The 67,941-nt window shown below is 35.6% G+C and overlaps 1 protein-coding gene across 4 annotated transcripts; it reads left to right on the top strand.

Annotated features, from left to right (window-relative positions):
- The first annotated feature begins 10,394 nt into the window (after positions 1-10,394).
- LOC128669353 (LIM domain only protein 3-like) lies at positions 10,395-53,383 on the top strand. Of its 4 annotated transcripts, XM_053744119.2 has the most exons (9): positions 10,395-10,752; positions 20,154-20,193; positions 21,046-21,133; positions 40,963-41,054; positions 48,894-49,131; positions 49,653-49,778; positions 50,135-50,276; positions 51,426-51,617; positions 51,983-53,383. In XM_053744119.2, exons 4-8 carry the CDS (start codon positions 41,009-41,011, stop codon positions 51,585-51,587), a joined length of 714 nt encoding a protein of 237 aa, XP_053600094.1. In that variant the 5' UTR covers positions 10,395-10,752; positions 20,154-20,193; positions 21,046-21,133; positions 40,963-41,008; the 3' UTR covers positions 51,588-51,617; positions 51,983-53,383. The 4 variants fall into 4 exon arrangements, with proteins under 4 accessions (XP_053600094.1, XP_053600095.1, XP_053600092.1 ...); XM_053744120.2 differs by lacking the exon at positions 21,046-21,133 and having other exon boundaries at positions 51,429-51,617; XM_053744117.2 differs by lacking the exon at positions 21,046-21,133.
- The last annotated feature ends 14,558 nt before the right edge of the window (positions 53,384-67,941 follow it).

Raw genomic sequence — 67,941 nt, 5'->3', positions numbered from 1 at the left:
TACTGATCTGATAATAATGTACAAAAAGTGAATACCGCTAAAAATAGTATTACCAAGCTGGTTTAATTTAATAAAATCAATTTATTAAAATATTCGCCTAATGGAAGATGGAAACCGCGGCAAGAAACCGCTCCCAAATTAGGCAAAGTTATTAATTAATACTGATACTATTTTATATTGCAAAAGTAAGTCAAACTTCTATTTTTAAATGTGCAGGTTTTAATTAAAAATTATCATAATCACTTAATAGTGTAAACATTAACATTTTCATTGGTGAATTTATAATTTAACAAGTCACAAATACCTTGAATGAAATTTAAATTTATTTTCTCACAAACTTAATTAGATTTAGTAGTCTGACTGAGCCATTAAACTATGTATAAAATATTCATTTTATTTTGTAAGTATGGTGTAACGTCCTTAATTCTGTTGTCATCTCTTGCATCATTAGATGTTGACCTAAAAGCTGCTGTAAGCTCGTAAACTTGTAAACAACGCAAAAGCTTTACGAATAAATATGATGTGTGCTTTTAGTAAATATTTATTAATTGACTTCGAAAAAGAAAGAAGTCGATTTATTTTTTATATGCAATACATTTTGGATAATGCAAACGAATGATGATGATCAATATTTAAGGTTTTCGTTGTGTCTCCAACAATTAAAGGGTATTTTTATTTTATAGTACTCTGGAAGTACATACGCTATTCAATTATCATTAAGTAATTTACATTAAGTTGTTAATATATTAATGTTCTGTACGGTATCTATAAGAAAGTATGACAATAAGATGACATAGACATTCGGGATTTAAAAACAAGTTTATCCTTAGACCCAACTGTTCATCGAGAAGTTAAAGTCGTTGTGTAAATTTTGATTAAGTACTTACTATAGTTATAGTGTATAATCTAGTCACAATACTGCTAGTGGGTTCTTGTTAACTGATTAGAGGCAGTCGAGTGGTGTCATCTCGGGACGTTCCAATTACAGGGGATGGAGCGGAGCAGGGGGGCGGGGCGAGGGTGCGAATGATCCATTTCGAAAACTAATTTAGAGTTGGCAACTAAACAAAGAGCACTCCTCACAGATAATAATTAACGCTTGCGGTAAAGTTCCACTTAGTCCGCACCGGTTAAACCTCACTATTCCATTGGTAGCTACAGTTAATTAAATGGTTTTTCATAGCTTTTGGTTCTATAAAGGAACGCTTAACTAGTAATTTACGTTGAAGTAGGTATTCAATTAGAGCACTGGCGAATGGTCCCCCTTTTTATCCGTTTTATTAACAAAGTTTTAGTGTTTGTAGAATCTTTGCCGATAAAATAGATTACCTTCAATACAATGTCGGGTAATATTGCTTACCTTTACGCGAACAAAATTGCAGACTTGAAAAAGGGCCCGAGTGGAACAAAATATTAATTAAATTACTTAAGCGTAGTTGAAGACCCATTCGAATGGTATATAACATATTATATGTGTAATAATATAACTGGTTTACTTTTGTTGATTAATACTTACTATAAGATAAGTATTACTAGTTAATTAACGTTAATTTTTAAAAATAAATTAAATCAATTTTATAAGCGAAAAATGTATTCATTTAAATGTAGTAAATTATTCGAGTTCACCAAAATAATACAAACAAGCAGCGGCGTAACTACAGAGTGGCAATTTGGCAAATTGCTATGGGCCTCCAGCCGAAAGGGGCCTCTGTGCCGGCTACTATTTACTTTTTGGTTTAGTCTATTTTGTCCCGTGACTAAAGCGGTGGTGGTTAAGTCGGCTTGTGATCGAAAATTCTCAGGTACTGACTCATGTAAGTATGTTAAGTTTACATAGCTTACTTCCGGTGAAGAAAAAGAAGACCTCTTCTCACGATGTTTTCCTTTAAACTGGTTGACTATTTAGTTTAATAGTCAACCAGTTTGAAGGACAGATTCGGACATCAAAGTCAGATTCGGTCAGAAATGAGGGTACCCATTCCTGACTGAATCTGACTTTCACGACTACCTCGTAAAAGTCAGGTCAAATGGCTTTAGGGGGCTTGAATAAAATCTAAAGAATGAAGATGTTATAATGTATCTGGTAATGGAATTTCAGGAATTTGCCCCGGGCAACTATTATTGTAATTACGCCACTGCAAGCATGCTATATTATATTAAATTGAATGTCCCTGTCCTCCGACTCCGTCTGTTTGTACTGCCATCCGACCGTTGTCCAGATAAAAGCTTCTCTATAGCACGAAAAAGCACTCACTCCAAATATTGATTTGTTACTTTGTCGCTCCTAAAATGGTGAAGATATGTCTTGGCTTACACTAAATATCTGCGGTTTTAAAGAAATAGGTCAACATGGTTTTATCATACATTCTTTGTATATTATATTTTTCAGATTCGATTTTCAGTTTTAGATTTATATACTACATATTTTCATCGCCATTAAATTTAAGTGCAACTTTATTTAGATATTTTTAACGTTGTATTCCACTAGACGTTGTTAGTATGCTTATGTGATATCAATTCCTTTAACTTACGCTAAATCCTAATTAACTGCTTGATTAGAAATGGAATAAAAACCTCATAATCTTAATTCGTATTTGTAATCAAACCTTCCCAAAAAGGGCGAATACGGAGAAGGTCGAGGATGAAACACGTTTTCAACTTTGATCAATTTTATCTAATGTTGTGTTAATTTGTATCACCAATTTCAATTAGCTTTCGTAACTTAGGTACATTCACAAAATTAAAAATTTTGGTTCCATATGTATGTATGTGTAATGTATGTATGAACCATAAAGTGGAAGGTGCACTAATGAATTTTCTGTGTGCCGAGCATATTAGAATTTCTTATCAGAGGAAGAATTAGGGGATTTCTTTATTAATTCTGCGGAGTCTAATTGCAGGGTAGTTCATTTACTGTGACGGTCTCCCGGGAGACGGTCAGGGACGTACGGTTGCTCCGTACGTCCTTGACCGTCTCCCGGATGATGTTGATATGAATAATGTTGGTAATATGTAGCGAAAATACTATACTAATAATACATTTATAATTTTTTTATTAACTGAAGATGAAAAGTTTGCACGCGCTTGTAAATTTCTCGAAATAGGCACCAGTCGAGTTTTGAATTTTAATATTGGTAGGTATTATTATTATGTATCTCCTTTTATAAATTCACGGCACTAAGTCCGGTCCTTTGAGAGGCTTGCGTGGGGATATAGATCCAACACGTAGAGGCCCTTTGGAGAGTTTTGATGTTGTGTATACGCTCGCGGATATACCAATAAAATGATATGCCCATGAGCAGGTCTCGGCGGGAGTGTGAACTATTGCAGAATAATGGATAGAAGTACTGGTCTATAGAATGAAATTTGGATGGACTGAGAATGGGCTATTGCAAAGAGTTCGGTCACCTGCTGGTGGCAGGTGGTGACTCGCCGCTCACTGGATGGGCCCCTCAAATCAGTCGCCGCGATTGGCGCCAAAGGGGCAACATTGGCGTGGGCGGCTAAGGGTGTAGAAAGGTGAGTCTGCGGGGCGCGAAATCGTGGTGATCCAGTCAGATGCCCCCGGCGTTATGACATTTTACACTTCCACCCTTCGAGCATATAGCTCTCACGACTCCACTCTGGCCGGCCGGTGAAGGCAAGCTAGAGGTAGGGGTCCTGTTACCTCTCAGTTTCCACTCCGACCTTGGGGAAGGAAGGCGGAGGTGAGGAACAGGGGCCTCCCCTGGGAGCACTCAGGTCCGTGAGGTCGCTACTCCCCAACAGCTCGCCACAAGCTGCCCTGCGGGCTTATTATTATTATTATGAGATCTTAATAAGTTACATGAACACAAAATATAGTTTTTGGTAATTTCTGATACATTTTATAAGTTTTAATTATAACTACTTATAGCGAATGATGTTCTTATTACCTAGATTTATTTGAATCATTGTACCTACAATTTATTTGAATCATTGCAGACTAATATTGAAAATATATTTATAGTACTTAATTCGATTGGTTTTTTATTATTAAAACTTATTTTATAACAGATTTGAACGGTTGTTCAAAAAGTACATTTTGTTTCTTTATCTAAGTAAGTTTACCTTTCTCGTAAAGAAATACATTCAATTTCTACTCCTTTACACGGGTATTGAATGACTAATTCGAACTGTTTAGTCTGTAAAACAAGCATGGTTACGATACATCGGTACCTACATAAAAGGGAGGCATTAGTGGGCCTTGTCAGCATCAACGGCAGTTTAATTGGAGCTGCCCTAAATACGGCCCTGGCGGGCAATTACAGAACCTATTACTTATTAACTTTCAACCGCCCTTAATGGTTACCGTATACCAGCTTATAATATGGAGTTTTAAACATTCTTCTGATACATTTTATAGGTTTTAAAGTTGATGCACTTTCTTAATTTAGTACGTCCTTTTTTTTTAGCATTTGAACCGGTCGAGTGGGTTGACGTGTTTTATTATAATGACGTCATTAGCATAATTGTAAGCGTACGACAATAGTTTCGTAGGAGCGTTCGAGTTGCAATGCAGTCGTAAGTGGCTACAATAAAGCTCTCGGTACATTAAGCTTCCGCTAGTGCCCGTTAGTGAGATAACGAGACCCACTGGCCGGCACATAATTTATACGGGGAAGCTCGTTAAAAACTTATAAAGACGCACATTGTTAGTGCGGCCAATATTCGCGGTTCTCGGAGGATATACGAGCCCCCTAACGACTCCTTGCCCGGCGACTCAAAGTATGGACGATTCAAAATGGTACTATATAAATAATTTGTTAATATTTTGTTAATAAAAGCGATGAAACAAACAGTAGAGTCGTTTTGGTTCAACAAACAAATCACATGTTAATAAAATATGTAATGGTTCACAATTTTATATGGTTTTTTTTTATATTTAAGTATGTATTAGGTATGATTCCTCACAATATATGATTATGGACTATTATTGTGAGGAAATTTAAATACAAAAATATATAAAGAATATTCTATTGCTTAGCAACTACATACTTGACAAGAAATAATAAAAAAATTTTTTTTTCAGCTGGTTTTGAAATTCAGTTACCTACCACAGCACTCGAACCGAAACTCAGGCGTGACGTTCAAAAGTTTTTATGAAACGTGTCTTATTATATTGGATTTTGAAAGTCTCCTCCAAATTTTCTGATGAGTATACTTAGTCTTTTCTTCTGTAGTATCGTTAATTTAGGTACTATTGCGCAAACGACTGCGCCGGCTAGGAAACAAAACTAGCGCTTCGATAACGATGACACGCAGTTAAAGCTTGTTTATGGTATTGCACGATATTTTACAATGTTCCACAAATACTTAGGTTACTCTAAGTACATTAGAAAAGCTCTTTCTGACTTTAACGAAGTGGAATAAGTTTATTGATGATCAAAGGAATTCCTGTGTACCTCCAATATACATAATAAATGATTGATGGGTATGTCTAGAAAACGTCTCTAATAAGTTACGATTATTTTGTTCAAACAAAAAAATAAATAAAACTGGCTATATATAAAAATATTATTAAATAATTATTTAAAGGTCTTTAATTTTTTTAACAATTGTCCAAATTTCATCTAAACCTAATTAATCCAGAGACAAATTTACGAATTTAAATGTTATTGTTACAACAGACAGTTACGATGTATGAAATAAACTTAAATGAACATGCTCCACACAATTAAGCTTCGTCGTTGACTTGTATATCTAGAACTAGTTGGTAATGGAAAACCCGTGTGCTGATCCAATCTGCCGAAGCTTTTAGGCTCGCCGGCCGAGCTTCGTTTTTCACTTAGCCGATACGCGCGCAATTACCGACTTAGCACGAAATGCAATGCCTCCCTTTCAATGCTATTTAGCTTTGAATGGGGAAAAGAAAAATTGCTTCGTGTTTTATTTTAGAACGATTAGTTTCACTTATATAAATGAATATTACAATAAATTATACTCGAAATATGACTGATGACACTTTAGGGTTAATAGGTAGGTTCTAAAAAGTAAATCTTTTTCACAGCCAAATTATTAATATGAAAGATAAAACTCTAAAACGTTCTGTTAGGGCTTATCTACACATCGGGCATGAATGCGACAAATTAACGTACAGGTACTGTTTACTGTACGTCATGTTACCTAAATTGATAATAATGGCGGCGGTAATATTTTCAATCAACGGTATATTTTTTACGTCGACATGTCGACTGTGTTAATGAATGTATTACTTGGTTTTCTACTCTTTAAAGAACACCATTCAAATATCAAAAAACTATATAAAGGGGAGTGAAAGTGTGTATGAAGAGATTGTCGAAAAGACGACTTAATTGGCTATTACAAAAAAGTTTTGGCCCTAGATGTTAATAATCTAGTATGGGTCACATTAATCACAAACAACAAAATTATGCTGTCTGAAGCAACTATCCTGGGCTGAGGAAGTATATACTCGTAAACAGCTAGACTCACATAAAATTAAGATATGTATCTCGGAAAACTGGGATGTTGGCAGATTATTTAGTACAGCAGTTATGACAAAGTGTAGTTGGTACAGGATTTGAAATAAACCGGTACTAGGTGGAGCGAGCCTGGCCCAGCAGAGGGCGGCCAAGGGCCGCGAGATCACGGCTCGGCTAAACACAAATCAACACCGATTCTCCATTTGTTAGACACGGGAATGTAATTATGGCCGGAACACTTCGCGGGGGAGAGGAGGGGACTGCAGTGCGGGGGAGAACTCCACGTCATTCAAGCTTTTAGTTTGCTGCTCAACAACGACCCTTACTTTGGATTCGTAATGTAAGTTCCAGAAAATATCCACGTATTTTCACTAAAATACACTTATATGTTTAGAATTCCCGAGAGAATTCCCGTCTACTACCCGATATTCGTTCATTTATGCGAAAATGTAGCAACGCAAAGTAAAAATCTTTAAAACAGTTTTTATATGGAAATCGTACTCAATGTTAATGTAAGAAATATCGGAAACTTAATTAATGGTTTTCCCGTGTAAGTTTGCTATTAAGGCAATAGTTCAGGTGGTAAATTAAAAAGTATGGTTATAGCGTGCAGGCGAGGGCTGGCGCTGCCGGACTCGCCGTGACACGAGTTAAACTAAATTAATAAACTTGCGCACTCTCTGGCTTTATTAAAAAACACTCATTAAAGCAGAGGAAAAGTAGGTGAAGTCGCCGGCGGGGACAGCGCCGCTAATTGCGCCGCCTTTATTGCTTAAATAAAGTTTTAGTGGGGGAACACAAGTTTTAATTAAAAATGTGAGAATAGTTTTTAATAAAGGACGGGCTCGGTGCGCGTATATTGCGAAACTTTGAGCGATACGCTTTAGCTTACAGGAAGTGGGCGATATCGTGCTCCGGGAGCGGATTCGCTCGCTCGTTCTCGACACCGCTCGCCCTGAAGGAAAACGACACGATTTTCGTGTTTTTCTGTAGTTCCTGTATCGCGTAAGGATTTCTTTAGTTATGTTGTTTCATTAGTGTCAGCATACGAAACAGTTATACACCGATTATAAATATTTAGAATTAATATTAATATTATTTAATTGAAGATGCGTTGTTAAGACAAAATTCCGATCTATTAAATCTGTTAGTGAGAAATAGTTGTGAAGGTACCTTTGCATCAATATAAAGTGACAAATGGCACAAGTAACAAGAGAAACTAATAATGCTCGTGATTTACGCCCGCCCTTGTTATTACGACTCATGTGAAATGTAATTTCGGCATACTGCGTATAGTGTACGCACACAGAGCCGCGGAGGAGTGTGCAATACGTTTAATAAAGGAGGGACGCGGAGTAAATCCTTCAATTTCGCCGGCACACTACGGCGTATTCTCGTTAACCGTGGCAATAAGTTAAACGGGCGGGCCGGTGCCGCGCCGGCCACCGACGCAAATTAAATACTCAGTAGAACTGTCACTCGGTATAATCTTCATTGGTATCAGATAAAATAATAAAATTAAAGTCCGAAGTTGACTGGGGTTATGTTATGCAGTGCTAACTAAAGCTAAGTTTTAAACATTTAATAAAATTACGTTTGTTAAAAGTTACGAAATTCTAGGTTTAGGTCGCGCTGTGAGGCGCACCTGAGCCGATCTATACCAATATATTTTAGGATTTTTGACAAATGTAATTCTATTAGTTGTTCGAAACGTAGCTTCAGTTAGCACAACGTAGCAGAACAGTAGTCGTTTTTGACATGATATTATAAATTGTTTATCTAATTGATGTTGATGAGCGATTAGCTAGCTACGCAGATTGCTCATTAAACGTTTAGCGTTGTTGGATATTTTGCTACTTAGACTTTCTGATCGGGAGGGATGAATGTAATTTAGAAATGAGAAATGCAAATTCTTCCATCCCAGAGCATGTCATGCACAATAAATCTGTTGTCAACGTGAATAATTATTGTTTGTGTAAATCCATAGATCAACAAAAATAAAAACACGCGGACTTATTATGGAAATCAGCTATGCCCTGTATTCGGCTTGACCGTTTCCATTTCTGAGTTAGCTGGTTGTGAGTGACTTGTACTACTCCCTGTAGAATATTATAATGACAACGTAAATATATATGTGTAGTTGTTGATATCTGTAGACTATTTATTTGTTACCTCCGCGCCCGCGCCACCGTCCGTCCAGGAAATTAAAAAGGTCTTGAGCCACTACGCTGAACCGACAACTTTCCCTATCACTGTTTCGGAGTAAAGCCTGCTAATTAGAAATATCGACTTTGTTGGCTACAACACCTGCTGTTTTAATTAGTTTTCCACATAAAGTCCTAATTATATCATCTTTATGAACTACATAATTTCATGAGAAACGTCAAAGTATTACCAAAATGAAGTAAACATGTAACAATATTTCGTGACTGAAGTGCACTAATGAAACTTAAAGTTTCTTATATTAAAACGTAGCACACTTAGTAAATGTGCAAGCGGTCGATTTTAATCAAAGTTCGTTCATTTCGAACTTAGCTCGGAGGCGGCAGCGTGGTGTAATATAGGCCGAGTGTAATATCTCCCGAACAAAGAATACACACGTCCCACCCGGGCCGACTGCACTCCTAATTAGATGTTCGATGAAAGTGTAATCAGACGGCGGCCGGATCCGGGACGTAATTAAACGGGGCAGGCGAAGAGTGATTTATTAATAGAAAAGCTCGAGCCGTAATGAAATACTGGGCGGACAATGGCGGTAGGGCGGGCGGGACGTGGAAATTAAATTCTCAGCGACGGTGCACGCCGCCCGCCGGACACTCTTGCCGTTTCTTGTGGCTTGTTGCCTCACGACTGCTTAATAATTTACATAGTGACCACACTGACTACGACCCACGTCTACCGATGCTCACAGACACTACTGCTTCGGGATAGCCCACTTGAAACTGCAAGATTGGTTGCTAGTGATGGCTAAAGATGATTTGATTTGATTGTTAATAGATGTTTACCTAAATATTTTAACAACTGGTAGCTATCTTGATAAACATGGATGAAAAAAATATTTTACCGTCAGATTCCAATTTTAATTAAAGTAATTTTTAAAATATATTTTTCAAATTACGATAAAAAAAGTAGGTGTTGAAAAACTCGAAACTGCATCATCAGGCTTGATCCGTCTCCAAAGTCATTGCTCATGTGATTGGAGTGGACACACCCTACAGCCTCCTATTACTGGCGACGTATGGAGGAGTATAAATTTGTCGGCGAGGGAATGTAAAGAAGATTGGTTTCCTCTGGCGCGGGCGCGGGGGCAAGGGGTGGAATTGAATTTAGGCCGGAATCCAGTAGTAGGGTATTTGTGATATTTCTTACCTATGTAGCGCGGCGGGACGTGACGCTCTTGCCAATTACTTTTATTATCGATTTTATCTGATAGTTTTACACGCATGGTGCGTTTACATTTACTTAATATAATACAATATACTATAAATACAAAATAGATAAATACTTCCATTTATATAATCTTGGAATTGAAACTGCTAAAATATAAAAGAAGAATTCGTAATATAAAGTTTACCTTTATATGCAATTACGTGATCCAGTGCATTTAGTTCTATGTTCGTACTTTCTACAATTAATTTTCACTCTTAATACCTACTCATTATAAGTATGACTAGAATTACCATGAGCATATTTTCGGTCCCTTAAATACAAGTTGAGTAATAAGTATACTTAGTTACTGTACTTCTTATTTTATATTCTACCGAACCGTTTATATAAACGCAGCCTGCACCCCGTGTGAAGACGAAGCCTTAATTACACTTAAAAGCTGTTGTCAGAGTATACTTTTTCAATTAGAGTATTAAAGTGTTCCGACCCCGTCATTATATTAGAGTGTTGTTTCCACCCCGAGCGGGCGCCCTGTCCGCCGGGCGGCCGACAGCCGGCTCTCATTCCGACGCGGGACGTCCTCGCGAGCGTACGTGTTTCTAGTACAACTCCGAGCTACAAACTTTACTCGAGTTACTCGACTCAGCTAGACATCACGCTGTTTCCAACCTTAAATTAAGAAAATAAATTCATTTCTCCAACCACCCGCGAGACTAATCTGTCGCGGCGGTGCGTGCATTCTTTGTTTTGCCGTTTTTTCCGGAAGTGACTTACCGATAAATCGCACTTGGTGACAATTTGAGTGGACAACATTTGAGTGACTGTGCTATTGTTTTGTGTGATACAAACTGATGTTTTTGGAGTTATAATTGTTATTGGTTCTATCTCACGAAAATAATATAAGGTAAGTTGAATGTAAAAAATAGTTTTATGATATAGAGTAGATCTCTACATTGCAAGATTTTTATCCTCATTTTGTTTCGTAACTTGTTTTAATAAATTGCATTGATTTACGATAGATTTATATCATTGTTGTTGAAAACTTCAAACAAAAATAAGAATTTACTTAGTATGTAATTAGCTGAATTTTACTATTAAATATTCGAGATTGTAATTAAATATGCAAGTTTACATAACAATGACAATATATATAATAAAAATATAAACTATAAAGCGTAAATTAAAGATCTTATAGCTCATAAATTAATTATTACCAATGTCCACCAAACCGCTTTCTTAATATTTTTAATAAACGCATCAACAACATCTCACAAACAGGAAGTTTCACAAGTTTCAAACGAGAGTACGTGTAATCAATTAATGTCAGTTATGGTAATTAAATTACATGGTTACGTAGCCGCACGTAGCCGCTTTTTGCGTAGAGATCGTAGACAGTGCGTAGCGGCGCGCAGGAGAGGCTCAAATTGCGAGGCGGAAACAATAATGTAATCAGCATTACTATTGAAATGTAATCATCATTATTGTCTGTACATTATTAACGCGGATAATAAATTGTATTTCTTGTCTTATATACGCATTTTAACTATGTCGTGTATCGACTTGTATATATTTATTGCATGTATTATATTTTCGGCCGAAACACATTTTGAAAATGATTTTGTAATAATCTTTAGATGGGTTTATAATTTTTACAGTCAACCTCAAAAATTTACCCAAATTTATTGAAAATTAACCTCTATTGCCGCTATACAGAGAGGTCTATCAAATCTGTTTATTTAAGTTACTTAAATTAATCATAAAGGTTGTTTTTTGTACAAGTAAATAAATTAAATGAGTAATGTAGCACCTACGTATACTTTACTTACAATTATTTCCAGAATTATTTGTAAAAACCACATCAAAGAACACAGAATTAAAATGTGTCCTAAACTGATAAAAATATTCGTTAAATATTTCGTAAGTGTGATAAATTAATAAAATATGCAATTAGCACCAATGACTCATATAATATTAATGTTTATGCAACTTGTACCAATCACATGCAACTATATACAAAACTTGTTTTTAACAGCGCATGTTCATACCTACATGCTAAAACCGCTTACAAATTAATTAATAGTTATACCACTGTTGATTTAATTAATCGGCAAGTTAGAGGAAATTAAAACGCTTGTCAATTTCCTATCGGCATAAAAATCTTGAAACAAGTCAGCTATACAATCTAAGATTATTATTTTGATCAGTAAGAATGCTAATGATAAACATCGACTTTATCTAGTTACTTTACTTAACCCTTAAATGCGCAATGTTGTCTTAAGAGTATGTTAAGAGTTTAGTCTGCCATTTCCGGAAACGGACCAATACCAGTTGAACAAAATGTCATTTCTTTGCCCATTGCGTTCTATATTAATAGATAGTCAAATAAATTAAATTACTTCACGTTAATAATTTATTGGGTATCAGTTAAAAAATATTGAATGCAAAAAATTTATTAGTTATATTAATTTTGAATAGGTTGTTTTGTTGGTGGCTTTAAGAAGGAATTCTTTGGCATTCAATAGAATGGCTTGGAAAGACTTGGCAGAGGCCTTTGCCCGACAGTAGGATGAAAAGGTCAAAAAAGGTGGTTTAATATTGACGACTGTACTATCAAACTGTATACAAAAATATTTATAATTTAGTATAATATTTCCAATTATTTTCCTTATCGCGTGCGCAATTAAATACACGTGCAAGTGGCTATAAATTGCTGTATCATTTACCTCAGATGGTCTCAGCCTAACCCTTCACTGGCAATACTGGTATACCGCGACCGGCGGATTAGTCAGGTGTCGTATGCGCCCCCACGACCTCGCATACTGATGCGCCGCCGCCGCCGCCACGCCCGTCGCCTGTTATTTTAATTATTGTGTCTTAATTAAAGTTGGGTCGGGTCCCAGGGACACGCTTGTTCAATAAACGGGTTTGAAATCACGACACATCATATACTAAGCAATGAAGCCTGTCATGTCACTTTTAATTTCAACTTCAAAAAATTATTTACCTTTGACATGTTTTTGAATATCATGAATGAATAATGTATTCAATTCCTTAAAAAAATCTAATCATGAAAAAAATTACGAAGACATATTTTATTATCATATCTGCAAATGAATGTGTCATTTTTATCATACAAGTATTGCTACTGTATCAATTTAGCAATAATTAAATTTGTTGTTAATTAGGTGTGACTTATTTATTTACTTTTATCTTTCGATCATTCAACTTATAATATCAACAACAATTGTTTGGAGTTAATTAATTGCAATAAGCAATCAATAATATTTTCATATTAACCCTTCGATCTTGGAGATTCGGTTCAGATCGGACCGCGCAGGAATTGATACCTATCAATTCCTAATGAGTAAAAAAATGTATTTACCTTAATACAATTTTTAAATGGAAATGAATACAACTATAAATCGGGAATTTAATCGATCGATCACAACTGTCGCCTGAAATTACACGGAAAGCGACCTGGACAAGTGGCTATCTAGAAGAGACAACGTCAGAAAATGGGAAAAAGATAGTAAGACAAAGAGGAAGAATAATAATAAAAACTGAATGGGTTGTGGGATGTGGGTTATTGTTATGGTTTATGTACTTTGTTGACCAAAAAATTACTGAAGTGCTGGTGTGACATCTGTCAAACACAATTAGTTTGTGAGACTATACTATCAGTTAATCAAGATCCGCTGAGTTATACCGGCGAAATTGATGATTAGGATTAGTAGGCGTCTGAACTCCTCATTAGAGGCTTTGGATTACCAAAGCCTCTAATGAGGAGCCGGTGTTCATTTCTGAGAGTTTGCCATTAGGCAAACTCTCAGAAATGAACACCGGCGACATCTATTTACACCGAGCCTAGAAGCGCTTCTGCTATGTAACTTTCGAATAACGTGGACTAAATCGTGATTAATATTTATTATTGTAATCGCCTACATGAAAATATCTCATTTTTCTTTAATTTTTCTTTCGTGGGTCTACTGAAAAAAATGTCCATAGAAATAATAGTAGTACCTACCTTTGTACTTATTTTACATTTACACTGATAAGTTCAGTTTTGTAAGTAACTAAAGTAGTTTGGTATGTTCCTTTATAAGTAAAGGGACAAGGGGAAACTTTTCCGATCTGTAAAAAATTATAAGGGGACAAATCAGGGCGACAGTTTGGAATAATTCAAAATCTTACAGGTGGTACGCCTAAGGGCAGGCCGTAAAAAAGTTTGGACAGATGGGATTAATTCAAAAATCTTACAGGTTATAATGTACATGCAAAATTTTAGCTTATCTTACCCTTTCAGCTAAAGGGATATTTCCAGTCAAACTGAAAATTTATATTCGTATGTAAATCAGAACGCTATGCTATATTATTATGAGTTGGAGCTGATTTTATAATGAAGCCTTAGGTTCATCTTAAAAAATAATTAAACACGAGTAATTAGCATACAGAATACGAACGAAATAATTAACCCATTGTAAATGATTGTTGGAGTTCGAATAGGCTTCACATTGTGTCCCAATTATAATTGATTCCATTAACAAAGCTTCGCCCATAATTGAAAGTAGACAGTTTCAGCAAAAGGGAGGGTAAGGTAATTACAAGATCCAATTTAGAATTGCCAAGTCTACACTTTGCTGTTAGTTTCAAACAAAAGCTTAATTAATTAAGTCGAGAACAATTAAGTTCACTGCCGTAATATTCTCAGCAATTACGTGGAATTCGACGTATTTTGTAGTCGTCGGTAATTGCCGACGAGTCTCCAATCAGATTGTAACCGACGCTAATACTGCACACATCCATTAATTATACTCCGAGCACTAATTGGAAAATTTATTATTTAATTTATTAATACACAATACAAATTCTCGTAATTTTTAAAATGATGTTATAAATTTCCTGTTCTCTAATTATTCTCAGTGTCCGGAATGACCATTATCATTTCAGCTAATTAAATTAATACGTAACAAGATAATAAATTTAACTTTGCAACTTGTTTTTACCGTAATAGACATTTGTTATGAGATTGATATTTGGAGAGTTGCTAAGGATATAATTGCGGGTTACTTACATTAGTGTCGAGGTGCAGACTCAACCATTGCACAGTGTCGAGTTGGTTGGGTTTTGGCTGTCAATTTAAATGTATGGGCTGCAATAAATCAGGGTTGTCGTTAGGTGGCAGCAGGTAGACGCGGTGACGGCGTGTGTAACGAGACACATTTTGGCGTATCCTTCCAATTAGCGCGATGCGGGCGCGGCTACCGGGCCAGCGCCGGCCACGACACCAGCCCGCCGCACGCCCCGCCGCCCGCTCCGCCACCGCGCGAGCTCGTTACGCTGCCGCCTCGTTAGGGGAATTGTTTGTTCGAGTATGTAAAAATGTGTTTATTTGCACGTACGCTCCGGGGTAAAAAATATATGAAAAGACCCTTTTAAGACTTTTAATGATTTCCCGGCAAAGGGAAATTGGGTTAGTTATTTTCCCCGGGGTTGCCCCTCGTTAAGTTTTAATGGGGTAGCTAGCTACGACGTAATCAAACGTACTTATTTAAGTTAACGACGTTTACCAAGTCTGTGTACTTTGTTGTCAATACAAGCTATCTAAGAGCTAAAATTTTCTGTTTATTAACGAAATAATAAAATGATATTAATGTGTTGCTTGTAATGTTAACTTTTCAAAAGCTATACGATTTAGAAAGATCTCAAACTTTCTAAAACATACAACGACCGTAAAAAATGCACATAGGTACGTGGAAACAGGGTCTTCCGGTGTGCTTTGGAGCGTCCTAGGTCCCCATATAGGTACATCGCCTAATTAATTTCCAGTAAAATGTCGACATCGCTTGTTTTTGCCAGGAACTCGGCTCATTAGAGCGACGAGGCATGTTGATTACATTTTGCAGCGCTTATTAGCGCAAACTCTCATTAGGGGCCACTATTGTTGTAATTAAACAAGAAACAACAACGGTACAGTCCAGTAAGCGCGGCGTGAGCTGAAATCGACTTTATCTCGTCGTGATAAGGTGTACCGGGTTCTCGGATTGCTAGATGGCGATTATATTGTGCGAATTTAATTAACAACTCAATAGTTACACAGTAGAGGCATAGAACGAAGGGGAGTTCTTGCGGTGTCTGACATGATTCCATTGTTAGAGGCGATGCAAAAAACCGGAGGTTTGTTTAGAAGTGGTTTACGCAATTACGAGGTTAGGTACTCCGTCGTCAGTACGGGTACGTCGACGATGTCGGCGGCGGGAGTTTAATTGGACACCCCGAGGGGCGCGGGCGCTCAGCCACCTCCTAACACTTCTAATTGGCTTGCCAACACTAACAACAGCTTCCCTATAAAATGTATATTCGTCGTCATTACTTATAATAGGCCCGAATCCTCGAGAACACCTGCTCTATACAGATTTCATTACCGTATTCTATACCAGACTTATATTATAGTTGGTTAAATATTATCCCATCTAAAATGAAACTCTTTTTAATACTGATCTCCCTTTGCGAATTGTAGTTATTTTACTTTGTGTCGATCCGGTTCTTTTTCTATCCTGGACGGACATCCGAGCTGGTTGTCCTGACTTGTTCTATTCACGATAAAAGACTTGCAATTTGAATGACTTCTTTTACATGGGCTTAAAGTAGCTGTTCTATAGAATCAACATGCAGGTTTTTTGAATTGCCAGATTTTCACTATTCTTTTTTGTGAATGTGATGTATAGGTACGAATAGAAACAGACGTTGATTCTCTCTTTTTGTTTACCAATCAAAACGTACTTAAAAGAAAGACGATTCATAGATTAACAAAACGAAAAAAAAATGTACGATGATACAAATTCACATAATACTCCAGTTGTGGAGATTTATCTTCGTCATTTCGTTTATATTTATTGTGATTTTGGTAAAGACCTATAAGACCATCACGCATGATATGTATAGCTACCATCGAGCATAGGGGAATGACAATGTTATTACGTGTGTCCCTCCTGGTCACAATTAGTAACGCCTTGGAGATGATCATTTTAAATTAGAAAATAGTATATGTAGATATCTAATCTTTACATAATTTAAGTTTATACTAGTTTAAGCAAAAACATGACTATGTAGTAATGAGCAAAAACAATTCGCCATATCAAAAGGGTTAACGCACGTCACTGGCGTGTTATCGCTGTTTATTACATTATAGCCGTTTATAGCTAAATCATTAGGCAGTAATTGGGAGCATCGTTAATTATCCAATTAAGAAAAAATATCGTTTACATTCGAGTCTGGTGATTTGATTTGATTGCTATAATGCGCCTGATTGCCATCGCACGCACCACGGGCGTGCGTATTTGTGCAATAATGATTATAACATCGTAAAACTTAAAAAAATATTTTAGCCATTCATTTATTTTAGCCATCATATGATAAATTACCTATTACATAAATAATAGTTAGAATAGAACATAATATAGCATTGTTTGCATATGAAATTACCATAATCATCAAACATCTAGGTTAAATTTCTCTTAAAGTAACATGATAGTTTGTTCATGATATTTCACGTGAACCTGAACTAATCTGAATTGAATTGAATTGTTTAATTAGTTAGACACCTTTATGTTCGTAATATATTATAATTTTGTACTTAACTTGAGAAAATAATAAATGTTCTTTCTAAATGTAAATAAATATTCCTAAAATGTTATTTTGTGAAGGGACCTAGTGTTTATAATACAGGCTCGGCCTAGTTTAAACACTAGTGTGATGGACTCAACCAATAATTATGTGATTACGATTACCTAAATACATTATTACTGTACCTAATTAGACGTAAGTCCAAATATGTATGTTTTTTATGAAATAAATAAATTATTATTATTATTATTATTTTATTTGTCTCTCCTTTTGGGATTCACGGCACATAGTCCGGTCCTTTGAGAGGCTTGCGTGGGGATATGGATCCAACACGTAGAGGCCCTTTGGAGAATTTTGATGTTGTGTAGGTCTCCCGCCAAGACCCACTCCCGGATATACCAATGAAATGATATGCCCATGAGCAGGTCTCGGCGGGAGTGTGAACTATTGCAGAATAATGGATAGAAGTACTGGTCTATAGAATGAAATTTGGATGGACTGAGAATGGGCTATTGCAAAGAGTGCGGTCACCTGCCATAATCATGATAACTGACTATTCAGTGGCAGGTGGTGACTCGCCGCTCACTAGATGGGCCCCTCAAATCAGTCGCCGTGATTGGCGACAAAGGGGCAACATTGACGTGGGCGGCTAAGGGTGTAGAGAGGTGAGTCTGCGGGGCGCGAAATCGTGGTGATCCAGTCAGACACCCCCGGCGTTATGACATTTTACACTTCCACCCTTCGAGCATATAGCTCTCGCGACTCCACTCTGGCCGGCCGATGAAGGCAAGCCAGAGGTAGGGGTCCTGTTACCTCTCGGTTTCCACTCCGACCTTGGGGAAGGAAGGTGGAGGTGAGGAACAGGGGCCTCCCCTGGGAGCACTCAGGTCCGTGGGGTCGCTACTCCCCAACAGCTCGCCACAAGCTGCCCTGCGGGCATTTATTATTATTATAAAATCTTTTCTTTTTTAATTGACATTCACGTGATAGATAAACCTGTTATTGAATATGTAACATTAATTGTATCTGCTTCATATTTGATATAATATGTACACTCATGTGTGTATTTGTTTATATGTACCTATGTGATTATTATTAGATATTTTCTCTTAGATATTTCTGACAATTAAAACAAATTTCAAACAAATGAAATTTCACAACTCTTATATGGAAAATCTTAGTCTATGGTATAGGCGCGAGAGTGGATAGACTGGCTAGCACGCTGGACGCGTCATTCCCGCGACCGGTCATGACAAGCTAGTTCATTTCCGTGTTTCAATTATGTTTTCATATTTATAACCTTCATATAAGAATCTATTTTTAAAGAAAATGATTTAATTTCATATTTTATTTATTACGCTTATGGAGAAAATATTTGTTTTTTGTAAGGAACCAGTGGACAATAAAGCCAATCCAATGTTGCGTGATTCTTATTTGTTGGAAGCAAACTGCCAAGCACTTAAAATGCCGGCAATGCATTAGCCCTTAAGTGTTACTGAAGTGCTTGATGCCTTCTGCCCATTTACTCACTCGATACTGTAAAAACAAAGTTACACACCACGAACGAAATAACACAATAATGCTGTATTATGAGAATCAGTTTTCTTATATGTGACTAACATGGCTAATATTATTATTCCTGTTTCGTTTACAGTTGGGAATTTGAAAATTCTGGCGTAAAGTAATTAGTAAGTAAGCCCTACGAAAACAGAAGCTTCTTTTTCTTATAAACATATTATTATAACTGTTTATCCAATAATAATATTTTTTTCGCTTTGATAATTTCTAGTAACCGATTTCGAAAAACAAAGACTATTTTCATCTGAATGTTATTTTTCATAACTCCTACGAAAACGGAACTTATTTCTAATTTAGTAACCAGGTATGATATGGGAATTCATTTGGTGTAAATAAATTAAAGATGAATAGAAAAGAGCGTTTTATAATCCGCCTACCGTGCGGTCTCTATGGACGGGTGTGAATTGGTGCTCTTAGTTTTTCCGAGTTCCGTCGGGCGCGGGTTCGCTCGTGCGCCACGCCTCAACGCTTTTCAACCGTTTACCCAATTAACCCGACCCTGCTGCCACTGTTTATTATTTCTGCACAGGCTTTCAATTAAACATCGCTTACAAATATGACTTTGTGACTTCGTAAAAAGCAATTGCCAGCTCATAAAAACGAATGTCGCCCCGTGGTAATTTAACAGAATCAAAATTATTTTTTTATTCATAAATAAACATGAGTACGATAATTGGTGATTTAATTTGCCTACCACCTTGAAATATAGTAGGTTGCGAAGTTGTCACCGTTTTAAAATGCGGTACTGTAATGTAACATGACGTGGTTTTATAATTGGAGGGGTGCGAGGGGCGCGGTGGCGCGGCGGGTTGAGGCCGTTGAATTGCGAACAGAGGCGAAGAGAGCAACAATTAGGGTAGGTCACGGACTCACGACACTCAATGTAGGCCGTGTTCACATTACTGTCTCAATTTGATCGATTTTCACTCTCTGCCTTTGAAAGTCGTATAGCATAAATGAACATCACAGAAAAAAATACGTTTTACGAGTAGATTCAGATTTATTTATTGCAAGTCACAAGTTTGAAGTTGTTACATAAATGGATAAGTACATATACATTATATAAATAAAAAAAGTAAGTATACTTTTTTAATCTTATTACAGGTGGTGATTTGCAAAACTCTAACGAGCTTGCTATAAATTGGTGAGTTTACATTATACGTAAAAATTTCGTTATAGTAAAAAACGGATTAATTTTATAAAATCATATTTATTTAATTTTAATTTTATATGTCGGATATTTTGTATTATTTGTTTTATACTTAGTTATATAGTAAGAAAACGGTATAGTAAGTAAAATATTAATGCATAACTTCATGTACTTGTTAATATTTATTTATGAAAAACTCTTATCTACATGACATGGTCACATGACAACCGCGCTATACTAAGCCGCGCTTCAATAAAAACAAAAATATTTTTTACAACAAGCTTATCATTTCAATCGTAGTCGTCGAGGGAGATTTAATTTTAATGTGTCAATTATTTTTTCGAGAATCACGGTCTAGCTGACATCATATTGTGATTTGCTGATTGTCTGCACTGCAAGTCGTGCGCCTGGTGATGCGGGGTGTACGAACCCTAATCAATCTTCCTGATAGCAATCACCGCGGTTCACTAATGCGACAACTGTTTATTTAACATTAATTTCGGTAATCACACCACGCATGTGGGGCTAGACGACCAAAGAAATACGAGACATATTTTTCCAATAAGACACTTTTTTACTAATTTGATATTAGCTTTCCATAAAATTATAAAATAACTAAACTTTTAGTTAAATGCATTTGAAATATTTTTATACTTTAATAATGTATTTGATAATTGGCAAACTATGGAAAATCAGTCAGTTGGGAGTTAAATAAAATCCTAATTATAATAATAACTTATTGAGTTATTTATTTAAACTTTATTGCATAACATAAAAATAACCCTCAATTATAAATTTTCTTTTAAAAATGTTACATTGAATATTTTTTATTTTTCTAAATTCCAGACACAAATAAATATGAAAGAATGCTGTACCTCTTCTGGCACCCCTTAGAAAGTGGTTTCGCGTGGGGACTGCTCTCGTGCGATAGCGGGTAATCATTGCTATCAGCTGATCGGCGGCACCATGCTATGGGGGAAAAATCCCTCACAACAAATCATAACCATGAGGGGGTATTGTGTAACTTACCTATATCATGTTAGTTAAACAAGAATGATTGGGTGAGACTATATATCGATCGATACTAGTATGACTTGTGTTTTTCCTTTATTGTCACATCAGTATGATCTAGAAGATCTTCATTTAGCATTACATACATACTGATATTTCTATAGTTGCTCGGAAAACAAAACAACCTCGACTTTCCCATCGATATTTCTTATCGATCGGTTACACATAAAGTAACGTAATAATTACGACATGAGACAGGATTTAATAAAGGGAAGTGAATGGAAAACTTTCCGACGTTCTGTGTAAACTTTGCAAATTTATGATACAATACTTTCTTATTAAAGTCAAAGGCAGCCTTATGTTTTGAGTGACAAATCCAATTTTATTCTCGACTGCCCCTCTCGGCCCGCGCCCCGCGGACCGATCAGACCTTATCCAAATTGGATCTTGAATAATAAAGAATCGGGGCGATTGGATTTTATTCCTTAAATTCAATTAGCACACGAGGGTCGTATGTGTGACTGCAGACGAAAGATAGAGGTACATTATCGTATTAAAAGGGATCGTAAGGGTTTATTTGGTCGGATAGAAGAAAGTGCTTACTTTTAACCCGGGAAAACTTACCGCGACATCCTTTCTAATCCGGTAAGGTTTAAATTATTTTAGAGACCATTCGAAATATTCCATTCTAAGATATTTCGAGATATGTTTTAAGTATGGGATTACAACTAAATAGATATCTACACTTTCATTAATTTCTAAGTGTTATGCTGTCACTTATCATTATCCAGGAAGTTGACAGAAAATCATTTTACCGATAACTAAGGGTAGTTTGCACCGTCAACGTTGTCGTTAACTTTATCGTGCGCAGAAAAATGCAAAGTACGCCATAATATGTCTAAACGTCAGCGGTGTGCCAGTTAAAATCGACATCAAATATGACGGTGCAACTCACCCTAAGTCAATGACAGGGTGATACCAATTCCAAATAATTACATCGCTGTGAGTTTTTAATTAATTTATTTAGTCAGTATTATCAATGTATTATCAATCTTAGTATTGAATGATTTTCGAATTTTAACTTCCCCACTATTTCACAATCAAGGGAAACTGGCATTATGCATTGTTGTTTTTATGTCCGCATTAGATAGACCTCAGGTTAACATGAATAATTAAGTTACCTATCTAGTTAACACTTTTAGACCCCTTTGAAAAACATTAATGCTAAATAGGCAGCAAGTGATTTAAAATTAAATTTGTGAGTGAAAAAACAACTTATTGTATAGGATTTTCTACGAAATATTTTTTCCTTATTTTATTACTCATATAAGCTCATTACAGCTATGTAAATATACACCTACTTTTAAACTATCACTTTAAATGTAAAGTAAATTATGTCGAAAAAAATAAATATTGATATTTTATTCATTTTGCAGTTGTATAAATAAATTAATTACAATTATAATACAATGTAACTTATATAAACTGTATATACAATTTTTATTGCTCATTTGATATTAATGGTCTATTAAAATCGTGAATTAAATATTTAATAGCCACATATTATTTTATTAGTCATATAACAACAAAGTATGGGGTTAATTAGTGGTGACGTGGTATTACAAATGAGTTACGTAAGTATTTTAATTTAAGAATATTTATAAAAAATGAAAAGTATGTTTTATTATTTATAAGCAGTAAAGTGTGTAAGCACGGCGTGACAAGCAGAGTCGAGACGCTCAAGTATTGACTTAATTTCGAATAAATTGCAGCATTAATATTAACGAAGCATTTAATTCGTTACGCACCGACGTAAGGCATAATCTTGATTGCATTATTAACCTGACTCTTTGATATTTAAATGTTTCGCTCGTAAACGTAACTTTAATCGTGAAAAGTTATTAAGCTACTATGAAAGGATTATTTATCATTTAATCCTATACTAAATGTTATAAAAGTTCTTGGAGAATTCCGCTGTTTATAAATAATGTAACAAATGGTAAGACGAGCAATTTATATTTAATGTTCACTTCGCTAGACTTGTGTAGAATTTTGTTATTAAGTATTGATAATTTATATAAATTACTATTTTAAATTCAGTATAAATTTAATAAAAATAGTATTGGATGATAACATTACATCAACAAAAAAAAATACTAGTGATGACATAGATTTCTAAATAATATTTACATACAGACATAATATAATAATTTGATTGACTAATTTATTGGAAGTTATGATGATGAGACGACTGCATGCCTAATAGCTCAATATGAAATCGAATTTATGAAGTTGACACTATACAGCAACAAAACAATACAGCAATAAATAAGATATTTTACTGATACGAAATTGAGCAATAATTACAATGAGATAATGCAACAGTGTAGTCTATTAATGTAAAAGTTGTCGCATGGCTCGTCTCCGCCATTAGTGGATGTATTAATAAAATAAATTGCGATATTATCGTTGGCGCGTTTGACACAAACATCGAAATCTACTTAAAGTAATGGAAACGATTTAATGCAGCAGAATCAGGCCGCCGATAACACGAGTTTCGTCGCCGGTATATTGTTAAGGGGCGAGAACAATATTTTTCTAGTATATTGTGGTCCGATTTTTTGGTTGAGTTAAAACAATGAAAATATATATGAATGTATGTATAATTATGTATAAAACCAGAGAGCAGAGAACAAAGAAGAACATTTGACTATTGTCAAATATATTTATAATAACGCGCTTTCAAAAATATAGGGGCAACTAGCTATAAAGATTGCAAGGAATTCTAGGGTGGAACAACAAAAATTAAATTAAATTTAGTAGGTCGTATTTAAATATCAATTCGAAGAAAATGTTGTGCTTCCTCTTAAGTAATCAGTGATATTCATAATTTAATAAATCGTCTTCGTACCGACATATGGAGCGTTCAAATGCAATCTTAAATTCGATTTAGATTAATTTCATAGTCACGCGCTCGCTAATGGAATACAAAAGTTACTAAGTGGCTTATCTCTCCAGCCCACGTTCAATTAAAGTGCAAATAATGCTGGAGTTTATTTAACCTTTACTTCATAGAGTTAGATTAATTGTAGAGGTGTTGCAGAGCGAGCCTATCATTACTACTTTGAGCATTTTTGCATAATAGTAATTATATACCTATATAATTACTATTATGTTAGTAATTATATACCTATATAATTACTATTATGTTTTACATTCACACTAAATTATACTGACATAGTTCTTAAATATGAAGAAAACAAATATAATTTACATATATCCATTTTATATAAATTGCTATTGATTATACAGTAACAATGAATACTAAAATTAATGATTGGAAAACATATATTGCTAATTTTATACTCTCAACTAAGACTTACTATTTATTTTCTCGATCTATGTTAAGTGAGGTTAATCTAAACTTTACTTCTTTGAGTCGCAAACAAGCTATGATTGTTAAATGTTACGAGAACTCCGGCCGAGTCGGCCATAAATATGTACCCATAAAATATATTTTATTGCACGGTAATTATTATCTAAATGTTTATTAAAAGGTTAAATTTAATTAACTTTACAATTACGATAACTACTTGATAGGTTGGGTTACTATGCAATAATAGTAAATATATTATGTGACGTTGCATGGGCAAAGGTACCTAAAAGATTTGCGTTACGCATATTTTAAATGATATAACTAAACATGTACAGTGACACACACACCTCCATACCATTGGGCAAGTACCTTTGGAACGTCATTCATATACTGATATATATCGCAAATGTTAATATAATAGCGAAATTTTACCTAGTTTTATCAACGAACTAAATAAGGGAGCATCAAGTTTCACCGGCTAATTAACTGACCGATAGAAGGAGAATCACCAATAATGTAGTATGATATCTCATCCTACTCCATACTGTACTAATCAACGGCGAGTTTTAAGCGGTTAAAATTGTCGAGGGCTTATGACTAATACTTACACTATATATATAAAAAATCAGTGATAAAGTCCTAATTACTTAATTTGACGCAACGTAGCTTCTAATTGAAACCGCGTGCTCATACAACTAGCTCGGTTTTTGTTCAGGAGTTAAGGTTATCATTAATTGTGGTGAAAAAAACTATAAGACACGAAGTTCACATTAAAATTTAATGTAGAACCATGATTATAAAAAAGTTACCATTTTTAGTTGATCGAAATAAAACACGAATTTATTTTGTTGTAATTAGTTTCGTTATTAGGTTTTTTACTTACATATTCACTTTGGTTTCGCTGGAAGATTTTAGACATAGAGAGAAAATACGTGAATACATAAAGAGACTATGTTTTTTATGATGTACTTTTCCCCGGAAAGCCTTACGGTTCATAACACAATTTATAAGACGTCTAGATTAAAATGTAAATATTGTTCAGAATCTAGAGCCAGAAAAATATATCAAAGTGTACCTGACACTGGTAGTAAAACGATATTTTAATGCTCTACGAATTAAATTCTCGCTTGGCGGTATCAATGTGAATCTTGGCATGGATTTTATGTTTGTTTCGTATCTTACTGTTAGCAGATATTCTTGTGTCAAAAATGATAAATTGAATTCAAAATGACTACAAAATATTATTATGAGATCCCAGCATGTAGGATTTTCGTGTTTAATAAAAATATTTAAACTAGGTCAAATCGAATAATATACATACATATGACTAATAATGAAGAGCCAGATTTTAATAATTACAATATCAATGTTGAATCTAAATTTGTTATGTTATTCTAAAGTAATGAAAAGTGTATCTAAATTTCAAAGATAAGATAAAATAACTTGTTGATTAGTTAATTAAAAAAACTTGTCATTACATTAACATTATCATATATGTAAAGATTTGAATTGGAATTTGGTTCAATTAATATTTAAAAGTTGTATCATCTTGTCTGTGTGATTTGATTTTAATAGGATTTCATAGGTATATTTTTATATACAAAAAGCATCTGATATGATACGAGATAAGTTGGTAAGTAGTTATATTTCCTTAATCACTAATCTAAATCTGTTAGTATAAATCCCAAGTCTTAGTATAAATCCTCAACAAATTTGCCCGTTGGTTGATCGCACACAATATAAAGTGCATTGGGATCTCTCTTTAAATTGACTGTCCATCAAATCTCCCCCATGTGATGCGAGCGCCCTCTCTGCGTCTACTGGTCACTCAGTACTCGCGTGATGTTACTTAATTAAACTTTAGCTTAAGGGAAATATAATTTCCGGACTAGCTCCAAGGGATCGTGTTACTCATATTTTTATTTACTAAACCCCTCAATTTCTGACACAACTTTTGTTTTCTCGTCGTGCTTATTTCTGATCAATTGATGAAATTAACGAGACTATTTAACTAACAAAGTAATAATTTTACAAGTAATGGTTTAGTTCTATATTTACGTCAGGCTAATAAATGTTTGACAGGGAAAAAACGCATAATTTTTCCTTTGTCCCGAATATCAAAGAAAGTGTTGAGTGGCGTAGCTGCACTGGCGTAGCGGCTACGAGAGCGAGCGTAGCGGGAGCGGATAATGCGAGTATTGTGACGCGGTGGCGTGCGGCGCAACCTTAAAAGCAATATCCGGCGCCGCGCGCGCCGCCCGGAAATGAACCGGAAACAGCGGTGTATTAAGCCGCAGGTACCAGCCCTTCAATTTATAAACGCTTGCGGGTGCACTCCAGTCTTCGCCTCAACGATTGCCAAGCTACTCAGATATCCGGCACGGTTAATTTGTAACTCACGCTTATTACATTCTCGCACAACGCCAACTTTCAATCCCGAAAGAAATACGTCAGTATAAATGGAAACAGAAAAAGTAAAGAGATTTATTCACAACACAGCAAAGTGGACAATATCTAAAATTACATTCTCTCACCCTGAACTAACAGTGAAATGAAATAAAGTCCGCAAACAAAAGTTTGCAAATCCAATATGATTTGGCGCGTCGGTAAACATCGGCAGCATCCCGGTGATATCGCGTACGAATAACATTAAACTTTGTATGGATTGAATGTAGAAAACCAATTTCGGTGCTCGGCGAGTGCGAGCCGGCGGGATGAGGGTGTCAGAGCGCTTTGACAGCTCTCTGATTGAAAAATATGGAAGGCTGTTTATGGAGCAAGTGAACTCGCGTGCACGCCCCGCCATACGTATGCCCCATTGCTGCGCCATGCTGCCCGCTGCGTTGTCCGCGCTGCGCTCATCTTTACAGATGTTATTTATTATATACATTAGATGTTATTTGCGCACCTGAATCACGTGCTTATTGCAATTTATTATGGAGTATCTTTCTGCATCTATATAGACTAATATTATAAATGTATTTCTCTCTATCTGTCGATTTGTCACGCTTACACAAGTAAACTTTGTGGACCGATTTTGTTAAAATTTGAAATAGATAATGAACCGAGGTCAATGCTATAAGTTTGGTGTCTTTGATACGCAATATTTGTACTTAAAAGCACTGATACTGTGTCTCAAAACTCACAAGCAACAACTATAACACAAATTATAGTAGCAACAAACATAACAATAACGTTACAATCGATGATAGCGAGGGGTCGTCAAGTCTCCGTCTGAGAATCGGTTAGGATAAATATCCTGACAGGAAGCCGGCCATCTTCTCAAAGCGGCATCCTTCTCGAATGACCCTTGCGACATCGACCGACTATCATAAAGCCACTCCGATTTACATTGAGCAATTGAGGATGTATATTGAAATAATGTGAAGTTACATGCTATGCAACCTTCTGTGAGATAACATTTTTGGATCAATTTCGATCCATTTGATTTTAAGGTAAGTTATATAATATGTGGTACATTGAGTAAGTAGATATGGTTTAGTAGTTTAATAACTTATTAAATATCCATTAATATTTCATCTTTTGCTGTTGAATTTTATTGTCACCAAATCACTCAAATCATAAATGTACTTGATAATGTAAAATCCTTCTTTCATGTTATAGAAATTTCATTAGCGATAGACCTATTAGCACATGGATGAGAAATACGTTTTACTTACGTGTTAATTTACTTAATGTATAATTTTACATCAAATAATAATAAATTATATCTATAGATGAAAGTGTTTTTAATTACTTAATTTAGACAGTATTTATACCCGTTCGTGTATGTTTTTCTTATGCAAATTTTAGTTTCAGTCATTAAAATTATATCTCTCGGACCAAGCCACCAGAGTTAATAAAAACATGTACCTGCCTAAAATGTTTCATTATAAATATTTAAACAAAAAACCATTTGTAACTAAATTCAAAAGCTAAGTGATCGTTATCTAATCTATAATAAAATAATCATGGAGCGGTTCACAAAGATTTATTCATTTTCAATTAAAACTTGAAAATGTTTTCTCAGGGTTCATGAGAGCCATCGCCCTCGCTCATTGCGCTTTTATGACGCCCCAAATGCTCAATTGTGGGAAATCTCATACGCAATTTCATTTAGTAATCAGTACGTAGTGTTTAAGCTACTAGGTGATATGTCTCACCCCAAGGAGTAGATACTCTCTACAATTATTTCAATTAAATTGTGATGAAATCTAATACACCGGTAGCATACCTATAATCTGGAGTAAAACGTCACCATACCTACATAGCACACCGGGACATTTTATCCTCAAACTTTTGAAAAAAACAATAGACAAACTTAATAATAATCAATATTTTTACAATAAAAAGCAGAAAAAAATCTCTCCGACCGAAATTCAATGATGAGTGACAGGTCTGTAGATTTTATGTCTGTATGTGTCTGGTCTGGGTGATGAATGGTCAACGAATTATGCACGTTATGAAATATCTCATAAACAGACCGTCAGCTATCGGAAGCCGTCGCGGCAATACATCACGGATCGGGACGTCACCACGTGGCTATTGGAATTCTGCTGATGTTTCTGCATTATTTACACAAAATGTGGTACAAACTATTTTAAAAATACACGAATTATGCGAAATGGTTAAATTGACAAATTAAGGGCTTGTTTCACCAATTCCATATAACACATTATAATCTGACAGATAAACAACCGCTAGATAAATCCTCTTGATAGCCCTATACTACACTCGTGAAACAAAATTTTGAATACTATCTGCACGATATGTATGTAAATATCAGCAAGCGGTGAAACAGGCCCAAAATATAATAAAATAAAACTCTTTAATAAATTATGATGAATGAACACATGATCATCAAAGCCAGAATATCATGTAAGCAACAACAACAATCCAAAAGTCTTTCGTACAGTTTTTTAAAGTTGTTGTAGCAACAAATAAAGCCTGGTTTGAGCTTAAGTTAGTATTTTCCGGATAAGCTTTCAATTTTTAATAAATCCCTTATGTTCTGATAATAAAGCTATTTATAATAAATTAAGGTATTGTGTTGGCTGGCGTGCGCGAGTAATGTGTGCATGCATTTAAATTACGCTCAAATGCGGCATATGTGGCACCGGGAACGGCGGATTACCTCTCACATGTAAAGTGATATCCGCGCTTTTAGAAATGAATCACTCCATTCAATTTGCTTAAAGTAGTTAGTAGGTAGTCACTTGTATTTTAATCAACATCTCACCTGCCAAATTGTTGACATTTGCTGGTGTTGATGACTGTACATCAAATCAATTTGAAACACGTTCAAATCGAAGATGAATCATCTATTCAAAACATAGACGTCAATTGGATAATTGAGACATTTTAAAGATTGCTTGTTTAGTTTGACTGAAAATCTTTAAAGAATTTGCTATTTAACTCTGGACCAGACGATTGTTGTTTGCGAATGCATTCAAAAAATTTAATTATCTCGCATCTTACCGTCCAATCTCCGTTCTCGCTACGTATTGAAAACGTTAATGCTGTCTCCGATTTCTTTCGAAAGCGACTCACGAAATTCCATTGTACTCAATTGAATCGCGTCTTAATTACAAAACGGGTGAATATTTAATTAAAAACTTTCCGCACGCGAGTAATTCCTTATTCCATGTATACGAGATTGAGTCAGCGTCGATTCCGCTTTTCTGCGAAGCCGTCGACATTCGACAAGGGTTTTTAATTGAACGGCGGCCCATTGTGCTCGTTAAAGCGATTCAGAGTTAATCACCGCGTTTTTCGTTCAGTGTAATGGAAGAAAGTAATTATCAATTAACTGTTCGATAATGGATTGCGGCCGCTTATCCGAAGCTTATCTCGACATGTAACGCCCACTCCCTCGTATTATCTTTTCAATAATGAATTTAAAATAAACCATCCATCATATTTTGTGTTTGTTTCGAACAATCAGCGTGAAACGCTCGGATCGATCGTTCACATCAAACTCACCAGGTGCAATACTTTCATCAAATGAATATAAGTACTTTACATCCAGGCGAAGACATGTTGTTTATAGCCTCGATTAGGTACGGCTGCTCCTAAAGATTCCCACGAAATTTTGCATACGCATAGAATAAAGTTATAGAGTTTAGTAATCGCCGTCGTAAGATTGTACGATTATCTGCACGCAAGTATGCCGCAATGGCCGATACGATGATACGTTAAAATAACAACTTCTGTGAAATTTTCTCACCTTTGCACGCTGTAAGCGACCAATGACTCACACCAATTAATATAGACTGTTATGGCATATCCATTTAGAAAGTTATTAACGTTTATTTTATTCTGATGATTCAAGATGTGTTTATAAAGTGGGTCTTCAAGATGTAAAAGTAGATACTTAGCTAGGGTATGTGGGTGTACAAATGCCCTTACAAGTTTGGGTGTGTTAATCGCGGGGCACGATTGCGAAGCGCGGTCGCTGACGTGATATTGTGCCGTGAATTAGCATTGTAAATGCAATCACAGGTGTCAACCCGCCACTCGCTCGTCGAATTTATGCGCCTTCCGCTCCAACCACTATGAATATAACAATTTATTGTCTATAAATAACGATTAACATCCCACTCCTCGTGTCTAATGAAGCTATTAGATTTACCTCCTTGTCTCTGCATATTTCTGTTGCCTAGTTACTATCAACTACTCACATTTTAATACATAGAAAATATTTTAAATATTCATAGATATTTTTGCATACTTAATAATTGCAATACGAATATAAAAACCCGTTGTAAAATATAATTAGCCTGAGGAAATACGCTATTAACGAATATATTCCACTTATGAATATTTTAATACATTAATCTTTAATCCCACGACACTAAATCGACTTAATGAGAGGAATGTCCAGTGACAAGTTTACAAAGTCTCAAATCAATCAGAATTATCGATGTCGAAACCGGATTTAGTTATTGTGTGTTTCGTCCGACAAAAACAACCATTAAGTGGATTAAACATGTACGAAACCAATTAAGGTCTTAAGAGCCGACAACGATTGTGTGCGAGGCGAGCTTATAACTATGGTACACGTAGACAAGCTCAGGCTATTAAATCTCATTAAAATACCTAGCCGACTATCGGGAACATTTATTTACAGCACGAGAGCTAAGTTATTGCAGTTGAAGTGAACGTTACAACAGAGTAATCAGCGCAGCATCTGATCGTTAATTAAGTACAGTATCGTAGGATCTATAGTGGGCAACAATGACAATTATAGCGGCCAGCTGTGTTCATACGGACGACAGGGCCACCACATCGACCCCGTGTCGTGAAGTCATACCACAAATTAAAGACGATTACAGATATGCCACCTTGTGGATGCGTCACAGAGGCGTGCTTATCCGAAATCGACATTATCGTTATCGTTAACAAATGAATATCGATAAATCGATAAAAAATATAAATATGAAAGTCAACATTCCTACTTATTTATTTATAAGCTAGTGAGCTATTAATTGCTCACCTATGGACTATGCAAAGATTTCACAGCAAAACTTCTATGATTTCTATTTGAAAAAAAAAAAAACATGTTGTTTATTTTACTGAGAATATTTTTAACAAGACTTTACATAAAAATTACATAAATATCTTTAAACGTAGTAATGGCTATTACCATTTTATTCATATGTGTGACATTTAAGATTTTAGCTCGGTATTTATGAAAGACAGAAAAAATGTTAAAAGGTCGAACAACAAAGTTTATCCAAATAGTTTGATATTGCGCTGTGAGAGTGCAATTTCTGTACTGCATGATATTTGTTTCATTGTAAAGCCTCGTACCTACACTCCATGCTCTTACAACCGTGCTATATTAAAAGATAACGCACAATTAGTTTGTACAGTGATTACTGATTAGTTAGCTAAAGTATTATCAGGAGTCCTTTGATCAATTCATCGAACCTAAATGCATATCCTGAAGGTGATTTAAAAAGTGGGGTAGCGTTGTATTTACTCCTTAAACATATTCATATTCAAATAACACGTAAATACATTAAAAATACATGATGGTTTCAATTGGAATTTGAATGTTTCTTATTGTTTCATACAAAAAAGTAAGTACCTTCTGATGAGAAAATATAACATCATCAAATTAAATATAACATCAACAACATGTTTATTCCCAAATACGCTAGAGGAGCCTCAAAACTGCTAATAGTAGTAAAAATATGAGCAATGATTCCAACTTTCTTCATTCTCTCTTATGTTATATTTTCAAGAGTGTTATCAAAATAATTAGGCAAAATCATGTATGGCGTCTTTATTTAATAGACACCTAATTAAATTTCTTCTCTATCAGTAAAGAGTATTAGCAAATGCTGATATTTTTAAAGAGTAAGTTAATTTTTAGCTACAGCCAATACAGAAATTAAGGCATCCAAAAAATGTTAGAGAACCTACTTGTTTATTACTTACACATTAAGCTTTGTTTTAATCCAAAACAAATTAACTTACGGATTACCAAGACCCATGAAAAGCAATTAGTTTCTAATTCAATTGCTCTGGTTAAAATTCATATAAATAATGTGTATTTCATTTATATAAAGTGGTTTAGCAAAATGAAACTGGGATTAATTAAACGCTGACCATTAGTTGAGCGGAATATGTTATTACCGATGCGGGCGCAAATAAACGAGAGTTTAGAAGGAAAACCTTATGTAATTTGTTTCTAACTCGTGGAAAATATAATATTTTTCAACAGAAAAAATATTTTTACACGATTTCCCAAAAAATGTTGTTTTCAGGGTTCGTGTTTGTAGTAGTGAGTTTCTTTATTCTACGATAATTCATAATTGTCTTATCAGATAACGATGTGCATTAATTTCTTACATTATCCGTGGTGACAAAGTAGGCTATGTAACGTCTTCTCAATAGACACTGGATTAAAATTCAATTCCTAACACTTGCTTGCTGCAAAATTTATTTAAAATAAGACTACTTACATTTTAAGCTAAGCTCCGTTACATCTATATTTTGCACTGCGGTCGTCTCTACCACTTCACCTATTTGTAATTACGGCCGTAATGATTGCAGTGAAACTATTCTAATGAACAACTACCACATAACTGACCCATAACTTCAAATTAACAGCTCCATAAATCTCGAGATTTGCAATAAATGATAATGAAACTTCAGACACCGATAATATAGATTATTATACAAAGTGGTTCTGAATCGTTAAAGTATTGTTGACGAAAATAATATATATTCGAATAAACTACGACTAAACTACTCATGACACTGGAGGAATTTGAAACTGAATAATGTACTTGGAAACTTTATATTTTTATAAAAAAGTAGACTCGAAAATAAACATGTCTTTTGTATCAGATTTTCAACACACCCTAATTATTTTTTCTCTTTTTGCCAATTGCCAATTTATATAGGTAACATTTAAATAGTCTACATGTCATGGTAGACTACCTATCTCAATGCATAGATATCTGTTACGTTTATTGCAATGCAATTGAATTCCATTGATTAAAAAGTCTTTATTAAAACAGCATCTCTTTGTGAATGGAGTCATACCTTGAGCAGAGAGGGTAATGCAATCTTTAGAGATAACTCATGTCTCGCCATTATGTCCACTCAATTATGAATGCGGCTTTATATGGTGGCGAGTTTTGTGCAGTAAATTACGCTTATTGTCGAGTTAATTTGTGTGAATTGCGCCTTACATAGAGCGTAAAATGTCGCGCCGTCACTTACCGCCGGCGGCGGCGTGTGAGGACTTCTCCTTGAAATATTTATGGCAATTATTTTAAATTAAATTACGCTGCGTATTAATTGTTGATTAATTAAAGGAAAGTAATAATCGATTATCATAATAATAATAGGGACAGGTATAATTGTTTTTGCATACCATATTTCGCAGGCAATCGTGGCAATCCAATTATGTTTTTGTTTCTGATAGTAATTACGTTAATAACCGTAAGGAAATGTTGGTATAAAGTTTTTCTTTGAAGTAACATCAGAAATACAGAACAAATAGAGCTTTAACGAGAAAAAGGCCAGAGTACAATATATTACAGAAATGAAAGCTTTAATCCTAAAACTTCTAACATTCATATCGATAATTCATAAAAAATTAAGAGTACGCTTGATGATTACATGTGGAGGTATTGAGAAATACGCAAATAATAATCTAAGATACGATCAAACCGACACGCAACGTCGCGAAGCAATAAAGGTAATGTAGGCAAGGTATTTGCCAATATTCTCGTAGAGTGGCCCTCCCAAATATCTTGAGATTGTATTCCCCCTACATAAAAATTGTTCCGGAATAGAGATACTATCCGGATAAATATTCAATTTCACTACGGACGAAAAAGATTTGATACCTTTGGTACCTACCAGGTTTATTGGATGATAGCCTTTGGAATGGTGTGGATAATCATATTCATAGTTTTTCGACAAAATATAGATGAGTTTTTAGATAAACCTAGTTTTGCGAGATATACGAAAACAAAGATGAGATTCGATCACCAGATTATGCCGGCTGGTTTTATGAATATTTTTATGGTGCAGGAAGTTAAAAATAGATTGCTTGCTGCAAAACTTTTATGCTAAACAGAAAATAGGATATGGATAGATGGACGAAGTAGAAACAGTATGATACAAATTTAATATTACACATTTGCAAACGTATAAGTTAGTTTATATAAATCGTTATAGAATTACTAATACAATTTAGAAGGCACTTATCATTCATAATGAATGAATTTAATAGTCTCATATTTAATGGAAAATTCCGGTTCCATTAGGCGGATCGAAAGGCAATTGATTGTGATGTTTGGAGCGATCAGTCATTGACAGGAGAGTGGTCTGAGGCGTATCCACTAGTCGCGACCCTAGCCTTACCAACTAAGGAGAGAACGACATGTAGATGAAAAGGGCAGCTGAATCTAATACAATCGGGGAAAGCGATACTCGCTCCCAACACTAGGGTTGGCGACCTTTTTACGAGATTTTCTTTTAACAAACAATAATTGTATTGCTTTTCATTGTTCAAATATTTCAGTTAATAAAAAGGTTTTCAGTTAATAAAAAAGAACTTATCAATAGAACCATCGTTACCATCCCAAATTGTATTTAGATTCGAACTGAAATACTATTGTTTCTGCTCTATGCGCCAATTCGTATCAAACACTGATAACTGCAGGAAAGTAGTTAAAGAGGAATGTAAAGTTTTATTGCGTTCCGTGATACGGCGCGCACAAAGTATCGCATTGTTAGCAGCCCTACGAGGCGGGCCGCGGGGGCGCCCGGTATTGAATGAGATTGCTTCTTACTTCGGCAAATGGATCACGTAGTGGATGAGATGTCACAGTGTTTTAAGATCCCAATTCGACCGATCCCCGAGATAGACGTTAGAGGTTACCATCTCACAAATTACCTAATTTCAAATCTATTTCATGTAATAGCTCTTTAGATAAAATCTTAGTCTAGCATACCTGCTTAATAAAAAATCCATGACAAGAATTAACAAATGTGTATTATGAGTTAACCCTGCAGTCTTTATAATAACAATTTAGAGTTTATTATATTAACTCGTTATACAACTTGCGGAACCTGAATACTCACTTAAGTATACATTACATAATCAAGTAAATACATTCACACTCAGTAATTGGGAAATTCCCGAGACGGGCCGCCGCCATAGCCGCGTCGTCGGCGGTGGGTGGGCGCTGAAAAACAATTTCACGCCAAATCTTAGCTTGTGTTTTCCTATTTCCTTTTTATTTATCTTTTAGTCTTTTCTTTTCTCGAGAATCAATTTCACGGATGAGTGTCGCGATGATCTCAGTTCAAAAAGCGCGAGGGTTCGTTGAGCGGTGCACGTGTGCAATCGGGAAGCGGCCTAAATGGGCCTGGCCATGTCTGACGTCCAGCGGCCTGTGCGCCGCAGTGGGCTCTCCTCTCATTACTCTGGTGACGCAAGAACGCGTCCCGATAATAAGCTTTCTGCTCGGTGCTCCTTGAGATTGGATGGGCTATGCGTATGTTATCTGCCTATGTGGCTCGCGATATATCTTACCCAATTTTCTTTTGCATGACTCCGTAAAAGTTTCTTCTTTTTTATTTTCAAACATGACTGCAAAAAATACATATCACCTAAACTTTAACCACAATTAGGTTGCGAAACAATACATAATGTAATGCATTTTAAACTTAAGTAGTGAATAACAGTGATTGTTTTGGCACTATTCCAGATGGCAATGCGCATTTTGCTGACATGCAATAGGAGAATGAGCTGCACTAGATACATATACGAGGGCGTTACATACTGCATAACAATAGATTAAGACAATATGTAATTTCTATGAAAAGTTATGGCTTTCTGTCACAATTTAGGAGCTGTGATAAAATTGTTTAATGTGAGTGGGAGTTGGACGTCGGCACCAGCGGGCCGGCCGCTCTGGCCCGTTCGGAATTGTCGGGCCCAGGCGCCGGCTCCCTCGGAATTGACAATTTTACGGGCGGTTTATTTCCGGACACCGAACTTCCTTGGTCAGACCCCGGCACCCTCCGCCCGGTGACACCCACAACCCCTTCGCTCGCCACTGTTTGTCCGCACAAATACACTCTCGTCTAAAACAAACACGAATTGACACTTTGTTGATTCTTGATCGAAATATTTTAAACAGTATTCGCACGGATCCCATTCGTTCCATAATTGATGCCAAGATATATACTTTCAAGGTTGTGGCTCATAAAATTTACATTGTATGTAAGTGTCTTAAGCGAAAGCTTCCCACTTAAAAGCTCTACAAATGCACTGAAAGCTCTTTCGCGCACTAATCCCAAACCTTTTAGCTGCAATCAAAAGCCCCGAGCGCTCGGCGCGGGGCGGGACGATGTGATGCTTGTGGAAGCGCCTAGGAATTTAATTTACATTTTTAATTAAGTTAAATTTTGTTCGAAAAGCTTTCACGGAATGGGAGTTTTCTTGATTAGAGTTCAGCTCTGGCTGAAGTTTGAGATTGATTAGTGGAGGTTTAATTGCTCTCTGCCGGTGAATAATGAATTCGATCAGTGCGGAGTCAGAAGGAAGTGTCTAACAGATTACTTTGACACTAATGGATCAAATTGTTTCTGTTTGTTTTGTGTTGAACAACATTAATAACTCTATTTTCGAATTGTAGAACTTATTACTGAATCTTTCTTAGGATAGAGGAGCAGGGAATGTCCACGTGTCTCCACAGTCACAGTCTGACTCGCGGCGGCTAGCTTGTAATAGATGGATGGGGTGAAATGTAACGTAATGCTACTTAATTGATCGCGTTGATAACGCGATCATAATAGGGATACCTATTGATAGTCGCCACTACTCGCCCCACCTCAGTAATTGCCAAATGGGTTTCCGCACCGTACCCAAATTACTGAAAATGACTTTAATGGATTTCTCTTCTCTGGAGTTAGTTTTAATGCGTTGGGATTGTTTAAGCCCGTAATAGTTGTTGTTTGTAGAAGATGGATCGTTACTTCATTATAAGTTTCTTGTATCGTTTTCTCAATATACTTTGACGTATTATTATAAGAAAACGTATAATCTGAAATTTCTTGAGGGTCTCATCGGGCGTTTATAAATCGGGAAAAGCACAAAAGAGCAGTATTATAGCTGACGTAAAACCAAATAAATAAGAGGCTTCCGCGAAGCACTCTCAGCGCGAACAAGTCGAGAGCCAGTGACGTACGATTTGACGTAGAATATTTTATCCGGGCCTGAAACCCCGCTATCCATTCCACTTATCCTGGCACTCTGTAGAATTTTTGACACGTCTGAGGCACTGCCCTTTTCAGTGACTGGTTTAGTGTGACAGTATCCTTTAAATTCGCATCAAGGGCTAGTAAATCCGAAGCGCCTCCTTTGTCGGCTTCTTGAACTTGATGATTAATGCTTATGTGAACGTGACCTGAAACTTGAAGGGTGATGGCAGTTCTTATGGTATACCGTGTTTTTTCAAAGCTTTATTTAGTTTATTGAAATGACAAAGTACATAATGTTCAATGAAACATATGGAGAGAGAGAGGAAATTCTCTTTCTCCCCATTTTTGTTGTTCACAATTGCATTCGGGGCTGTGATGTTACGAAGCCAAGGAGAAATTTTGGAAGTTTTGGAATTGGTTGTGATTTTACATCAACACTCATTGGGAATGCAATTGTTGCCTCTCTTTTGTCGCCTCGTACGACATTCACGGGAGGATATGGAGTGGACAGTACCATAAAAATACTATTGTCCATTAAAGTTTGATTCGTGAGAGTCAGACGCGGCCGAGAACCGCAGCTGCCTAGCCGCCAATGGTGCCGAATCCGGCGCAATCCATATTAGATTTGCCCGCTCTCTTATATCCATTCTGAGATGTTCATATTTTATTGGGGCCAATAAAACGGATTCATGAATATGAGAAATGCATAACGAATACCGTATTTATGGATGGAGGCGCGCTCGCTTGCCGCGGATATGTCGCGGGTAATTTGATAGCCGCCTTTGTAACAGGTGCTGATGGGAATTTCGATGCGGTTATAAATTTTTTTCATCCCGCTTGAGTTTGATAGCGTATTTTGTTTTTATTTTATATGTATTTTATTTCAACGAATAATATTGTATCTAAATGTTTTATGAAACGAAGCGTTAAAATTATGAATGTTTCATTATACATCTGGCTTTCATTTCATCTGGTCGTTATGGCAGATGTGTTCAATTTTATTATCGAAAATAATGTTTTATTTATTGCAGTGTTTTCGAATTTTATGGGTTTAAATTATTCAAATGCAAATAAGAAAGACGTGTTAAGTAAATTAAATTCTATAACTTAGGTAATGTATATTTAATATAACCATTATAATGGTTTGCATCAATATCACAAATTTTGAGGGATTCTGCGTCTTTTTGTTAAAGTAGAATCTTAGAGAATAGCAAAATAAAAAATTTCGAGACTTCTAAATTTAAGGAATGCTAAATCAACCCACAAGGGTTATTAATGCCTCCCTCAAGTTTCAATTTACAGCTTTGCATGGACGTCTCAACCTTCAAGGGATCCCGTCTGATAGTGCGTTTGTTATTCGAGTAACGATGGAAATTGGACTCTAAAGTAAGCTGGCAAGTCTGAAAGTTATTGCGGGGCATTCTGTTACAGTAAGACCGAAGAGAAAGCGATCTTATTTGTAGAATGGTAGAGTTTATTTGAGATCGTATCAGGGGGAAGGTTGTTGCCGTTTGACGGCAGTTTGTCGGAGTAATAAGGTCCCGCGCGGAGTGGACGTAAGGAGAGGATATCGTTTATTCTAATGAGGTTTCGTTGAGACGCGTGCTGCCCGGCTTCTGCTGTATCGCCTTCTAGCTAGAATGCTTTGACAATAAAAATTGCTAGAATCTGCATTATATGTAGATTTGAAAAGAGTATTCTCTCTTTGTTTTATTAATTACATTTCGTTTAGAGAATATGTGTTTTGTTATTCAATTTACTGGTATGTAGAATTCGATCCCCTTTGCTTATGGCAAGTTTTGTTAAAGCATATTTTAAGTATGGGTCAAACAAAATAAGAAGTAAACAAATAAAGTAGTTGGCTTCTTATTTTGTGTGTACAGTAAACAGAGATGGGTTTGCGCCCGGGTATAAACCATCTCTAACCTTGATGATCGATCGAGACTTAAAAAGTGACATATTGTCCGGTAGAGGTATCCCCCACGATTTTTTGACAACAGAACATTATAATTTTATAAGACATTTGGCATAAATACCACTGATATACAGTTGATTTAAATAACTTAGCAATAGTGTATAATTATTTCCTAATGGGATTATTTTTCCAAGTCCTAATCGAATAGATACACTCTTTTTATCTCAAACATTTCGTTTGAACCTTATTAGCATACTACATTGTCGTTTCCATATTCCAGTTCGATTTTACCACGTCCCGAAATTTACGTTCCGATATTTCGAAGACAGATTTTATACCGATTTCATAGTGAACAATTTATATTCATGTGTTATATAGACTGGTCAGTGAATCAGCTACTACAACGTTTATAAATTATTTTAATTAATTAAATACTTGACGACATTAAATATTAAAATTAATAAAGTCTTCGGCATCTAAATTAAGCTAAAAATAAAGTATCATCAAATTTTCTGCACATTACGGTCTGTGGTGTATCAGACGCAAGCTACTTTCAATCGGTCATTGAGAGTTTCTCAATGACCGATTGAAAGCAGCTTGCGCCGAATCGTTTCAGCCGAAACGATGATGATCATGGTCTGTCTGTGGACTAATGTTAATGTTTCTTAAATTTGTCAAAACATTGTTTACCATATAAAATTCGTTTTCTCCTTTGTTTCAGCGAGCTGCTAAGATATTTCATGTGATGCGCGAGTGACAACGGCACCATGATTCGCGATCCACCGGCCATGCACAAAACCGACAACGCAAATAGTAAGTGGTTTCTTCATTTTTCTTTACTTAATCTAAAATCGATAAACAAAGAAGACAGAAAATGCACAGGAGAAAAATACTGAAAATAATGAGAAAAATCTTCCGGTAGGTATGATCCAAGGACGGGCAGTTACTTTGCACAAAGGATTGCCATAACGGTTAAAAGGGGTAATGCAGGAAGCCTTCTTGGAACCCTTCCAAGCGGCGACGTGCTGGAATCGCTTTATTATTTATAATTATAATTTTTAACATAAAATTAATAAATATATAAATAGAATGTTTAAAATTAATTAGACTAGACAAACTTATTATTACTCAGAGCTCGAAACGGGTCGAGTGAACTGTATTTTATGCATATACCTAAATGAAATTATTTGTATGTCCCTAAGTTAAGATGTCTTTTCCGTTATATTCATTACCTGGACTGGTAGATTTTTTTTAAAATGGTGAACAAAATAATTTATTGGAACTACGTGGTACCAAGACAAAGATCTACAACTCGAAGATAGGGTTAAAGTTTGACATGAGCGGCATAAAAATATAAGCAAGTCGGCGTCCTGTTTTCCTTTTGCTGACGTAAATTTTTCATAATATTAGGACAAACAGGTCGCGAATAAAACGCGGGAAGGGTTGTGCCATAAACCGGCCGGCAGCGTCCGTCGCGATATTAAAAAGGGGACGAACGATATTGCAATATCACATTTATGCGAAATGTCCAACACCCAGATCGTATTGATAAAAATAAGCGATTTTTTATTGTGCCCTACAATATTGTAAACGGAGCTTGTTTTTCTACCACACTTATTGTAGTTTTAATCTTTGCTATGATCTATGTAGTTTTGCTCAGTTTTATGACTGAAGTAATATAAGTTTTTCATCGGGATTCTTTTAATTTTATTAATTTAGGGGATTCCTTTAAGTCCCATTGAAAATTATCTCAACATGATTTGTAATTAAGTACAGAGTAGTCTAGACATCAATTAAGAAAATACTTAGCAGTGCGTTTTTCTTTAATCTTAAATATTGAACGTACCTACATAAACTTGGCAAGAGCATCTAAAACGATGCCGTAGTTCGATAGTATTGCTACCGAAACGACCATTTATCCCTAAGATGGATTTCAATTTCAATAGAAATAACACAACATATTCACATGAGCATCGAGTGCGCTACCAATAGAGCACAAATAAACGGGTTAACAGATAACTGACCTCGTAATAATCTGCGAAGTGTTTTAACTATGAGTACATTAACGATCATACGGAATCTCAACAACCATTTCACAAAAGTGTAAAAGGATTTTGCGGTAGCGCGCTCTATACTTACTGTTTTGTATAAAATACATGCATATGTGAAATTTTATTTCCTACTATGGGTATTTTGTGGTAGCAGGCAGCGGAAAATTGCGGGGACAGTGCGGCAGTGCGGCGCAGCGCAGCGTGGCGTGGCGTGGCGCGCGGCGCCCGCGGCTCTGGGCGGCCCTGATAAAATTTATGGCCACTTCCCCTTTAAAACAATATTGAGGGCTCAGTTGGGATTTATGTCTCGCCGCTGCTGCAGCGACTCAATTTATTCTTCAATTTTTCATACAATAACTCACACACGTATTACGAGTGATGGATGAAAAGGACTAACTTTCGGGCTTTAATAAGAGCCTCCAGATGCGAATCTCCAAATTGGCTGAAGTTTATTGCCCACTTATGTCAGGCTTAAGTTTCGCCCGGAGCCCTTTCTCTGAGAAAATAATTTATGACGTAGATTGTCTCGACTGTACACGTTTGATTGTCACGGCAAATAGAAAACAACGATAGGAATCAACTCGATAAACCAACTGAATTAGAGCAATGCAGGGCTGATAAACTCTCAATTGCGTTTGCGGCTTAATTTACAGAAAATAAACTGCAGTCTGGAGATTTCGCAAATTATCTAAACAAAAAAAAATTGTTGAAATTGTTAAATCTTAACAATTTTCGAATTGTTGCGACCAAATATTTTTGAATTACTTACTTTCTTGTTATTGAATATCATGCATCAATAGTCGATATAAAATCAGTAAAGTATTGTGTACGTATTTTGAGGTTAATTTAACCGACAAAAGCTTAGCTTTTAGTGTAGTTACGGCCGTCGAAGCAGTCGCCATCGTAAATGGGTATTGGACGGGCGAGCGAGAGCCGAATACAAACAAGCAATACTCTGATTAAAATATAAGAAACACACTCTTCAATCTAACAATGTAGCGCGCTCAATATTTGTGGCCTCGGATATATTGAGTTCAATTGTTTTCGTCAATGAGTACAACTGAAGTTGGAATTTGGTAAAGAGTTTTTGTACTAGCTGCGCCTCGGGGCTTCGCCCTCGTGGGTATTTCGGAATACACGAAGTACCGTATTTGTTATTTCACGTTATATTCTACCCGTGTACCAAATTTCATGATATTCCGTCCAGTATATTTTGCATGAAATAGTAACAAACATACACACACTCATACATCCTCACAAACTTTTATGTGTAAACTAACGAAGTTTAGTATATTAAATGTCAAACTTAAATTCTAATAATAAAGTAATTATAACTGAATATACAATGAGAGAAAAGTAAATTATTTTTAAATCATAGATAGCCCTTATAACTTCGATATTTCAATCATTACCAAAATGAAAAGCAATTTAGATACGGATTTCAGCCATCAAATAATTAAAAATTTCATTGCTAACAAAGTTTTTCCTTATCGCTAACCACTGCTATTAGGCTTAATTCAAAAATTAATTTAAACTTTCACAAGGTTGAGTTAGGAAGCGAGCACCAGCGTAAAAGCAATATCAATTTCATAATTTTAATTAAAAAAAAAAAACTAACTTCTCTGATGACAAAGTCTCGTACTTTTTTAATAACGTAAATGTTAACGATGGTCGGATTGGAGAGGGTGTGCTAGGGTGCCATAGGTCAACTGGAATTTTAATAAGCTGGCGACCTGATCCTAGCTCACCTTGTAATTAACAATCGCATACAATTAATTTAAAACCCTTACATTACTTCAAAGCAAAAAGGGTCCACTTTGTAACGTCGCTTTTGATGTAACGTCTAATAAATAATAGATGTGATGGCTCCTTTGTTATCGCTAGATCTGATTCTCGGTAATTACGCAGTTAGCATGCATTGATAAATGCACGTAAGTATGGCAGAACGTAATGCAGACAATTCAGGGCGAGCATCCGCTGCATTGTTTTTACATTACCTGCTTTTAATGCAAAACCCACATTAGGTTAAATCTAATTATGCCCGCATATTGGATATCACTACAACGCAATCAACTCTGTTGTTTAATGAGCGACCGTCGACCAAACCTTAATATATTGTATGGGCATTTAGAACAGCTGCAACTAGAGATGTTTATTGCCCGGACAAAAAAGTTTTTGCCCAGTTTTCGCCCAGTAAAGCCATATTATTTTGTATAATTCATGTTCGAGATTAAACGTTTGTGCCTGGGCCGATACGCTTATGCCTAGGTTCTGCCCGGGCTTAAACCCATCTATAGCAACAACCGCAATCATTAAACGGATCCATTAGTATACCACTCTAAACTATTTCATATACATGAGTTTTATTTTCGTAATATATTTCCACACGAGTTAATTTATGCTAAAATATTTTCGACCAGTCGCAGTTAATATAAGATGGCAATTTCCTTATTATGTTTTGAGCACAATGTTGTTGGCCATTTAAAACTTTCATCTTGTTTTGTTTGCCAATAATGTTTAGAAAACTGCATCTCTTGCGTTGTGAGTATTAGAAATGAGATAACCATCAATTATTCATTATGTTGTATTGGAAATGGTCATTTAAAAAAACACGTCCTAAAATATTATTTTTTTTTAAAAGTTAGTTCTTTACTTTATTAGGTAGCTAAACAAAGTAAAGTCAAGCAAACAAGCAAGCAATTCTATAAAAAAACCAAAGTCTCTTAAGTTACCAAAGAACTTTATAGTTTCTAATGCTTCATAATTTAGATTACATATTAAAATTTCTTGGCATGATTGTAAACTATTTTGTGTGATCAAATATTATTTTTATCATCGATGATTTTTTAAAATTCGTAAAGCGTATTCACAGAGCCGTATTTTTTACAGCCTTTACATAATCAAATGTTTTCTTACATCTCCAACGCTAGATCGATGTAAATCGTACGTAGCGATGAATAATGAATGCAAACATGTTTTGATGGTAGGGAAGTTAATTGCAAAACGCATTGAATGATTGTAATTGCAGAGCGTTTGTGGAGTGCCGTGATGCGGGCCCATTACAATAACCTGGCATTTAATTGAATCGCAGAAATGCTACCATATTGTGCGAGAATGCGTCACTTCTTGGTACATTGTGTAGATTGAGCGTCCCTACCTAACAATATTTATTGTACCCAACAAAATTTTATAATAAATTGATTTAATAAGTTACACACATACACATGATCCGAAAAACTATTTGTACAAATAATGATTTCATTACTAATTTCACGCATCAACAAAGCTAAACGAACAAGAGCTTAACTAAAATTATAATTTCCATTAGACTACGGTGGGCAAGCTAATAAACTAAAGCTCGTGCATTAAATCGTTAGAGAGCTTGTTGGACGTCGGGTAGGTGTGAACTGGAGGGCGCTGCGGCGCTCTCCACACGAGCTCCCACAACTCGGAAATGAGTTTCAGCGCTAAGAAAGGATTTTCGGAACAAAAGGCCATTACAGATTCCAATTAGATCCCGTGTTTAGAAGTAATTTCGTGGTGAAATTAGAAAATTAATTTTAACTTGGAGTGGCCCTAGAGCGAGCGGGCGAAATAGCGGCTTCGTGTACAGGGCCGGTTGCACTTCCTCAGTGGTAGAAGGCAATATATCTAATATGCTAGAGCCATTGTCGCGCCTCGCTCGCGACAAAATAAATTACTTTTCATCCATTTCCGGGTTTCTTTTCATTTCGGTGCCTTATTACGTTGGCGGCGGGCGACCGGCTGTGTCGGCGAATTATACTGCGGGGCCAGTTCGGCAGCCAAGTCTCTATCAAATTCTCGGCTCGCCGGTAATAAAACGAAAATAATAGGAAGCGCCTTCATTCGGATATTTATGTACAGTCCACATTATTAACTCTCCCTTTATTGTGGTACGTGCAGGTATCGCTGGTGATACATAAAATGAAATTATTTATTTTTATGGAAACTTGTTTAATAGTACTTGGGCTTCCATAAGGAGCTATAAAATAGGTTGTGTTTGTTGTCGCGGGCGCAGAATACGGCGTGTCTGTGAACTGATATAATCGATGGGCCATTAGAGCGACGCGCAGCGCCATAATTACGCCCTGCATGGCCTGAAATGGACAAGACACGCCGCGTCGCAACCGCCATGCCATTCCGCGGAAAACTACCAACATGCCTGAACGCGGGTAAAATCACTGATACTTTTTATCCCGCAGAAACTTGTCTATGCATACTTTCCTAGAACGCGAGGTATGAACTGATTAACATTCATGCTTTTGCACGAATGTAAAACAAAGCAATAAAGCTTGCACTATCCTTTTTAGATATATAGATTATACAGGTTGAGTTTATAAACAAATTTCCCTAAAGACTAAATCTCAAAAATATTATAATAAAGTAATAAAATTAAATAATAATAAATATTTAACCATACAAATCCGCGATTAGTGCATTCAATGAAAATACATTCTAAAAATAATTTGGCTTGAAACATACTCTCACATTTTTACAATATGAGCAAAGAAAGAAAGAAAGAAAGAAAGAAAACATTTATTTGCCAAAAACATGAGTACAAATGGTCAAAATGAATTAGACCTACACGTTTTACCGAATATAGGTATGCAAATATATTTAAATAAAGAGGAGCATGCTATCCACTACAAATCCAAAACAAACTATAATGTACTATACTAGCCCTAAATTCTATCCGAGTCTATCATTAAAGAAATCATTTAAAGTATAATAACATTTATCAGTTAATAAAGACTTGAGGTGCTTTTTAAATAGATTTAAATTTAAGCTTTTATATTGATTTGGAATTTTGTTGTAAATTTTCGGTGCCATACATACTATGCTATTACCGAGTAAAGCAGTTTTTGATGCCTCAAAGATGCGCCAAACCTCGGCCTGGCATCTACAGACGTTTCATTTTTTGAAGTTATACTTTTAAGTTTTACTTTTAATTTTTTTTCTTTCCTATTCCTAGTCTATACATAACAGAAATTTGTAATCCAGCAACATCAAGCCGTCAATGCAATCAATATACAGTAATATCAACTTTAAGTGAGACCACTGAGCAGTAGTTAAGCAACAACATGTTAATTTAGCTCTCAAGCGATAGAATAGAAGCCAATATGTATTGAGCCTTAGCAGGGAAAGGGTGGGCACGTGGGGGGCGATGGCACTGTTAGATCCTGGAGGCCCTGCAGTGCACTAATTGCGAATTGCGGCGCCCGGCGCTGCCCGTATGTCATCTTTATTATTTTATTTATTAACGAGCGTCATTAATATACTCCAATTAAGTTTATAGTCGCACGTCGGCTTCAATAAACGGGATGTATCTACAAGTGATCGATTGCTATGAGTTATGTCCACCTAGTTACCCCTTCAATTGGATCCATGATTGGTTTGACGTACGCACTATTATTATGTGGATATAAATTGACGTGATGATAAATTGAAACTGTTTACTAAAAGCTGCTCTTTATTGCTGTCGATCTATATGTCGGCTGTCGCCATGAGCTATTTAAAATATTTCACTGCATACATTTTCTTGTTCAATGACGTTATATAACCTTATAAAGAGTGAAGGGTCGGGAATATATTTTTATAGCGGATAAGTTGGTTGTTATCTCAAATATTCATCATTACGCTATTTTTTACTTTGTGTGAGAAAAATGCGTATGCGCATTTTAATGACGTCAGTATGCAACGAGTGCAACGACGCGAGTTTGCTCGAATTAATTGAGGTAATTATGCAGTAGAAAATAATCGAGTCTACCTTAATGCTGTAATGAGTCGCGTATTACCAACAATTACCGCCGTACGTAGCAAAACAGAATTCATTACCCGTCCAAGCTTTAATTTAAATTAACCACCATCCTCTTTGTGGTCACATAATTATTCCTTATTGTTGATGTAAATACGAAGTACTAATAAACAAGCTTCATATACTTTTGTTCATACGGCTGGTTAAATTGTTTTTGTGCCATATCATGTAGATATTTATAAATTGTAGGAAATTTACATATCTGCTAGTATTTATGTAAAATTTTCTTTATGTCGTTAATACCATGTAATATCTTAAATACAAAGTATAAAATTTTGCCAGTTTAATTTTGTTTATAGCATTATCAAGATGACCATTTAAATTAAACGTTCCGGGAAGCGAATTTACTGGTAGGCACCTACTTGCCCACATTGCTTTAAATGATATCCTCATAACCGAACTTGGTAATTACCATTTACGAAATAATGACATAAATGTTAATTAAATGCGAGTAATTTATTTGATATGGTGTAATTTTGGAAATTCGTAGCATAATTAGCCCTTGATATTTGGAGGACATAAAGGGTATTTTTAATCATTGGACAAATTATATGAGTATGAATATAATTATTTTAGAAAGTCAAATTCAAGAAATAAAAAACATAATGTCTTATCGACGATTTACTTCATCGAGTACGGAGCGCTGCATGATTCTGACACGGAAAGCTTATTGCACATTATATTTGGAAGGATTATCAGTGTTGTGTTTTGCACGAGGGTAATATTAACTGTTCGTATTGTTCTAACAACAAAATTCCTTTGTAGGTCAACAAGATGAAAACAAGTACAGTCTGTCGAGCGGCGTGGCGAGCAACGCCGCGGGCGCCAGGCTCTGCGCGCAGTGCGGAAAGGTGATCACCGAGCGATTCCTCCTCAAAGCAATGGAGAGATTCTGGCATGAAGACTGCCTCAAATGCGGCTGCTGCGACTGCCGGCTCGGCGAAGTAGGCTCCAAGCTTTATTACAAGGCCGACCTTATGCTCTGCAAAAGGGATTATCTTAGGTATGTATTTTTTCTATCGTTTCGCTCTTGGCAGCGGTCATTGGCGTTACAGACGGATACGATGTCTCGCCGATAGGTATAGCCCGATAGATATGATTAAGTAGTAAGTTTTTATCTAATTTCTTCATTCTATATTCTTCCACTTCAGTACCTTCTCTCACATATGTGAGGTTACTTCTAAATATTATATGTTCTGACAGTTTTATCATTAGTTCACATTTTTCTCGACACTCTCCCTCCCACTCACCACCTTTGATGAATTTTACTTTCGTATTTTGTTTTATATCCTATATTTTAAATTTTATCCAATTTTAATCCTAATAAATCGTAAAACAATATATATAAACGATATATATAATGGAAATTATGCAACGCTCAAGATTTTAATCATATTCAGGGCAGTGATTGTATATTTTTCAATCCGCCTGTTTAAAATAATAATATAGCGTGCGTTTTAAGTGCTCCTGTTATTTATAAGTAGAATTTTACGTTACGTTTATGGCCCTGTTATTTTTTCACAGGTTATTTGGTGCCACAGGCAATTGTGTGGCGTGCAACAAAGTCATTCCCGCCTTCGAAATGGTTATGCGAGCCAAAAGCTTCGTTTACCACTTAGAATGCTTTGCCTGTCAACAATGCAATCACAGGTGAGATTTTAAAATTATATATTATTTAAACTTTTGGTAGTTATGTCAGAATGATTGCTGCGGGGAATAAATGAAATACTTATTGTATTATCTTTAGTGAAGTATTTTAAATTAAGAATTAACTCAGACAGTTGGATTCACGCTTCAGTTATTACCGGGTTAAATAATTTTGCATTGTTACTGTTTCTCAGCAGATACATTCGATCTGATAATACAATGCACATGACATCTGCGAGACATAATCTTAAATCTACATTACGAATGTCTCGTAAATAACTGATGAGCATGGGAAAGTTTAATGTGAGCGTAGTAGCTAGCTGAATTGCAGATTGAGTAAACTTAATATTTTGGTACAGGTTTTGCGTAGGCGACAGATTTTATCTGTGCGACAACAAGATTCTCTGCGAGTACGACTACGAGGAGAGACTGGTGTTCGCGAGCATGGCCGCCAACCCCAGCGGGCTCGCGCACATCAGGCGACAAGTCAGTGGACTACAGGTGAATATTTCAAACCAAAATAAAACCTACAGTTATTTCTAACAGTCTAGACGGCCCTCATTATATTAGTCTTCAGCTAGATCTCTGAATAGCGACAATTTAGTCTATTGATTGACCCCTTTTATTCTATCATACAGGGCTATATTTGTATGACAGTAGGCGTAACTGCAGATGTTTATTTATGAAACTACATGACAGTACGGTATTAAAATGGCGACATAAATGTCTTATTATTTTTTCATATTGTTGGTTCCCACCGTATGTGTAGTCTGCGTCACATGGCGATGTGCTGACGTGGCTTCTGCCCGAGGCGCAAGGCTCCCAGGCTTCGCGCTCTTACACTAAATTATTGTTAACGTAATAGCCGCAAACAGGCGCTATTATACCCGTTGTAAACGATGCAACCGACTCGGCTGTTGGAGTCATTATAACACTTATCGATTATATATGCTATGTTATTGTACATGCTGTATATTTTTTTGTTAGAACACTTGGAACATAACAATTTGATGTGATTCCATGTGACAAATCTTTAACTAGATGTATGTACCTATTTACAATATTCACTTAAAAGATTGGATATAAATTGCACTTATCTTGAGTGACAATTTTTTTTGGAAGTTCCCAAATTATCCTAAATAAAGGGCACGTGAAAAAGTCGGCTCGGCGAAGTAAATAACTCCCACAAGGACACTGTTAGTGGAAGATTCTATCTCCACTTTATTATGTTTCTTTTGTGATCATTAATCTTTCTCGTACGAACGCTTGTCGGAATGCGAATGTGGGGGAATCTATTTCATTTTATGAGTCGCGCGAGTAGAGGAAACCCATTCAGCCGCGCGACATTTCTAATCGACTTTTTGATTGCGTTCACGATCTACTGTAGGGAGTTCGAAGTGGGAATTGGGCGCAGACAGAAACCGAATACTAGTCTTGGCCGCGCCTGACGTAGTAAGTTCAATCTACCCTTTGCCCGGCTATAAATATTTATTTACCTATTTAGATTTTAACAATTATTGAAAGTTAAATTTATGATCATTTAGATTACTGGTATTTAAATGTGTATAAATTTCCAAGACAAATTCCTCACATATCTTAAAGAAAATTCTACTTTGAATGTGATTTTTACTTATATTTTTGTTTTGTCAGCAGTCTCCAAGTGGTGGTTACGTGGGGGGAGCAGGTTGTGCGGGCGCGGCGGGGGCGGCGCCTCTGCTGGACAAGGACGGTGGGGGTTGCGCCGGCGCAGACGACGCGTCCAGCGGCTACGGCAGCCCGCCCGACCCCGACGTCTGCGACGCCGCGCGATGACCGATGATCCCTCGCCGACTTCTCGCCTCGGTAAGACATAATACATACCTATTGTTCAGAGATATTGTCATATTCAAATCAAAATGCACATTGGATTCAAGATGCTTTGAAAGCCTCGGCTTTTGAATTCTTTTCATTCTAATATATCTACTTCAATACTTGCTTTTAATATATCTACTACAATTTGCTTTTCCTAACTACCAGCCATGTCCGACGGCTTTACTTTGCTGGGAATTTTGGAATTACGGATAGTCTACCTTTACTATCTTTGAATGTGTAGATATATCACTTTTACAAAAAAAAAATAGTTTATAGAAGTAACGTATTTAATTTTTTTTATTTAAATACGGTTTGGTACTTTTACAATATTTTTATGTGTGAATATTTTTGCACAGGTGAAACCTCACTGAGTAGCGGCGAGACGAGCAGGCCTCGAGCGGTTCCGCCGCGGTACTCTCTGGCACCGACAACATCTCAACAGAACGTAGAGTGGCTCCCCATCCCCATCTTTATTAACTAGCCATCGCCATCACCCTGTAACAATATCTATAAGAACTATTCTAATTATGCTTTATTTCTATCATTTTTTCTAGTTCATGCTATAATTGAATTACGAAGAATCTCTAATATATAACAGCTGAAGTGCGACTTTATTAATGGCTTAGTATAGCCGCAGTATTTGTAAATCCGGCTAAGTGCAGAATTACATCGAGTCGCCTCGGCAAATATATTTTACAAGCTCGGCGCGAGAGTACATTAGGCTAGAAGGCGGACCATGGATATGTGGCCACTTTACAAAGTGTCCGGGATGAGTCGCGATAACGTTGTCAGAACACGATATTTCCATTATGTATACGATTTGAGCACTTGTTTACATGTTAAGATAGCGGCGCCGCGTGGGTAGGACGTGCGTCTCGCTTCTACTCTAATAATATATAGTACCACATCTTGCGCTTAGCCTCTCCATATTTGTCAATAGATAGAAATTCCCGATACTGGCACACACATTTTCTTTTTAATTATTTTGCTTAAACAATTGTATAAAAGCAGGCACATCAAAATTGAGAATATTTTAGTGCAGAAACTTTTTAATTACTATCAATCATCATCAAAAGGATTTCAGACCCAAAAGTTATAGTAATATTGATAATAAAATCGATCTCATTGTTATGAAGTTGTGTGTACAATAAGAACTAAATATTGTTATCATACAAGGTATGAAGTTTTGCATGATTTTTCATTTGTAATTTTCTTTTTGATCGGTTAAGTATATGTTTATGTTATGTTTTTACCAAAGATAAGTTTGCGTTAAAATATTTTTATTAGTTTACACAAGTGAGCTACACATGTAGATTGAATAGTGATATATCTGGTACTCAGAAGTGGTGCAATGGTTAAACTTAACGATAAGTACCTCTGTATAAAATAAATGTTTAAGAAATTTAATTTACCTTTTCTGCCATCGCTTCAGTAAATGTTGTCCGCAAATATAATCGTATCCCTGATACGTCTACATGCTTTTAAACATTTAGTTTTTCTCGGAAATTGAAGCCGTTTGAATACTAATGTTTTTAATATAAATAGCTAGTATAAAATAAAGATTTCTACAATAAAAGATGTATTTATGTAAAAAATTGAACTGTCGTTAATTATAAATATTGGCTAGTGTAAAATGTCAGCGTTTAAAATACCTAACCTTAAGAGATCACAATGAAAATGTTTCAGATTTTCGTAAACATCGACAGATTATTCATTTTGCCGTTACTATGTAAATAAATATATTTATTTAATGATTACATACATGTGTTTTATTTTGGAAATACAGTTTGTGAAACACGACCCTATTATAGCACTACACGAACAAATAACAAATAAAATAAATATAAGTTGAGTTTTTAAGTGTTACTTTAACTATAACTACCTAAAGTTGTTATTGAGTTGTGGGTAGGTCATAAATAGATTGTAACTAGATAAATAAAACAGAATGAATTTCTGTGAAGAATGACTTTCATAGAATATATAGTGGTAGCTGAGAAATTATCGTAGATTCCCTAGCAAGAAGCTGGCGTAGATTAGAGATTTATTTACGCTAAAGAAGCTAGTGACAGAGTCTTGCTTATTTTTAGTGAGATGTCTTGAAACCTGCAAAAGAACTTATAGAAAATATTTTAAAAATATAAATCCCTTGCTATTCCCACGATTATCTAAAAAATATAAGCTGTAGATGTACATAAACACCGTCGCTGGCCTTCCAATGTTTTGGTATCGAAGTGTGTACTTACATAACAGTGCTACCGTCAGTGTTTTTACCTTTGATTGTCGATCAAATATACAATTCCATCTGCGAAAAGCACTTAAAGCAATTCTCACGTTCGGTATAAAGATATTTGGAGTTTGTGAGCGAGCAGGGGTCTTGTAAGCGTGCTAATTGGCGAGCGAGGAAAATAAAAGACGGTGCACCTCTTTTTAAAATCGCTTAAAAATACATTATGATGTCAAACAAAGACTATATATAGGATTAAGATAGAAACTTATGGATATTCAAGGTCCAATTTACGTCGGCTTATTACAAATCCACTTAAGTATACATAAGTAAAATGAAATTATAAAGTTAAGTGCAAAATGTAGGAAAACGGACCATGGGCTTAGATGTTTATCGACTGAGGAAGAAATCAGGAAAACGTTCAGATGAGAGAGAAGAGAGTTCTAAAAGGTAATAAAAGTGTTATATTGAAAGAAATATTTATCATAAGTAGGTAAACCGATAGTAAGGAAGTTTGAAAAAAATACTCAACACAAAACAATTTATGTAACTAATTTTTTGCTTTTTTACAAACTTCAAAACTAAACAGTATGTAAGTAAAAAAAGAACACAACTAATTACTGAGACACTTATAATTCCCACCGTGAAGTCTTTTATTTCTTATCCATACATACCACTGTACTTACTGTTGTTTTAGTGCTGGCAGGATGGGAATGTCCATAAAAATCTCGCGGCGCGACGCATTAACGATCGTCGTTTAGTTGTTTGCTGTTTAAATAAGAGTTGTAATGTAATTTTAATGAGCTCACAAAAATGTGTGCGGGTTTCCAAGTGCGAGTGTAGTGAAGTGACTGATGCCATAGCCTCACGCTTTTGATGCGTAATGGCATTTTTTTATCTTACGCTGGGACAGTCGGGAAACACATGTAGAATATTCTTTGAGAATTATATAGTTTAAAATTATATCAGTGAACAAAAGATTTAATAGTGTTACAATATAACTTTTTAATCGAATTTAAGTACCTACGTCTGGTTTAAGAAACTACAGCCATTTTACTACATAATTATGTGTATGGAATTGTATATTTTATGTGTATGGAACTATATATTTTACTACATAATTATGTGTATTGAATTGTATATTTTATATATTTATCTACATTAGCATAACATTCATATCTTAGGTTCGAAAGGGAATCAAAGGTGCTTAATTACTGACAGTAGCTGAGCTCCTAAAGAATTCGGCAACACAGCGAATGGAAGTCTGACTTATTGAGGGCGAAGCGCACGCTCTACCGTGAAAAGTCACTTAAACTTTTTTAATTAAATTTCTGATTTTTCCCCCCCTTAAGAAACCTTATCCGAGGCTTTATTCAAAACGTTGTATTAATTAGTCAGCCTCTGAAGACTAATGACCACAGTAATCGACTTTCACACTGTGATGCACTCGGCCACGGAAACTTTTTAAATTTAAAGGTAATGAATGCTACCAGTCTTGCCATTTTCCCGGCAAATTATACTGGAAGAAAAACATTGGTTCCGTGATGGCAAATATGAATGAGTTTGATGTAACTTTTTTATTTTTAAATATGCTGTTTTCTGATTACTGTAGTATTCTGATTACTGCAGATTCATAGTACAACCAGACTCGCCATAGTAGCTCTATTCAAAGTTTTGTCTGAGTATGCCACGAAATGGTCAGTTTAATTAAAATAATGAGGTAAAATATATTTGACAAAAAATATCAAGTCTCGCTATATCCCAACTAAAATTTCATGTTTGTAATATCTTTGTCAAAATCAAAATCAAATTCAGAAATTAGGCCTCCACAGGCACTTTTTCACGTCATTGTCTAAATTAAATGATATTTACCAAAGCTACAAACTACTAGCATTTCGGAACGACCACTGCTGAGAATAAATGCCGAAAGAAACTCATTCAAACAGTGTTGGTCCCTATTATGCCAGAAGGGCTTACCATTTTTAAAATATAAATTAATATTTTTATTGTTGTATAAATTTTATTGTTGTACAAAAAACACATGTTAAACGTACGTATACATACATAACAAGAATATAAATATGCCTTCGGAGAAGGATATAGGATTCATTTCATTCCGGAAAAAAATACTATTTCCTGAGAAGTTTGCACAGGCGAAATAGGCAGGCAAAAGCTATGTTTCATAAACAATCCGAAATTTATTATAAGTAGTGCAATGAATATTTGATAGCTTTATAATGTTCATCTGTGAGCTATGGAGTACTCCATTGGTCGGCTTAATGACCTTCGGAGGCGGTTTCGTTAATTAAACGCAAACAAAAAGACTGCCTTCACTTCGTTATGATCAAACACATTAGCGGGATTTGCCGACACTACCGCGGCCAGATTGCCCTCTAATTCGCCCTCTTTTATATAATTTTACCATTTTTTTTTATTTACTAGACTTTTTTAGGAACAGTCTTGGGCCTCAATATGAAGGTATATACTGTAAAATAAATAGTAATGTACAAATGTGTTGTTTTGTTTAATTTGATTCCATTGATCATCGTGCATAATTCACAGCGCGTACATATATCACACCCAGTTGCAAAAGTAAGTATTTATTAAGTGAGATTTAAGATAAATATCAACACATATAATAAAACAGTAAAAAAAGTGTTTCTGTACATTGAAGATATTTAAATAAAAAAAATTGTGATCGATAGAGAAAAAAAGTCTGTCTGTTTATCTGTTTGCACATGCTAATCTCTGGATCTACTGGACGGATTTGAATGAAAATTTTTATTGTATAGCTATAAAGCCTGGTTAACATATAGGGTATAAATGATCTTGAAAACAGCTAAACTATAGGAAATATTGAAATGACGCGAAAATCTGGAGATCGAAATCGAAAATCTGGAGACACCTGAAGAAGAGTCATAATAGTTCAGTTAAACTATAGTCAATATAGTTTTTCAGTCGGATTAGCATGTTCTGTATGTGTGTGTAGGTGTCGTTACATTTGTCTGTACAATTAAATTTCTCTAATAATTTTGTTCGGCCACGCGAACGAAGTCGTAGGCATCACCTAGTAAGTAATAAGATGGTATTAAACCGGCTTACCAATGTTTGCTTACATACCGAGAAATATTTCGTTTTGTACATTCCTACTTCTGTCTAACTAACATGCTACTGTATACATACATACATGTCTTCTCAACCTATTGCCAAGTTACTATAGGGATAACTCCGCCGTTGTACCTACTTCCTGTATCTACATGTATCTATCTTGTATACATTTTAATTTATATACTAATTTTTATACAATAAAATTATTACAAATAAAGATGTGCAAACGCCATACGAAAACTTAATGAACAAATTGGGAATTCAATAAATTCAATGTCAACACATAGCAAATTCTACAAAGTCACGATCAGCAGAATTGATTTTGGTACAGATGTTTATAACGAATTAGACCTTATTCGGAAACACAAATTTAATTTTAATCGTTGAAAATGTGAGCATTCACAAGTAAATCTTCATTAGCTGTTGGTTTATTTAAAGAAGACGTTGTCAGCACGGCTTTTATTCCGGGGCAAAAGAAGTTTCCGTCGAATCATTTAAATAAACGAACTCGCATCATTATGTCAGATCTAAGGATCGAACAAATTGCCAATTAGCGGCGCCGGCGCCGGCCTCGAGGACTCAGACGGAGGAATAAAGGAGTGTCGGATTCGGGACACACTTCACGCATGTATCTAAGGGTAGCGTCCTGGCTGGAGATGACTCCAGCACTAGGTATAGGGTGTTTTGTATAAACGTCCTACCGAAACGAAAGGGTTATTTTTTTATAAAAGCAGCAATTGCAATTACTTATTCCTCTGGTGGTTTTTGTTTAAAGTGGCATTATAAAAAAAACATGTAATTTCATTTTCTTTTCTTTTCTTATTCAACAATCTCAAACACTATCAAGCCTAATTAATAACTTCAGCAATCTGGTTTGTTATGAGCCACGATATGTTCAATTTTGTACTGTACATGGGATACGAATGGGTAAAGCCAAGGGTCTCACTTCACCCTATCCCGCCCCGCGTTGTCCCGTGTCCGGCGACTGCTCTACGATCCGACAAGCTTTTAGATAGCGACCGTTAATGCTTTAATTTTCTTGAAAGCAGTTTTAAAAGACTTTTCCATTCTAAAACTTTCTCATGAAAGACTGTGACAAAGGAACAACGATGTGTGTGGAGAGGTATCCTAAAGTAAATTGAACATTTATCGCCAATCTAGATTCGTTTTAAAATAGAGCATATTGTGAATCAACCAACAATAACAAAACAACTTCTGTTTGCAATGGTTAATGTGGCCATGGTCACCGAAAATATTCAGTAGTCAGCTCAAATTTATTTCAGGCAGTTATTCTAAGAACATTAATTTAATTTCAACAATTGCCTAAACAATAGCAAGCTCCATTAACACGACTCCACAGCATTTCGTGTGCCACCCACTATAGGAGAGGGGGAGGCGTCCAAGAGCGCTCAGTATTCAGAGTATCGCAAATGTAACTTTCGGTTCTTTTCATGGCTAAAGTATGTTGGCGGCAATCCATAATGGGATCGCCATTATTCTTGCCATTAATTCGCAAGGCCCGCTTCCGTGCATTAGCGGCCAGCGCGAGGCTGCCAATCCACTGGAAGGGTCACCATATGGACTATATTACCCCTACCTATATTACAAATAGATTACTTGAAGGAATATAGGGAGCAGTAGTAGGTATGTATTGAGTAATTAGATTGATTTTTCTTTGCAGCTCAGTAATTGTTCTGAGCAGTTAATTGTTAAATCCGTCTCTAGGTATTGGATTTTATAATTGTATAAATCAACAAACAGGCAGCGCGAAATGACTTTGTTTTGTAACTCTTTAAAATTACCTAGCAAAATTACTTCTTATACCTATGAAACTTTTACAGCAATACCTACTTTCATAATATGCAAAAAATATTTGTTATTTACCTATTTTTTTTTTTTTAATTTAATGAACATTTATAATTGATAAATAAATATAGAGTAAGCCAGTCAAAACGGCTAATGAACTAGGTACAAAACAGCTCGGACTTCGCAAAATTAATTAACAGCGGGTGGGTACTGTACTGGGTATGTAGGAAATAAATCCCTCATTTTCCTGCGCAGATTGCATAAAAATAATCAAATAAGTGGCATGGGCATTACTCAAAGCAAGTTGCAGCCGCGTGTGTGAGCGCGATGCAGTTAGCGCGCTCTCGCTCGCGCGCCGTCACCCCACCACCCCTCCTTCCTGAAAGAAAAACTCTCGAAAAACTAATTACAAGTTGTAATTGAAATTTTGCGTGTTATATAATCGGATACTTGAGCCGTGAGTAATGTATAAATGCGCTGGGGAGATGAATGGACGCCGGGTGGCGAGACTGAGATACGTAAGCCTCCTCCATTTTTGTATTAACTTACTTTGATTACAAAATCTTACAAATTATACAACAGATATTTCAGAAAGTAAGTCCAATTTGTAAACCTTAAAATAAATCTGTTTCAGTACTGTGTCAAAATATATAGCTACTAATTTATAAATACCGAAATTTAAGTTCAAAGAAATTTAAAAAAATAAAGACTACAATTTAAAAATAAAATATACAGTGGTATTTACTTGTCTATTTAATAGAAACATTAATCTATCAAAGTCAAAATATTGGAAACCAATTTGTTAGGGAGACACTCTGGTAGTATACAAGGCAAACTTTTTAAAATTCGAGCTACTGGCGAAGAAGCCATTCCGTCTCTCTAAACAAGCATTTTTAATTAAAACTCCCTTCAGAATCGCGCGAACAAAAAAATGGTATCACAATAGCAACAATCTAGAAAGCGATCTAACTGTATAAACACGCGAATAATGCGCAATCAAAAAGGGCAGCGGGCAACCACGAGGGCTGCACTCAAGGAAATAAATATTGTAAGTACAGATAGGTAGATAAATCATTACACTCTAAGAAAACTGCTCCGAGTGGCAATGATTGAGCAAAAATTCAATTTACTACTTTTCTCAAAAAAAATGGAATATCGAATCGTGCAAACAAATTTTTACTATTTTTTGTCATACATAAATACATAGAATTGTATGCACTGCGCATATGAATATTATTACATAATCAAAAGTTATGGGTAGTATGTGACTGATTAAAGTGTATTTATATATAAATCTGTGTCAAAGTTATAAGATGGTGGACATCTTCGAGAGAGTCTGCTTCTTTTAGCTCACTTGAAGAAACTACCTTGACAAAAAAGTACCTACATGTAGTTTGAAGAAACTTGTAGGGAACAAACGCAAGAATCAAGCAGTTGCATACCTAACGACAGGAGCTGTGCTCTAGGTCTCCCCAGGTCAGCGGGGCACCAGGTTAACTTTATTTAGCATAACATAACAAAGTTAGGTTCTAAGAATTCTGTGTTAAAATTCATTAAGGTTAGAGGTATGTTTTGTAACCTCGTTATTTTGTAAATAGGGAGTAACACCCGCCACTCTCGCTGCTTTTTTCGAATTACAGTTTTGATTGCCTACACAACAGCTGAGTGCTAAAATGCTAGGTATTATTTCATTACCACTAACATGGTCTGGAAAATTAAAATAGCTTGTATTATAAAAACTATATTTATATTTACATTATTTTTGTTACAGCGAAAATAAACTCGTTTGATATAGCTGTCTAACCTACCTAAAGTACTTCAACCAAAAATTCAATTCAAAAAACTAGTAGGTTCAACTTTCGGTTTCTAATTAATTCAAAATATTTAATGATATCAAAAGATAATACTTAATATCGATTAGTATATAAATCCAGTACATTTAAAAAATCTGAATAGAAAACCAAATATAATATTTCTGAATAGAAAATGAACTTAGTTTCAATAAATAAAACGTGACGCGAAGAAACGATCACATGGAGCTTTTCGGTCAAGCTGTCAGTCGAATAGAGGGTGGGGGGCATAGTGGCGGCGAGGAAATGGAAAAAGCATTAGCGGATATGTCAGTGCCGCATCAACAGAGAGTGCCTGCTTTCTAATGCTGAATAAATACCATCTACCTCCCTCTTAGGGGCCGTTTACACTGACAAAGATTACCAACCGACTTAACCCGAGATGCTCGACCAAATATACGACCCGGTTCGTTGTGCTACGAATGATTTTATCTTTAGTAGGCTATAAAATCAAAACAAAATTTATAGTTGAAAGTTCGGTTCCAAATTTGGATTATATAGTAATAAGAATCTTTAATTATTCGGCAATAAAAAAGTTTCGTTTATTGCTACTTAAATCGTTAATTTTGAGATTTGTGCGAAGGGCCACGAGCCTGTGCTGTGTAGTGGTACACCTCCACGGTGTACCACTACAGCACAGGGTCGTCATAAGTGGGCGAGACGTCCCATTTCCCGTTTCCACGCGGGCATGGATCGGGAATGTTTTAGCTAAATCGACTCCGAGATTAGATGGATATTTTTAAAGCATCGCCTCGCCTGATCCATTAGCGGGATTTCATGAGCTCTCTACAACGAGGATTTTGCGTTAATGTTAAGGTCATAAACTTGATGAAGGTGAGCCGAAACGTTAAGATGAATAAAATGGTAATGTACACTTATGTGCCAACAGAAAACATCAACTTTTAATGGTCTACGGGTAAGCTGTTTATTTATATATATGCCAATATTTCTTCACGGCTATAAGAAAAAGAATTTTTTTACATTTACACAATAACGTATTTTACATCTACCTACGCTAACTGTTAGTAACATAATGTATGTATGGATTTCACAATAAGAACATATTATATAAAAGCACTAAATCAGAATAAATTAATTATATATATATATTGCAATTATTTTATACATAAAACACGTATTTATTTTAAAACATGCATTAGGAAATTGCGGCCAAAATCAGTAAAATTGCTTAATATGACATTTATTCTAGTAATTACTATTGTAATTACGAACAAAAGTAGGCAAACTAAGCAGTGGGGTATTTAATTTAAAAAGTTTAGAGATAGCAGGCGCTAACATACGTGTTCCACACAATTTTATTAAGTGCACTAATGTCGGCATTCGCTGTAATTACAACGGGCCTCGGTTCCCGTCCGCGGGAATTTAAACTCCACTACACAAACATCGAGACTACAGAAAGATACCTACGTACATAATTTTGTGAATATTGATTGATCTATACCAGTAAGTAAGGATGTTTATAGCATTTGGTGCATTAAAACAACTTAAATATATCCTAAAATATGTACGAAAGTGGAGCCTCATAAAACCATAATTTGAGAACGCTTATAAGAATTAAAAGTCGTTATTTAATTTATTAATGTATAATTTCTAGAAATAAGTTAATATTGGTATTGTTTGAGCACTGTGTGCATGTATCTGCTAATATTTAATTTGTGTCACCACCCCTACGACAAACTTACGTTATTAAGTCACTAGTTTCGCACTTACTTTCACTGCCTCCAGGGCTGTATGTATGTATAGTATAATGCTGCTGGGAATGCCTCGGGGAGTGTTTATAATAGCTATTTGCTTGTGAAGACTGTAAGTGAACTGGAAGAAAAATAATAATTTTCTATGGTAAATATAATGCTTTAAATCATTTAAAATATTGTAACATTGTTATAAAGTTTTTTTAAGCAAATAAGAAAATGGAGCTTGGAAGCTAAGACTTAAAAGGAGTATAATCTTTAATTCGTAAACATCCAATTAAAAGTTGTATTTATGTCTACCTGTGTCGTATCAGTCTAATTATGATATCGATACAAAAAAACAGCACGAGCGTAAACAAGATCCAGTGTAAACTTAATTAAGTAAAAAATAAAGGTAATGGTTCTCATTTTTCCTATTTCGCAGTGTCGGCTCTAGCCCGGGAGCGTAATGATCTCGATATGTGGATGTGTGACAGATGTCACCTCGCACATCATTATTACGAGCAAAGCCGATCGCGGAGCTTAATCAGGACTTGACCAACAACTTTGTAAATTAAATTGGCTTCGCGCTACACTGACTCAGAGAATTACACTTCTTATGGCCGGAGTAATCACCAGTCCTGTATAAATGCTCCATTAAAACCGGCGTCAATTACTTTAATTCCTTATATGTATCCAGTTAAATATATAATGTGACTCAAACTTCTCTAATTAAACGTCATGTGAATAGCATTTCCCGTATGAACAATGTAGAATGTTAAGCCGGTCGAAGGTTGTTAGAAAATGTCGGAGGAAAAACTTCATTAATTGTGCGAGCCGCGGAATACCGCTGTTTACGGAATTTCTCATTAACTTACGGATATTAAACCAATAAATGTTATGATACGCTTACACGAAATGTTGTAGAATACAACCTATTTTAGATTTATTACATTTTAGCTGATGAAGGGGTGAAGGGGCTTAGCTCGACAGAGGGCAGACAACCCTGACCAGGCATTATGAAAATTATGATTGATCATATTATTACTAATAAATATTATTTTAGGAATGCAATAGGTAAATAATTGTATTTTAGACAAAAATAGTAATATCATTTTATGAATTTACTTTTTCGGATTGACTACAACGTGCAATTAAAAATGTAGTCGAGAAATCTAGGAAAACATTCAAATTCATCACACTTTCTTTTTATATTGATGAATAATACTGATAATATTTATGAATTATTTAAATTCAAAGCAAGTGATGCATGCGAAAGTTCACATGCGTCATTCAGCTTTCAGTTTAACTTCTATAAATTCAGTTTCTTCGTACAGAAAGTTCATTAAGTAAAACACGAATCTTCATAAAAATTACTTAATGGTAACTTGCAACTTGCTGGCGCCAACGGCAGTGCAGAATAACCTCCCGCCTGGGCTTGCTCGAGTGTTGAAACGTGCCCAGTAATAAGGTGCAAGTTATTCATTAGTGTTTTGAGAAAAAGTTATTAGGGCCTGGAAGAGATGCGGCGAGCGGGCTGCGCGTGCGCCAGCATTTCGCCTTTCAATTTGCCGTCACAAACCGTGTCATGACTACGTGCACCTCACTAATTACGAGTGTGCTCTGTTGAATGATGACTTTTTTAAGAACTCGTGCTTTAGCAACAAACTCAAAATAAAATTAATCTTTCAGAAATCTTTTTTTATTAGAAAAAATACGACTAATTGCTTAATCGCTGTTAGATTTCATTTTCATATATCATCATCAATAATCAATACATCATCATCATCATCAATACATATAATAAAATTGAAGAAAGGCCAAATTTGTACATTGGATTTTTTTAAATTCTTCATGAAATATAGTTAGTTACTTATATAGATAACAAAAATATAGAATTTTTTGTCTGTCTGTCTGTCTGTCTGAACGCGCATCACTCGAAATCTACTGGACCGATTTGCTTGAAATTTGGTATTTGCTATACCTTATATACCGGACTAACATCTTAGATACATTTCATACCGGTACATGGCCAGCTTCCCGTAGGATAATTAAAAAACTAATAATTAATCAAAAATAAATCGGAATCTCGGGTTGTTATACACATTTCATCCCGGAAAATGAGGAGGGTCCTGTAGGAGACGATTTACGCTAAAATTTTGCAGAAAAAAAGGGGTGAAAAACTGTTCATATGAAACTTCTACACCGATGAAGTTAGTGACTTGAAAATTTGGATTTTGGTTGTTTACAACAAATTAATGAATACGTATTTCAATTTTTTCTAATAATTAACCCTCAACCTTCAAAGGGGGCTGAAAGATTGTATGGGACTTAAAACAAATTTCAAGATAAAAAGCTGAAAATTGGCACACTTACTTTTTGTAGTAAATAACAGTAAGTAAATACAAAAAACGTTTAATTTACGTTTGTGGTTAATAAAAATCGTCATGGAAAATGGGACGGCACGCGTTGCAGAAAGCGGGACTGGGAGTCGCCCAGCGGGAAATGGGAAGAAGGCACGTGGGTAACGGGACGGGACATATTGCGAGAAACATGATGGCACAATATGTAGGAAACGGTACGGGATATCTACATTATATAGCAGGGGATTGGATAAGTTTGCGAGACGAGGCCCGCAGCGGGAAACTGGAAATTGAACTAAAGATGAAAAAAAATGCGAATTTAAATCATATGTGTTTATCAGTCTTACAGAGTACGCGATAAAAAAATTCTGACGAAAACTTGCTATGAAATTTATACGGGCGAAGCCGCGGGCAAAAGCTAGTTTACAATAATTTGTTAAATATTAGCAATATAATAATATAAATAAGTAGGCCATTTCTGTAATTAAAGGAGAATTAAGAGATTTAGAATAAATATTCTAAATTGCACATAATTTACAATATCCATTACGTTACGTGTATAAATTGGAATCTCATTCGTTATTCGCAACATGTAGTTTCGTGTCCACTAATTGACAACATGGTTCTGCAATATTCGCTAATGAGAATAATTGCAGCCCGTAATGAGGATTTTATGGCAGAGGATGCAATATGCTCCCACTGCCACAGACTTGGTAATTTATTGTGCGTCTTAAGCTAGCTTCTAATTAATACAAATTAATTGCCAAGCAGACTTTCTTTTCTCTCTATTCTACTTTGTGAGTGATGATGAGTCATTTGCTTTGCGGTGTTTTTAAATCCAGAAAATTACCTACTGTGGTTTAATGGATTTAATATCACACATTTAGTATCTAAAATAAAATATGTATTTAGGTGATTAATATGCAAAGAAAATAATAAGGATAATTTAACATAATTAAATTGTTGATTTGAAATTGGAATACAAGGATTATGGCTCCCTACAGTTATTAATAATAAGGAAAAAAAAGTATATTTGATGTTTATTTGGATTACTAGTATATAATATAGTATATTCTATATATTTCTATGAATACAAAAAGCCAATTACATTTTTCATAATATTTTCCCAAACAGAATGAAAGTTTTATTTCAATTTTCATGGGTCACATAAGGCTAGAAGTGTTAAAAGTAACAAGTGCTAAACACAAAGTAGGTGTAAAGTACACAAATGAATAAAGCACACAATTTGACATCACTTAACCTGTCTAAAAGCCATTTTACACCCGATGAGAAATAACATGAAATATCGTAAGTTTATTATCATAGCCCATCGCCAATTCACGATTCCTAATTTAGTGAGAATGACAAAGGAGCTCTTTGCACCTGCGACGTCTGGCGGGATCCGCATTCGTCGAGAGATGTACAAACATTGTAAAGTATATATACTTTTTTGATGGAAGCCATGGATGCTACCCGATCCTATTATTCGGCTAACGAAGCCAACGGTATCCCTTGATTATTAAAACGAAGTCGGAGCCACCCACGGCGCCACCCGGGTGTTAATTGGGCCCCCGTAGACAATACTAATAAGGCCGTCCGCGCCTCTATCTGTCTAATTAAACGCGAAACTTGAGTAGCACCCTCACGACGAGGGCCTGTTTGCCGAGCCTCCTGAATACACTGTAATAATACCGGCTAAGCGTGTTTGAGTGGCTCTTTTTCGGATCTCTGTAAACCCGCGTTTAATTAGCCAGTATTATGAGTCTGAGTGTCGACTCCCGGTCGGTTTAATTAAGCTAAGTCAGTAACAACAATACGTTCTTGTTACCGCTGCTGTATTCGACGTGATCTTCAATTATTTAGTCTGATTATTATTTACTGTGAACATTTCAAGGCATAATATTTATCTTGGTAATATTACTGATTGAGAATATTAATTACTTTGAACTTAGGACACAACAGCAGTTAGCTGTGAATATTCACTCAATAAATTTATTGTATGATCTGTACGATTTATCATAATGTTGTTGATCCGTAATAATCCATGACGATCTTATAATTATTTGCAAAGAAATTATTTTTATTACAAAATTGTCTTGCCAACGAGGGCGGCGGCGTAGCAGATTGATAGAGAGCTACGATTTCGTAGCAATCGTAGGCCATCGTAGACCTTTCCCATACAGATGTCGTAGATGTTCAAGTATTAGTTCCTGTCACAAAAAGTATACAAATATAACTACAATTCAGTTATCCCAACTTCCCAACTAATATTATAAAAAAGTAAGTTTATTTGTTACCTCCTCACAATTATCTACTGGACCGATTATTATGAAATATGGTACACGGGTGGAAAATAACCTGGAATAACACAATTTTTATCCCGAAATTCCCCCGAAGCCCCGGGACGCAGCTGTTAAATTACTAAATATGCCAATAAGACTACTCGACCAATAAAGGTAAGAATTGGCAAAAAGCTAGATTGTGATTACAAAAAATTGGCGTCCCATGGGGGCAAAATAGGGGTTGCAACTTTATATGAAACTTTGTCATTTTAAAAGTGACATATGTCTTATTTTAGATTTACGCTTGTCGTTACACGTTAAACGGTACATATGACACGACATAGGAAATGGAATGGAACATGTTCGAGAAATGAAAAGGGGCAAATGACACTAACGTGATGGGACACATAGATAGAGTAAAAATACGGGACACGTAGCGAGAAATAGAAAGGGACACTAAGCGGAAAACAGGATATGAATAAAAGAATGGCTGAAGTTATTTTCGTTGCATTTTTAAAGGAATTTTTAGAAGGCATGCTAAAGAAGCGCGTTTGAAATATTAAATTTAAAAGTGAAATACTAAATTCTACTACAGTATTTTCAACATTGCTTTTTAGTAATTAGTATATTTACGGAAATTATCCGATCGATTGTCATAACTTTAATGAAAGTATAGCATTACATCGACGGCACTTATATTAATAACACACGTTGTGTCAGAACTAATATCATTACGGCAACGTACGAGGCGGAGGATACTCCAGTGTCGCGACACACTTCCGGCACTCGATCCTAATTACAGATAAGCTAACCCACGCTCCCGTCCCGTCTCGTTCATGTCTCTTCACGGACATAGAATATACAGAGCGCAGAAAGAACTAACTCCACTATAAATAAAATTCAAAATTGTAACTATACTTATCTAGAGAGTTCGGCATATTTGTTGTTTCTTAGAAGTGAACAATGATAACCCTTTTTATAGAAAATTTAA

The sequence above is a fragment of the Plodia interpunctella genome, chromosome 4 (assembly GCF_027563975.2).
Source record: "Plodia interpunctella isolate USDA-ARS_2022_Savannah chromosome 4, ilPloInte3.2, whole genome shotgun sequence".
Lineage (NCBI taxonomy): Eukaryota > Metazoa > Arthropoda > Insecta > Lepidoptera > Pyralidae > Plodia > Plodia interpunctella.
Note: the sequence above shows the minus strand (reverse complement) of the source record. Positions and strands in the feature narration are given on the sequence as shown.

Bases quoted from the DNA above. Each gene is read 5' to 3' on its own strand.
- LOC128669353 (XM_053744118.2), top strand. From the start codon at position 41,009: ATGATTCGCGATCCACCGGCCATGCACAAAACCGACAACGCAAATA. The intron at 41,055-48,893 runs GTAAGTGGTTTC...ATTCCTTTGTAG, and splicing joins CAAAACCGACAACGCAAATA to GTCAACAAGATGAAAACAAG. The intron at 49,779-50,134 runs GTGAGATTTTAA...ATTTTGGTACAG, and splicing joins TGTCAACAATGCAATCACAG to GTTTTGCGTAGGCGACAGAT.